Source organism: Protopterus annectens, chromosome 7.part0 (genome assembly GCF_019279795.1).
Source record: "Protopterus annectens isolate FY-2018-M chromosome 7.part0, PAN1.0, whole genome shotgun sequence".
NCBI classification, from domain to species: domain Eukaryota; kingdom Metazoa; phylum Chordata; order Ceratodontiformes; family Protopteridae; genus Protopterus; species Protopterus annectens.
Genome location: NC_056739.1, coordinates 172,711,423 through 172,783,511, shown reverse-complemented (window position 1 = coordinate 172,783,511; position 72,089 = coordinate 172,711,423). Strand labels below are relative to the sequence as shown.

At 40.5% G+C, this 72,089-nt stretch overlaps 2 protein-coding genes across 2 annotated transcripts in view; both read left to right on the top strand.

The window, feature by feature from the left end:
* Positions 1-7,446, top strand: part of LOC122806324 (3-oxoacyl-[acyl-carrier-protein] reductase FabG-like) — a 198,766-nt gene extending 191,320 nt beyond the window's left edge. Inside the window, exon 8 of the mRNA XM_044076642.1 lies at positions 7,159-7,446. Within this exon, the coding sequence (XP_043932577.1) occupies positions 7,159-7,317 (159 nt within the window). The 3' untranslated portion in view covers positions 7,318-7,446. The remainder of the gene's footprint in view (positions 1-7,158) is intronic.
* Positions 7,447-28,740: 21,294 nt separating this feature from the next.
* On the top strand, positions 28,741-51,291 carry LOC122805795 (3-oxoacyl-[acyl-carrier-protein] reductase FabG-like). Its single transcript, XM_044076059.1, has 8 exons — positions 28,741-28,794; positions 30,990-31,160; positions 32,124-32,302; positions 34,672-34,765; positions 35,192-35,261; positions 35,570-35,606; positions 35,734-35,797; positions 50,999-51,291. Exons 1-8 carry the CDS (start codon positions 28,777-28,779, stop codon positions 51,170-51,172), a joined length of 807 nt encoding a protein of 268 aa, XP_043931994.1. The 5' UTR covers positions 28,741-28,776; the 3' UTR covers positions 51,173-51,291.
* Positions 51,292-72,089: the final 20,798 nt, after the last annotated feature.

The window sequence follows — 72,089 nt, the reverse complement described above, 5'->3', positions numbered from 1 at the left end:
AAGACCTTCAGTTTGTCATCTACAAATTTGGCTAGTGGTGTAGTGATAGACCCCTCAGCCGAAACTATTAACCTAAGTGGTGGATCTGTGGGATTCTTGTGAACCTTTGGTATTCCAAATACCATCGGGATCCGAGGGTGTTGATTAAATAGAAAGTTGTGTTGGTCCTTACTGATGGAACCTTCCAACAGTAAGTCATCCAACATTATATGTATTTTGCTTTTGGCTATGTTCATCTCATTGATCGAGGCCTTAGAGTATTTACTAGTGTCATGTAGGGATTCCCTCATCTTGGATTCATACAAAATGTGGTCCATTAGAACTGTCCCCCCTCCCTTGTCAGGATGCATCACCCTCAAATTCTCATTCTGTTTAATTTCATTTAATAGTTTTTTTCTCTGTTTGTGATAGGTTAGGAATAACATAATGGTTTGTGATAGTATTCCTTAGCTCTCTTTCCATTAAGTTACCAAAATTCCTAAGTTGTGGGTGAAGTGGTGGATTAAAAACACTCTTCCTTTTGAGACCTGGGGTAGATGGTGTAGTTACTTCGGACCCATTGAATAATAAATATAAATTTTGTTTTCTCAAGAATAGTTTCAAGTCTATGATGGATCTGGGAATACTGGCCTTCCTGTTGGGAACAAATTTAAAACCTTTTGAAAATAATTCAAAGTGTTCAGGCTTTACCTCCAGGTTACTGTAGTTGAAAATTTTGTAATTGTTGAGTTCACAGGTCTTCCCTTCCTGGAAGATGGCCACGTGATTGCCTATTGCCTGTTGTAACCCCTCTGGTTGTAGTAAACCCGATTCTGGTTGCGGATCCGATTGGATCGACGGAGGGAGGGGGGAGGGGAGGGGAGACCCTGACCTAAAGGGTATTCTTCTTCCTGAGGTTGATTGTCTCCAAAATCGTCCCTATGGTCATAATTGGGGTTTGGTGAGAGACACCTCTCTTCCCTAGTGGTCCTGTAATCTTGCATCCCTGAATAAAACTTAGGTTTAGGGTATGCTACATTGTTCCTATATTCCTTTAGGTCCCTAGCCAGCTTGCCACACTTCCTGTTCATGTTATTAATGCAGTCTGAGTCTATTTGCCCAAAAATGTCATAATACTTTTGTTTTTCCTTGTCTACTTTAAAAAGCAAATCATTAATTATCCTGTCGTTAGTGGTTTCCATTTTTTTTATCAAACAAGCCATAACCCTCTCGTTCTCTGTTAAAATGGCTTTAACAACCTCAAACCCAAACTGGTCAAAAATGTTTATTAAATTCAAATGAAAAACAGACCCTTCCTCAACTTTGTTCGGGAACTTTGATAGTCTTAATCCTTTTGGTACTACCTCCTTTGCAAGGCACTCCTTTAAATAACTACAATCACATTCTAAACGTTTGTATTTGTCTAAAAGAAAGTATAATTCATCAAGACTTTGTTGGTATGTTTTGTAAGATTTAGCCCCTTTGTCACAAGTGTCACTTTGCATATTATAACATTTGCGCAAAATACCTTGAAAATCAAGGTTACATTGTTTGTTAGTGTCACCTTTGTTAATGTGTCCAGAAAGTCCTTCTCCTGGAATAAATGGTGGCGTTCCACTGTTTCTATGGAGTGAACTGCCACTCCGAAGTAGTCTCGGGAAGTCAACAAAATTTTGGCTCCCATGTGAAGTGGAACCGTTGGCTTGATTAAGTGAGCCAATGTCAGGGCAGGGAATAGCTTGGTCCGCTCCTTGGTGCGTTGTACCACTCGTTTGTGCCGTTGCTCTGCAAACCAGGACTGATAGCCCGTTGAAATGCGCTAGTATTGGAACCGGAATCACTTTGGCTGGCCCCTTGTGTTGAGTGTACTGGTGGTGTGGCGTTCCTACGTCCGGAAGCCCCGCCTACCAGGGAGTAGCAAACCGGAGTTAGTAGTTCCACTAGTTGGGTCAACTGACCTATAACCTTCCTGAGTTCACCTCTGCTTTCGTAGCAGAAGTCTGTGTTGGATGCTGCTTCCGTGGTGTCAGCCATCCGAAAATTGAAGCAACAAATACAAAAACAGGGGAAAAACAGAAAGGAAACTTAGATGTCGCATTTACGAACATTTATATGAAGTTAAAAAACAAAATGTGAAAAATGCATTGTTTAGACATCAAGTTTCTTGCCCAAAATCCGAATTTTCTTTTTTTGTGCTAGACTCTTTACCTAGGGATATTAGGGGTGGATTATGGGAAGATAAACTTGAATATAAAGAGTTATACTGGCAGATAGTACTGGATTCCAACAAATTCAGAACACACCTCTCTCTAAAGCAGTGATGGATGTTATTTTGGAGGCCAGGAGGCCCAGCACCAGAAAATCTTATGCAAAAAAATGGAAGAGATTCAGTGCTTGGAAGCAGGCACAAGGATTTTTCACCATTTATCACATTCAATATATATAACTTGGAAGAAATCAGTTTTAAAAAGGTTTTTAAACAACAAAGTGGTTTTAATGTGAAATTTTATAACACCATACATGTTTTTTAATCAGAATATGTTCAAGTCATTTCATATTCTAACTATGTAAACAATTATTTATTTATTTTAAAACTATTTGACTAAAATACAGTGTGTTAAGTTATAAACACATTTTTTTTACATACTGGTACTTTAAATTAGTTGATGTTTTCAAACTAATTAGCAATTTCTGTAATTGGACAGACAACAGGGCAGGGCTATTTAATCAGGAGTGAAGCATGATTCAGTGTTTCAGTTTTTGCTGTAGAAGACTGTTGCAGTTTTTGCTGAAGAAGATTGTTGATCGAAAACGCATTGTGGATTGTTAGCGTTATGTTGTGTTATTTCTACCAATAAACTGTGTTACTTGGACTGCGGGACTCCTAAAGGTCAGACAAAAGAAGCCAAAAATTATTCTGATCGCCCCAGACTGGCCCCGCCAGCACTGGTACCCAATCCTAAAGAGCTTGTCTCAAGGCCCAGCCTGGACATTACCTCTAATTCCTCACTTACTGACCCAACAAAACAATCAGATCCTGCACAGTCAACTCAAGACTCTAAATCTGGCAGCATGGCAGATAATTTAGCCATTCAGAACACATCTCTCTCTAAAGCAGTGGTGGATGTTATTTTGGAGGCCAGGAGGCCCAGCACCAGAAAATCTTATGCAAAAAAATGGAAGAGATTCAGTGCTTGGAAGCAGGCACAAGGATTTGACACGTTTGTACCAAATATTCCTCAGATTTTACAATACCTAACTGAGATGCTGGACAAAGGCCTATCCTTTTCATCAATTAAAATCCATGCCTCTGCCATTTCAGCTCATTACAATACGGAACCACCTATTTTTTCTTATCCATTGCTAAGGCAGTACCTCAGAGGGGCCAAAAACATAAGACCTCCAAGGAGAGCTCCAATACCTGCATGGGACCTCAATTATTTCTTGGAAAAACTCACACTGCCGCCTTTTGAGCCAGCCAATACAGCAGAGATAAAGTTCTTATCATGTAAAACAGCTCTGCTTCTAGCAATAACCTCTGCAAGACGAGTCTCAGAGTTACAGGCACTCATGGCTGTGGAACCTTTTATCATTTTCCATCCAGACAGGGTTTCTCTGAGGATGAACCCGACTTTTATGCCTAAGGTAGTGTCCAGTGTGGCCCTTAATCAAACCATTCAGTTGCCTACTTTTTATCCAAACCCACAGAATATGGGTGAGAGACTCCTGCATTCTTTGGACATACACAGACAGCTAAGCTTCTACTTGGACAAAACTAAAGCTTTCAGAAAGACTGAGCAACTCTTAGTGGCATATGCTGCAGGATCACAAGGAAAAGCTATCTCAAAGCAGACTGTTTCAAAATGGATAGGCCACTGCATTCGTTTCTGCTATTCACAACATGGCAAATCAGTGCCTAAGGGCATTAGGCCGCATTCAACCAGAGCAGCAGCCACTTCAGCAGCCTTTCTCAGAGGAGTACCAACCAAAGACATTTTAGAGGCTGCCACTTGGAGTTCAGTGCACACTTTTACCAAGCACTACCAGCTACCTCTCTACTCTAAATCCAGAGCAGGCTTTGCCATGCAGCTCTCCTAATCCTATTTAGACCCAGCCACCCAACCTCAGCTTTGGGATTCAACCCAAGTGTAATGACTGCAACAGTGAAACACGATGAACATAGTACAGTTGTGTACCTACCATAAATGTAGATGTTCGAGTGTATTCACTGTTGCAGTCCAGGTTACCCACCCACCATCCCCCTTTTCTTTGCTGGGACTTATCTGTACTTCTCTATCCTATACAACCTGTGTGGTGTATTTGCTTGTAGAGGAAGGGAATGTTTACTTCAGTGCATGCATATTTATTGGCATAATTTTTTAGCCTTCCATTTGGGGGCACCTGATATCTGGGGCAAGAAAAACTGAAGAAAATGGCGACGGCTGCATCTTTTATACCCCTGGCACACTGACGTCAGGGAAGAGGCGACAGCAACCGATGCCGGACCAAGACTTTGGAATTCAGGCCGACTGCGGGTAGCCTGCCAGCAGGATAACCCTAGTGTAATGACTGCAACAGTGAAATCACTCGAACATCTACATTTATGGTAGGTACACAACTGTACTTTCCTATGACCATAATGTGATGATTACTTTTATTGACTATATGATTTGTATCATGCAAAATCAGGTGAGACAATGAGGCTGTAAAAAAGTGCAGTATTGTACCCTGGATTGCAGGAAGTGCTGTCACTACAATGCAACAAAGTTTCTATAGTTACATAAATGCTGATGTCGTTGATGTTAAGGAAAGCCTCAGATTTAGAGATTTTGTTTAAGCTTCTGGCTTTCAGTAATAGTAACTTGACAAGTTGACATCTGGACTGGAGTATGCTTTATTGGGATACTCATCAGGTAAATTCTGCCTAAGAAAGGCCCTGTGGGATAGTAAAAGTTTTAGCCAGTATAGCTGGTATGAAAAAAACATGGGGGTGGGGAGTGCTGGCCATCCATGGCAAAGCAGGTGTGTATACTGACCATTTAATACCATGCAGACACACTAGACCCCCCCCCCCGAATGACACTGATTTACTAGTCAGTTACTGAAGCCAAATACTTGAGCCTTGACTTTAGGCATCATTATTGATGATGGTAGAATGCTGCTCAATGCCAAGACATTGTCTTCTACAAAGACACAAGCAGAGAACTCAACAGTGTTTTTTGTCCCATTTCTCCAGGGTGGATTGGCTAAGATCATTTACCACCCCACATGGGCGACTGTACAGCTGCAACTGTATCTGTCATGGTGCAGGGATATAAGGGCTCTATTGACATCCTTAAACCTTCCTCCAGAGAGACAGCTGTTACAGTGCTGGAGAAAGCCTTCCAAAGAAGGAGTTTTGCCTACAGTATGACTCATCAGGCTATTTGGGTGACATTACAACTGGATGAAAATAAGTGGTGGAAAGCTCATCCAGATGCAAAACACAAATAAAGCATATTTTGTTCAGGGCAAGAGCCTTTTCCCACTACCCTCAAGTGGGGTATAAGCCTTCCCACACCTCCCAAACTTATGTATACCAATTGCATGATCAGAGGAACACAAAGAAGGGAGAAATCTCCCAGAAGAAAAGAACCACTGCCATTGCATACTTGTAAACCACACTAGTGGTGATTTCATATGGAAAGCAACATCTAAATTCAACTTCTTAGAGTTGAATTCATCCAGATGGCACCTTATCCAGTTTAAGGCCAACAAGGTGTAAGGAAGCTGGACTTGTTCGGACTATGGAGCTAGTACTGACTTAGTGAGCTCTCCTTTCTATCCCGTTAGTGCATTTGGAAAGGTTATCCGGGTACTGCTGAATCATTAAACTGATAAGACTTTTGATGGAAGAAGAAGTTACAAAGATGGCATTGACTGGCACAGCAGTCATTTATTTATTTGGTGGTTCACTGTTTGAGTCATTTTTTCATGTAATTAGCTTTGTTCATGCAGCAGACTGCTAAAAATGGCTGCTGCATGGTGAGAGTTTGCCTTTTTCTTCTCACCGTGAAGTGACCTAAGAGTTGGAATAAGTAGGGGGCAGGGGCACAGCCCCCTTTAACAGTGTGTGGGAGGCTCTGCTTAATTCTGTATTACCTGATTTTCTTTCTTCAGTAAATTATGTTTTAATTCTTTTGGTGACTACATTCATTAAAGAAGCTGACAAAAACAGTATTTCAGTATTTTGATAAATATGTGCTTTTGTGGAGCTGATGTGACCTCAAATGTAGGATACTAATAATCCAGAATTTTCCATTACACTAACTGAACTGCTTGACAGTTAGTGGTACAGGCATATACAGTTCCATTATTGAGTGCAGGTGGTCAGTATTAAAGCAGTCAGGATACACTAATGCCTCCTAGGATATAACTGTTCATGATGTACATATCATCTTACCGACAGCTGTTATGCGGAACACATTAATGACTTAAGCATATTTTTGGTGAAAATTGAATGGGCCAAAGTAAGATATTATACCTGGAAGCAAAATCCACTCCTCATTGCAGGACATGACCCCACCTCACATTACTATATAGAGCTATGATGTTGCTGCACGTTGAAGAAAATAATGCAGCAACTTTGTTTTATTGAGATAAGGTAGACAAAGGGACATTTGATCAGTCTATGGTGGAACATGCTTTTTTGAATCATCCACTACTATCTAATTTATTGGATGTGTTTATAAATGACATAATCTTCAAATACTTTCTGTGGCCAACTGAGACACAACCTATTTGAAATAATATATGTTATGCATGTCTCTTGGCCATGTAGAACCCAAAACCACAGTCTCACTGCACAACCTTAAGTGTATTTTGATATGATTATGATATTTAATTCCTCTGCGCCGTAGTTGCTACAGCAGTGTCTGCTCCATGTGTTCGTCTGTAGCTACAGTAGTGTTTCAGGACAATTCTGTTTCTTCTTAAAATTACAAGATCTAATAGTATATTTGTTGATTTTATTCATTTTAAACTTTTGCTGTGTTATCGAATGCATTGGCTTGTACATTATTACCAGTTTATTATATTGAAATACTTCATTAACACTATACATAATTCTTAATATTGCTTTATTATTGTTGTTTTTTTATATTATTTTTACCTTAATTGCTAACTTTTTTCCTCTTCTAGTTTCTTGAACACTGCAAGGAGACACATGCACTGGGAAGGCCAGGTGTTCCAGATGAAGTGGCTCAAACAGTAGCCTTTCTGGCTTCAGATGCAGCATCTTTTATCACTGGAGTTACCCTTCCTGTAGATGGTGGACGTCATGCAATGTGTCCCAGATGAATCTCATTGTTGGAAAAGTACCAGATCTGCAGCATGAATTTTTCAGTTTTATGACTGTTTATTGTTGCACTGATCAATGAATGAAAAGCTGCTAAAATAAATAAACTAAATAAATGTAAATCCATTCATGTTTGATTCTGTATTCATCTTTTAGCATTACAGGGAATGAAAACACTGGCTTTCTGCCATAGCAAAAAGCTGTATTTCTTAAAGCATCATTACTCACTACTGGTAAAGAGATTATGTGTAGAAGCCATATTACACAGACATTCTTTCTCTCCAGGAAAGAAAAGGCAGTTAAGGATGTTTGTTCTTTAACTGGAAATTTTATACAAAATAAGAGTCTAATGAATACATACCTCAAATTACAAAATAATAATTCACTGTGATTTGTTTAATTCAGAGGACCTCATAGTGAGTTTTCGGTAAATCGGATTGTTTGTATTGTGCTCGAATGTAGGCATGCATGTATAGTTACATATTTTACAACTTTAACTTGAACTTAGAATGTAGGTGCTTGAATCTAAGCAATTTAAGTAATTAATATCAGTAAAACAGAGCTTAATGTAAATGAAGCAATAAATAAATTATAATATACATGCAAGAAGCTGCAATAGAATTAAAAGTCAAGTGGGAATAAATATTAATACCAAAAGTCTCATCTTCGGTTTGATAGGTTCATAGATTCTTAGTATATTTTCAGCAAAGAGCAGACTGTCAAGAAGCTCTGCCACATCATCCAGTACTGATGAGGGGCTAACAGTGCCCCCCCCCCCATTAAGGAGGTTTTTCCACAAATTCCAGGTAAAAATATTTGACCATCCATCCAGTCATCCAGAATGGTTTTAAAGATTGCTGAACTACACTGCTTGATAGGTAAAGGCAGTTGTTTCCAGAAATGGGGGATGTTTTGGGTTAGGTAGCTGTCATACCATATAATGTCAATGTGGTAGTATAGATTTAGATCTCTAGAATGTGTATGCTTTACCCCTGGTTCTGGATTTAGATCTCTAGAATGTGTTTGCTTTATCACTGGTTTTGGATTTAGATCTCTAGAATGTGTATATGCTGTACCACTGGTTCTGGTTACGTGAAGGAGTTCAAAGAGTGCTGGGCCATTCATATTATGGAAGGCTAAGTAGAGACCACCCTTCAGAAGTCTTATTCCACTGAGAAGAGAAACAGGGCTTTTAGTCTATCAGAGTAACTAAGGGCACTGAGACCTTCTTCATGAAAAAAATCTTAAGATCTTTCAAGCTAGTTTAGGTGTTTAGTGAGGTTCACATTGAGTGGTTTATTAGATTCAATGATGGGCCTAATAAGGGATAAATAAAGTGGTATTATAACCTTTTTGGACGTCAAGGAGATACACTGTGCAAGTTAGAGATGTGGTGGTAAAAGGAGCATCTATTATTAACTTATGTACCCGTACCCTTGATGACACTGTTAAATTTAAAAGGAATGGTGTCCACATGGTAAGCAGCAGCGATGCTAGATTTACCAAAGGAAACTGTGCTATAGTTCTGGGCAGTGAGGGCAATGATGATTACACTAAGCATTTGTTTGATCCAGCACTTGTTGGAGAACTTCAGTATCAGAAGGGATTTAATAACTGCCCCCAGCTTGCAATCAGCAGCAAACTTGGTTAGCCATAATCCCTTGATATCTGCTTTTATTTTATAGAAATATATACCAAAGAGGAGAGGACCCAGAACAGAGCCCTGTGGGACACCACTGGTGACATATGTCTCTCTAAAACAAGTAGCGCTGACCTTAATGGTATTGGTTCTGTCAGATAGTTAGATACCAATCCAATGAACTGTTTATGGGTTAATGATAAGTTGGGATAGTTTGTCAAGTGATCCCAGCATGGGGGATAGCATCAAAGGCCATGGAAAGGTTTATATAAGTATTGTGGGCTGTATGCCCCTTATCCATGACCTCAGTTTTGCTAAGTGGGGCTTTACAGTTCTCACCAGACATCCCAGGGATATTGTCAGGGCCCATGGAAGTAGTGTTTTTAATTCTGGAAATGCCAAAAGGACTTGGTCCAAATGGATCTCGGGTAGGAGAATGGAGGGGATAGAGCAGAGGGGAATGTAGATGGTGTGAAGTACAAAGAGAAAGTTATTGAGAGCTGGCATAAGTTTTGAGGGGCTAGCATGACGGTTAAGGTGTTTATCTCACAGACACAAGGTACAGAGTTTGATTCTCACCTTGGGAAGCATGGCTAGGGTCATAAAAGCCCCCTGGGGTTGTTAGCCTAGTAATTGCCTATGAGTTAGTCCACAGTAATATTAGCAATGCCCTTTGGAAAAGAGAAAGAAGTACCATTGGAGCTAACTTCATTATAGAGTTATTTTCCTCTAAGCTCCCTAATATAGTTGAAGAAGGCCTTTTTGTTGTCTTTTGAATTAGTTATAAGTTCATAACTGGTCTTGCATTTTGAAGTGGTAAGTTTAGAGACTTACTTGCCAGTTTTAAATTCCTTTTATAATGATGAAGTGGATGTCTTTTGGAGATGGGCAGGAGCTTTTTCTTTTTGTTATAGAATTTGTTGATGCAGTCATTCCACCATATGGGCTTAGTTTTAAACTTGCCTTTATGCTTAAATCAGAATAGTACTGGCGCCTAAATGCATCTATCCAAGACGGGGTAAAATTCAGAGCAATAGGCAGTAGTCTCAGTTTAAAAAATTGCTGGGGAACTAAACCATTTGTGATTATCAGTAAAATCAGAAAATAGATTAGCAGCAAACTTGGTTTTGGAGTAAACCCTAAATAGAGAGATGTTTTTTAGGGGTCACAAGGGAAGTTTTTAAAGAGAAAATCACAAGATGGTCTCCAGAGGCTGTTGAGGGGAGATATATGCCTGAAATACAAGGCATTGTTGGACCTCACCCTGCTGGACCTCCTGTATATCTGCAAAATAAACAGCACCAGAATTACCTGTTTAAATACTTAAGTATTGCCTGTAATATAAATAGGACCTGCTGGAGAGACAGGTATGTATCCCAGAAACAACCCCTTCTTTGGAACAGGCTCCCCATCCATGTGAAACACAGTTCCTTCATAACCCAATTCAAGTGTAACTTGGACAACTGGATGGGGAACAGGAAATACATCCCTGGTTTGGGACCTATGTCTGTAATGGGCACAGGCAGCCTGCAAATGGTTCATTTCCCAGGCCCCTGCTTGTAAATGATTCCCCTCCCAAACTCCTGCTTACACTTATCAAGGATGTCAGAACTTGTCAGAGATTTGAGATGCATGGCTAGGCTTAAAAAGGCCCCAGTGGTCATTAGCCTAGTACACACCTATGAACCTATAGTGAACTTTGAAAATATTATAGAGGCTGTGGACAGTGGTCAGTCTGCATGCTTCTTAACTTGACCTGGCCAAGGCTATTGAAACTGTGCCTCCTTGCTAGTTTTACTGAAAAGTTAGGCAAATGTAATATAAACCTGTACACTGGCTTCTGGATTTCAGGCTGGCAATCCAACAGATTCTAAGCAGTAAAAGCACACTTTCTGAAAGTAAAATTATAACTAGTAGTATATCGCAGGAATTATGGCTGGGCTGTTTCCTGTTTGGCATTTATTTTGCAGGCATCCAAGCTTATACCAGTGAAATGTGGCTGATCTAGTTGGCTGATGACAGCAAGCTGGGCATTATTATCTGCTCATTCACTGATTCTAAACTGCTCCAACAAGGGCTGGAATATGCACATACCTGAGGTATTGAAAACGGTATGAAGGCAAATGCAAAAAAGTAAAGCATAGTACTGTTTGACAAAAAGCTGCTCTCACTTCATGTATTATAAGTGGTACTCCTCTTTAAACAGGTATGGTCATAAGATACCTGGGTACTTATGTTGACAAATCTCTCTCTCTCTCTCTCTCTCTCTCTCATATTATCATCATATTTCTACTATAGTGAGGAAATCCTTCTATCTGATCCAGTTAATTTCTATGGCAATATCTTCAAGATCCAAAGAAGTCATTTTTACCATCGCAGTCTTCCCTTATTAGACCCATTATCGAACACAGTGTGCCATCTGGTATGGTTAAATCGGGTCTATATTGCAAGCTCAAAAGCCCTGATAACCGAATACAAAAACAACGACACATATTCCACGAACCGCGAATACACCGAACGCCCTAAACCACGAAATTCAAAAGTTCGAACCGTCATACTTGTCCCACCCCACCGCCCGCTACATACTACCTACCCAAACAAACTAAATAAACACATACATACACTAATCAAAGCCTTACTTCTAACCCTAAACTAAAGCCTACTTCTAAACCTTCACTACATTTTGCATATACCTCTATCTATGCACTTATCTTAACGTGCACCCTAACCCTAAGGTCTGTAACTATCGCACACTTATCTTAACAAGCTATACCCAAACAAAATAAATAATCCACACACATACATGTAACAAAACCCTACATCTTACCCTACACTAAATCTCACATACATTACCATCTATGCATTTACCTTAACCCGCACCCTAACCCTAAGGTGAGTAACTATCCCATACTTACCTTACAGAGCTATACCACAGAAGGGCCAACCATGACAATTCGACGTTTTGGATTTCGCACTTCAGGACGATCTGTGTTTACGTGGTTTGATGGAGACGTGTCGGCATTTATGTATTTGGGTAAGTGCGTCTTTGAGGATGTAATAGGGAACCGCATAAATCAAGTATGTCACCCAACTGGAAAGGTCCCAATGAGTTTTAAACAAAATAATTAAAGGCCTTGTATCCATTAACTATGCCAGTAGATTTATCATAACCCTCCATATACCAAGTAGCCTAACATCTGGTCCAACATGACCTATGTCTTGCTTTTTGAGACATGAAAGATCCAGTCCTGTTTGGTCTCATATTTCTTTGCAAACCTAACGGTTCTACAAACACCTGTAGTAGGTGAAAAAGTTGATGAGACTGTAGTATAACAGTGAAATTAACTGGAAACAACTGAAATGAGACTGGAATGAAAGTCTTTATTTGTTAATTAGCCAAACTTGTGCTGAACAGGTGCCAGTATCTCCTTTATGGGTGAAGTCTTTTGCACTTTTCAGAATGAATTCTGCAAACACTGTAGTTCAGTTAATAAGTCTTTATTAGATGTTCACAATATCTAGCCGCGGTGGTGCAGCGGTTAGCATTGTCGCCTCACAGCAAGTGGTTCTCCCGTTTGGTTCTCGGCTGCAGCGTCTTCTGTCTGGAGTCTGCACGTCCTCCCCGCGGTCGAGTGATGTTAATTACATGCAGGTAGGTGCGAGCGTGAATGGGTGTGCCTTCTTTGGAGGTTGGGCATCGGGCTGGCAACTCGGCACCGTAAAAATCTACTGCCAATCATGAGCAGACCGGAGTTCTGCTGTGGCAACCCCTAACCAGGAAAAGCTGTAAGTCATTTTTTTTTTTTTTAGATGTTCACAATATCTGACTACTGTCTTCATTAACAAAGCTGATAAACAATAACAGTCTGTAGAAATGCTGGTTAGTAATAACAGTGCTACTAAATATATCCAAAGTTTCTACATGTATATTCTGATTCTCCTGAGTAATATAAACTGAAACAGTCTTTTTGACCTGTCTTCTGTACTCAGACTCAAGTGTCTGTATTGTAGAGACCCTTTTACATACAAGTCCAAAGGCTAACTTCCTTTCTGGAATGCTGGATATTTACTATTTTCTTTATGTCAGTCTGAACTAACTGACTTCCCTAACTGTATCTGAAGTATATTTGAATAATTCCAAAACCCTGTAATCCTTTACATGCCTCTTTAGCCTTAGTTGCCTTGGTTTCCAAGCCTGGTCTTGCATGTGCGTCTTTATCTAGCATTCCATTGCTGTGTGCATCTTTCCCTTGAGAAAGGAACATTCTGTAGCTGACAACATTGTATCTTTCCATTTATAAAGGGACATTCTGTATTAATATATTTTCTGCACATTTCATGCTTATAGTTCCTTTCTAATAAACTGTCTTTCTCTGAAACTGAATGCATACATGTCTGACTCTATATTGACAGGCCTTATTTTGCCTTAATATACTGTAGTGAATTCACTAAGAAAACCCTAACTTAAAAGTAGGGACTCGCTAGAAGGATAGGTTCCTAATTCAACATATCCTCAGCCTATGGAATAAGTTACCTCTGCAAGTCGAATGTGCTTGTCTTTAAAGCTAGTATTGGTGACTGGATGGGTAGACACAAATTTATACCAGGATTATCATGTACAGCCCTTCTGATTTGGGAGGTGAGTTGTATTAAGTGCTTGTAAAGGGTAGGAAGAACATTTAAGTGTATCTACTTAAAGATGTATATGGCTAGGTATCTCATGGTCCCTGCAATTGCTCACCTAAATCCTGTCCTTATGACCATAATGTGATGATTACTTTTATTGACTATATGATTTGTATCATGCAAAATCAGGTGAGACAATGGGGCTGTAAAAAAGTGCAGGTGCTCCCCAACCATTGCCAGTGAGTCTGAATGCATTATAGACATTGTACCCTGGATTGCAGGAAGTGCTGTCACTACAATGCAACAAAGTTTCTATAGTTACATAAATGCTGATGTTGTTGATGTTAAGGAAAGCCTCACATTTAGAGATTTTGTTTAGGCTTCTGGCTTTCAGCAATAGTAACTTGATATCTAGACTGGAGTATGCTTTATTGGGATACTCATCAGGTAAATTCTGCCTAAGAAAGGCCTTGTGGGATAGTAAAAGTTTTAGCCAGTATAGCTGGTATGAAAAAAACATGGGTGGGATGCTGGCCATCCATGGCAAAGCAGGTGTGTATACTGACCATTTAATACCATGCAGACACACTAGACCTCTCCCCGAATGACACTGATTTACTAGTCAGTTACTGAAGCCAAATACTTGGGCCTTGACTTTAGGCATTATTATTGATGATGATAGAATGCTGCTCAATGCCAAGGCATTGTCTTCTACAAAGACACAAGCAGAGAACTCAACAGTGGTTTTTTTTCCATTTCTCCAGGGTGGATTGGCTAAGATCATTTACCACCCCACATGGGCGACTGTACAGCTGCAACTGTATCTGTCATGGTGCAGGGATCTAAGGGCTCTAGTGACATCCTTAATCCTTCCTCCAGAGAGACAGCTGTTACCATATCCTTTGTCATCCTAATAAGCATACACCTCCCTGGAAAAGTAGTATTTCACTGACTTCTTCAAAGAGGATACAGTCCCACAAACCCACAGGTTAGAGGACAGAAAACGTCACAGAACTGCCACTACAAAAAAAAAAAAAAAAGAAAAAATGGGCAAACAACAGATCATTATTAATCAATCAGTGGAATGACAAACAGCTTTTCTCCAGCAAACCAGAACTGCTGGATTAGGGCTCGAGGATCAAATCCTCTTTTAGATGGAGCCTTCCTTGTTCAAATGGGTGCTGCAAGTAACAACCAGAATGTCATACTCCAGCTTAGCCACAACTGTCGAACATTGCCCTATAGATATATTCATAATATCATATTGCAGTGAGCACCATGTTTGCAAAATGTTGAACCTGCAGCAGGCAGGCAGGGTCACTATCACAGACACATTACTGACCTAGCCAGGAAGCTATAGTCATACAAATCAGTGGGTTCCAGTTGGATTTTAGTTTCAACATGTTTAATTCTGGAGATGTACCTGAGATGAAAATACAAAGAGTCAGTAACAACTGACATCAAGTCCTTCGGTGTCAGCATGCTATTTAAGAATCCTCCAAAGAGTTGCATATGAGAGTCACTTTTCAGCTAAATGCTCCAAGAAAGATGGGGGGGGGGGGCACAAATAGGAAAACAGAGTTGGAAGAAGAAGTAGCTTGCAACTGCATCTGTACATCTCTTCAGTCTTGGATTTAGCTTAAGTTTACTTTAATTTTCTTTATCACTTTATTGCCAAGTCTAAGTAGTCTTCCAGAAGGCTAAGTCAGGCGTCATACCTTGAGAAGTTAAAACATATATCTGGTCATCACCAGCATAATAGTGGTATTGCAGCGATTTTGCATACCTCTCCTTGATAAGACCTCATGATAAAAGAGGAGTGAATGCTGAGCCTTCTACAACTTTAAAAGTTATTGATTTGCTTTTGAAAGAATTAATACCCTAAACCATTTGCTGATAGAGTCTAGCCCAGTAAGAGGCAAATCAGGTAAGAACTGTGTCAAAGCTCACATTAGTATGGTGGTGTTCAAGAAGGATCTTATGGTTTACAATGTCAGATACTGCTGATAGATTAAGAAGAACTAACATTAAAACATATCTGGTAATCCCTTGCAAGGAGAAAGTTATTAAGAGGGCTGTTGAAGTACTGTGCCTTGATCAAAAGCCAGACTTTCAAGGATCAATGGGACCATAAAATGTTAAAAAGTAACAGAAATTCCCATAAAACACCTGCTCAATAACCTTTCCATTAAAAGGAATTTTTGAGACAGAGAATTAAGTTTCTAGATTTAGTGGATCTAAAAAAGGCTTCTGTAGAAATTGGGTAATATATGCCTCTTTTATTATAGTTGGAAAATCGTCTGCCAGAAAGAAGGTTCTGCTGTCTGTAAAATTACTGGAACAAGCTCCACTAGGCATGCTATAGAAACTTTGTGGGATGGGAATACAGTTATCATACATACAATGGGAAGATGAAACAACTTTCAAGGTCTCCTCATAGTTGAGATATCAGTAAAGAAACCAAGTCGGGGTGGGAAATAGTGGCTTTGTTGGCTTGCCTTCTGTGTTGGATGGGTTCTGCCTATGATGAGATAAATCCTAGGTGATAAGGATGGTGCCATGACAGAGTGGAAAATTACTACTTGCATGTCAGCACTGAGGAGGTGGAGCTAAGTGATGTTATGTGTGGTGATATTCATGACATCAGTAGAGTGCATGTCAGCATTGAGGAGGTGGAGCTAAGTGATGTTATGTGTGGTGGTGTTCATGACATCAGTAGAGCTGCAAGTTAGAGAATGAAAAAAACTCCTAATATGCAGGACATCATATGTGATGCTGATGGCTGCTGTGCTCCACTTCCCTTTCCCAACCCTCCATTAGTATGGTACCAGCCCTGGGGTATAGTGCATGGGACATTTAAGTAAAAATGGTGCAGCTGTGTAGCTGATGATTCCTGGAGGGCATGGGGAGGGGTGTGTGGAAAATATCTAAGCTTATTAGTGGCACATGGAGGAGGAAGAGACCTAATTTTGTAACCTTAGCTGAAAAAATGTACAGGCTCTTCACATTGAGAAGAAGGAAATTTTTTTAAAGGGAGTCAGGCAGGCTGGGCTGCACTGGGCTGTCAAAGAGCTGTAAAAGTTTGACTAGACAATTTGATGTGAAAGACGTTTCGCTGGAGAACAACATTATCTTCTTACACAAGATTTCTCAAAAATATGCTCATAGTGGTATCCAAGTTAAGTTTGTCTTAATGCATGCTTATCCTCCTCCAAAGTTACATTAAGTTTTGCCCACCTGACTGCATATGGCAAAGTTCACAATCCTACCACCATTCTCAAGAAACAGCCTGGAGTGGATCCATACAAACTGGGGCAGCTGGACTAAGTTTAGAAGAAAACAAAATATTATAAATTGCCATCACTGTATGTATATTATCTGCACTGCAGTCCAGTTGGAGTCAGTTTATTAAGAGGTTCATGTATTTGCTTCAAGCACTTTAGAAATCCTTTAACTTAGTTATCTGCTAAATAGGGGGAGCCCTAGGCAGAAACAGATTAATTTTGTTCAAATCACAACACTGGCTATAGCTTCTTAGCAATATCCTATTCAAGTTGAGAGATCAAGTTTGAGGTGTGTCCTCTGTCATGTTTGGCAGAGGGTGCCTCTTGGGTAAAGACAAGCGTCTCCATTATCTAGAGCAGTTCCATAGTGAGTTTACATGATTCAACAGCCCAGGCTTTAAAATCTCCAGTAAAGAGCATTGGCTACTGCCAGCTAAAAAAGATGCCACAAGTCATCTGGCCATCAGTCCATGCATTCTTAAGAAACTCTACTGTAACTAGTGAAGCTAGGCATCCCAGACATAAATAATGTCAAAAAGTGTCCCATGCCCTATAACTTGTGAAACATCGGTTAAGAAACATCCTAAACATGTTCAGAGCTGTTTTTCAGTGCCTGAAAATATCATACCCACTAGGGTTACCTAGCTGTAAGATTTTTTATATGTAATTTTGGGTTCTTTTTGCATTTTTTAGCTGTGTTTCCTGTTACTTTTAGGTTTAAGTCTTAGATTACTTTGGCAAGTCTTGAAGTTCTCCATGACAAAACAAACTTTGTTTTACACTTCACTGTAAAAATCTGTCTGTTTTTCACCTTATGGAAATGGTACTTTTATGCTACTGACATATATGTCTGTAAGTTTTTTACTGTTGCCTGCCTTTCTAGGGCCTGGCATATTTCACCATATTCTTCAGGCTTATCTATACCTCAGTTCTGTTACCTACAGGCTGTTAGATAGATGCTTTATTGCCATTCTTTTTTCCTCACAGTAGCTACTGCATTATGAAGGTGCACACATTATTTGATTTTTAGGTAACAATGTGCAAGAAACACATATGATGACAATAGAATGCTGTGTGCTTTATAGTGGACGTGTATACAGAAATGCAGTACACAAAATGTCATTTTGGCCACAAATCTGCCTCTGTCCAGAGCCGTATATTCTATTGTCAAACCTGCTCACTGATATCAGATGTTATCTGGATTTTGAATGCTATCACCATCTGTTTTTCAACTTAAGGGTTTTATGAAAAAATGTGCATCTTTATATAAATCTTGTTTTTTTAGGCTTGTCTAGAAATGCACTTTAGTGTAGCGTCTTTCCATTTATATTTGAAATATAGTTTACAAGTCGTGTGTTAAGGAAATGTCAAAACTTAAAAGCTAACTATTAGGGATGCTACACAGGCTTATTTTTAAGAGTAATGCTGGCTGTCAATATATCACTCTCTCTCTGAATCTGTTAGTGGTGGTTCCAGAAGGGCTATTCTTTTCCATCCCTGGAATCTTCCTGGGTTTCTGGTGTGGTTCTATCATGTTTCCTTATAGACAGTGAAAGCACATCAAAAGTGACATTATGGGTGCAGCAGCAGAATTTAAATGATGAAGCATTCCAGCACAGTGCTGTTATAGATTTCCAGTGAGGTCCACTGTGACCAAAGGTTTCTGGAGGCCTAGCTACAAGTGCAGAAGGATGAACGAGCTTAGGCATTCCTTTACTTTTAACAATGCTGCAGAGATTTTTTTAAAGTGAAGTCATGCCATGGGAATAGTAATATGTATTCTCCACAAAAGATGAAGGGTCTGGTGGTATATAACATATTGTGGTGTGAGTAACATCAGATTTAAAAGACTACCAGTTATTTAATAGTCTGCATGACTGTTACTTGGAGTTAAGGGTTTGAGAGCAACTTGGAGTTAAGGGTTTGAGAGCATGGAGACACATTACCTTTTGATGATTATTTATACTTGGGCAGGATGCTGAGTGCTTTGGGAGGGGACCCCAGTACTAAATCTGTTCTGTAGTCTTCGACATCTTGGAAATCTGATGTTATAACAGTGATGCTGTCATGTTTAAGGGAATACAAACCTTAAATGTTCATCTTTAGTATCACTACAGAGGTGCATACAGATGAAGTGTGCACCTAATGTACTGTTTCCTTTTGTCCAATTGTCTGTGAATCAGATCTCTTACTTAATTTAACTTTTCTCCATGTTTTCTGGATTCTGCTGTCATACATTGTGGATTATGCTGATGCAGCAGCCAAAGTTCTAAAAGCATTTGCTGTGTACAGGATAATACATCATTAGCTTCAAGTTTGTGCAAGACACTGTTCCTGCCATTTCCACTTCGGTCAAAATGACAGCTTCTGCAGAAACAAAATATGATGGCTGCATGAATTAATTTCTTAAACATGTGTGATAGCTTTGGCTCTTGAGACTTTCACATTACACAAAGTGTTAAGGCCTTTATATTTGTAGTAGGGGGTCAGTGCATTTTGTTCTACCCCTTCCCTCTCACATTACTGAACATCATCTCAGCCATGTCTAGCAACCATTAGGTTAGGAATGACCAAACAGGTTGTTACTACTTACACATTTATGTATGCTGTTGGCCATGTGAAGTACAGGTGAACTGTCTGTCTGTGTCTCCTGTGACCTGGCTTAAGCCAGAAGAGTTGGCCAAGGGAATAAGGTGAAGTAGCCGCTTGTTAAATCTCCTGTCCCAGGGCAGGTTATCTGGTTATCTGCTGCCTGAGAGTCCAGCCAGGGAGTATGGCAGATATAATAATAAAGCAGAGAAGATGGGGAAGTGTCAGGTGTCAAGTGCATAGGGAGTGCCTAATGCTGTTGTGTTTTGTTCCCTCTAAATGATGGCTTCTTACTAACCATCCAGCTCTTCCCTTTGAAGCCTCAGTCATACTGTGAACAGTAAGACTGTTTTATTGGGAGGCCCACCCAGAGAAGTATTACATCCAATATTATAGTAAGGAGCTTTTTTGTGGGGGTGGGGGGTTGCTAAGGTGAGCAAATGGTGTGTGTGAGCATTTTGAAGAATTATGATAGCTGGGGGGTGTCACATAAAAAATAAGTAAATTATATAAATTGTTATGTTTAATGAGTATGTCATATTTGCTTTCTGTAATGTTTTACACACTTCTTCAAATCGACCACACTGCAAAAGCAACCATTTCACTTACAAAATATAGCTGAACTCGAAGACATTTAAATGATTACAAGTATATGACATAACAATGTATCTTTTCTAATTAATGTCTTTACTGCATACCTGTTAACTTCTTTGCTCAGGAATTCTGGACAGCACCAAAATAAAATCAGGGGCAATTTTCAAACATTACTTTAATTCACTTAAAAGGTTAAGAGAATAACAGATTTTGCATTAACATTTCATTTTATGAACAGTAAGTATGAAACTGTAGTGTGGCATTACTTCTTCTTCTTTTGGCTTTTCCCGGTTAGGGGTCACCACAGCAGAACACCGGTCCGCTAATGATTGGCAGTAGATTTTTACAGTGCCGAGGTGCCAGCCCGACACCCAACCTTCAACGAAGGCACGCCTATTCACACATGTCTTTCGAACACCACTCGACTGCGGGGAGGACATGCACACTCCACACAGAAGGACAGCCTCTTGCTGTGAGGTGACAATGCTATCGCTGCACCACCGTGGCTCAGTGTGTGGCATTACTGACTAGCTATAATCTTCAGTGATTTACCAGGATATCCAATATTTAAGGGGAGGTGGAAAAATCTAAGACAAAATCAGGGACAGTTGATAAGCATACTTTACTGCAGTGGTACTAGTAGTAATATGCGTATACAGTCTGTCATTGGACCAACTTCAGTACTCTAATTATGTTCTTAAGCAAGTCATTAGACATCCATCTGTAAATGTAAAGGCTCTGGTATCTCGGTGCAACTGGTAAGGCTCCTTGAAGCGACTATCTCGAGCTGTCTATCCTGCATCTTTCTCAGTTCTTGTTGCCTCAGGTTGACCAGTCACCAGTCTTTGGTCTGTTTGCGTGAATTATTCATTTGAATTCCTTTGACTGTACAGACATCTTTCTAGATAAGGAACTTACAAGATTTTATTTATTTCTTCTTAAAAGTTTCTTAATTGGGTTACTTTATGTCATTACCAGCCAAACAGCATTAACAATAAATGTGAATGTAATACGTGAATTTCCCCAAAGGAATTCCATCTGTAGTGCTTTTTCTGTTTGTGGACAGACACAAGGTGTATCAGTACAACAGCTGTGCTACTTCTAATAAACTAATATTTATCTATCACTGAAAACCTTCAGGATGTTCATAGACTGCATCTCCCTAGGGTCTTCCATTCCTTGGGATAGTCATGCAGAGAATATGGGGCAAGTGCTCATCACAAAATTTATTTCTGCTGGAATTCATTCTGTGAGTATGAAATAGCCAAAGCATACCTCTCAATTGTCCCTATTTTGGAGGAACATTCCTATTCTGATTTTAGATGTCCCTATTTTTGAAGGTTATGCCCCTATTTTCAGGCTTGATTTAGTCCTTCGAACAATTCTTTGAATCCCACTTGTCACATGTGATTTTTGAAGCTGTCTAGTACACAAAAAGTGCCAAAGATACCAGAAGAAAAGTTAAGTCCATGATAAATGATCAAAACTACATGACCAACATACTCGTGGCAACAATAATTCAAAGTAAAAGTGACATGAATAATCTCTCCATGAATTTATCTGCCACTATTATTAAGCTAACAGGCCCATAGTTTCCCAGACTTTTTTTCTGCCTCCTTCACTTGTATAATGGCTACACAATTGCTGCCCTTGAGTCCTTTAGTTGTTTAGCAATTATATACTAGCTAGTGATGTGTTGAAGATCTGTCAATGGCTTGACAATGCACTGGCCAGATTTCTGGGACTCTTAAAGAGGCAACCCATCTAGTCCTCATGCATTGTCTACCCTAAAAGCAACCATTTTTTTATGAACTCCTGTTTCTCTATTCTAGTGTTTGTTTGCTGCTCTCTCATTCTGCTCTGCTTCCCTCACCACATGGCACCATTGTATTGTTTTCCTTGGTGAAGAGTGAAGCAAGGTATTCATTCAGCATCTTTGTTTATTCCCAGTCTCCTGTAATCTCCATGGCATCTTGGCTCAGAATCGCCACTTGCATCCCTCTTTTACTTCTTTCTTTCTTTTGTATATGCAGATCAGCCTTTCCTTCCCTTCTTGATAATTTTTGCTAGCTCTCTTTCAAATGTAGCCGTTGCTACTCTTAACCGTAATTGCTACTGTAAGCCTTATCACTTACCGTAATTGCTACTGTAAGCCTTATCATTTACCGTAATTGCTAGCTTCACATTCCTGTGTATCCACATTGGCCTTTTTTCTTTTTGCCTGTTTCTCATACCATTATCCAAAGCATCCCTTGCCTTGAGTACCTCTTCTCTATCCCATTACCATAACTTTTCCTGCCCTGGTTTGCTGCCCATTTCCTAACTCCTCCTTGACCACCTCACCAAGCACAGTATAACCCATGCTTCTAAAATCCCAAACCACTGTCTCTGTCTTTTTATTTTATACATATTTACAAAATAAACAAGGTGCTTAGGGAAGTTTTTTTGTCAGAAGAAGGTGATGTTATCACTATATGTACAGATAAAGAACAAAATATGCTAGAAAGAGAGCATTTAATGTGGAATTTATTCTTTGGCCATACAACATGCTGAGACATTGTACCTCAACCTTTTTCGCAAGCACATCCCACTAATAAAGATCTTGAATTTGACAGTATCCCCTATATTTTAGTTACACTGTTCCTTATTTGTGCACTTTGCTTGCCTATGTCATAATGGTAATATTCTCTGACCATACAGTGTTTGTGTGGCCCACTGGGCTTGTTGTACATTTGCCTAGCAGGCTTACTGTCCTACCTGTTTTCTCAATCTCAGTGAGCCTGTGGTAGCAGAAAGTTTGCTTGTATGACTTACTTTTTCTAGGTTCATAGGTAAATACTGTAGTCATGAAGAGCATGTAGAAACCTAGATAAACAAGTCAATGTACCCTGCCCTTGGGTTTGATCTGCTTCAACTGATGCTTTTACAGAGAGGATTGCATAGGTTATTCTGGGGATGAAGTTATGACAACGCATTCAGTTGCTGAAACTGACTTTGACAGTGGCTAGAGTAATGCTTTGCATGGAAATTTGTTCCAAAGGTGAAGAATGTGTCATGTTAGGAATTTGTCCTGCTACTGACTGTTGTTAATTTGCTGATGGAGGAAGGAGTTGACAGGAGAGTGCACACAGGGAGGGGACAAATAATCTGTTTGTGTAGCTGAAATGCTTATGTCTTGTGATTCTCTTGGTCAGGGGCCTCTGTGGTTTCTTGAGATTGGCAAGATGTTTAGAGAGGGACATGCTATGATTATAAGAGATGAGTAGAGGGAAAACTACTACTTTGTTTGAGATAGATGAAATACCTTTGGGGAATTTCTGTTTCCAAAACAGAACCAAATTGCATTTCTTAGCAGTTAGCTTGCTAACATGATCAGTACACTAAGACTTGACATATCTGGGCTATATGAGATGATTTGTGAGTTATGTTGGAGACAGGATAGTCAAATTATAGAGTGTTGTCAATTTAGGTACCCACTTCACTAATAACTGCCTGTTTGGAGAAGGGTGTCACTGATGTGGTGTTGGATGGGGAATTTCTGTTTCCCAAACAGAACCACACTGCATTTCTTAGCATTTAATTTGATAACAAGGTCAGTACACCAAGCAGTGACATGGTCAGTACCCTGTTAGACTATCTGAGTGTCCATAAGTGTACTGATGATTGTTCTTAGTTTGCCATTATCCATTAAGTTAACCATAGGCCTTGAACCTGGGCCTGTGTATTGGAAAAATAGATGTCACAAAAGGAGAGAACCCAAGATTAACCCCTGAGGGATCCCATTAGTGAAGCTGTTAAATTCAAAGGAAATAGCTACATTTATCATGTGAGTTCATCCTGATAGCTAATTGAATATTCAGCAGACAACATAAGGCTTTATGTTGAGTCTTGTTACTTAATCAATAATGCCAGCATGGCGGATTGTAACAAGGCATTTGACCAGCTCAAGAGAGGTGATATGCATGGAATGGCTATAGTCCATATCTTTGTGACCTTTACAAAAATGATAAGCAGTTTTAGGTGACAGCATTTGCCTTTGACACAATTAAATCGATTAGGGTATAGGGCCAGGAAATTATCTATGTCTAAGTTAATAAACTTGTACATGATATGCTCCATAACCTTACACATAATACTTGTGCATTTAATAGGACTATAGTTGTATGGATCAGTATTTGGGCCACCCTTATGTAGTGGTATCACTGTGGCATCAGGGACATAGCTGATAAGTAGGAAGGGATTTCAAAGTTTAAGAGGAGGTTTGGACAAACTGTATTTGGTGCTGATAGTGAGGCAGCCTGATATGTTATCAAGGCCCGTGGATGTTTTGCTCGTGGTTTTAGATAGAGCTGGCAAGACTTGATGCAGGTTGATTCTGGGGATGAGGGATGACTGGAGTATAGCAGGAGCAACAGGGTGGGCACGTGGTTTGAAGCTGGAGCTAAGTGTATCCCCCGTCCCCAGATATTAACTATTGACTAGGAATCACAGTACATGATATTGTTATAAATAAGCTTGGACCACAGCTAGTTATTAATTCTAAGATTCCTAAGAAAACCGAAGTAGATTTTGTGGTTCTCTTTAGTGGAGGTAGCAACCTCAAGTTCATATAAAGCTGTATACCTTTAAATAGTGAACTTATGTTTTTTGCTAATCTTTCTCAGAGTTTCTGTGGTGTGGATACAGTAACATATTATAGATGGTAAGCAATTTCTTCCTTTTGTTGCACAATTTATTAATGCAAAAATTCCACTATAATAACCTGCTCTTAACATTTTCCCTGTATTTGGAGCAAATAGGGATGATCTCAAAAAAAATGTTTACTTGTTAAGTAGAAGTCAGAGATGAAAGTGGCAGCTGACTGCAGACTTGGAACTGTCATTAACTCCCCATCCAGTTTCCAATTTCTTCAGGAGGGAGTAACACGTACGTATAAGTCATGACTGGACCATGACCTAAAACTAAATGCCAAGAAATGTAGCATTGTGACTTTAGGCAAAATTGGGCACCCATGTACCTACCACATAGGTGACACCCCTTTGAAAGCTAACTCAGCCAGTAGAGATTTTGGGCACTTTCATTGACAATGAACTGTTCTTTGATTATCATGCACCCACTGTTAGGAAATCCTCTTACCTTGACAGACTAGTCACCATGGGTATTTCCTCCAGATCTAAGGAAGATATCATTCCTCTATGCTCTTCCTCCTTCATCAGGCCATTAATATAGTATAATAGCTCCTGTGGTATGCACCTGTCTAAGCAAATGACCTAGAGGGCATGAGTTCCTTGAGCTACTCAGACTGCCTTAATTCACTTTTTCTCTCTTCTGTTTCCTACAGACTCTTGTGATGTGACCTCTGTCTAGTCTACAAAGCCTCAAAGGATCCGCAAAACTAATAACACCCTAAATACCCACATATATTTCCACTGAAACATAAATACGACCTGCTGGTAAGATAGATATATCCCAGAGAATCCTTCTTTTATGAAATAGACTTCTTTTTGAAGTAGATCAATGTAGCCCCCTGACCCTCTTTAAGCATAGCCTAGATGAAAGACTGGGCAATAGTAACTATACCCCAGGTCTGGCCACTGAAGCCCTCATTGAAAGAGGTTGTAACTGGTAAAAATTAGTCATGACAATAGGAACTGCAATTTGGGGTATTGTGGCTAAGCTACTAGTAATCCCCTGGATCAACAGCCTGGTATTGACCTATGAACCTATAAGACTGCATAATTTGCAGGAGGGGTGTCACGGGCTTTAAAGTGGCAGACTACAGATCTGTTATCAGACTTAACAAGGGAAGTGGAGTTGCAGGTACAGACTATGTTTGTGTGATCAAGCTCAAAGACTTGGACATTAGAACTTATAGAGGGAAGACTGACATTTTTAAGGGTGTTATCATTGATGAAGTCTAGAAAATGTTCAGTATATTTATTTCTTGTGGTATAGGCTTACCAGCTGATGGTTGGGTAGTTATAGTTACAGAGTGGAATTGTGTTAAACTGGTTAGAGTTTTTCCCTAGGATAATTAGGTAATTTTCATTGTCATCAGGAACAAGGTGGTAGATTTACAGTTAGTAGCAATATAATAGCTTTGACATACCCGCGGTGGTGGTGCTGCAGTAGCGTTGTCACCTCACAGTAACACGCTGTCCGGTTCAATTCTCAGCTAGAGCATCTTCTGCGTGGAGACATGCGTGAATGAGCGTACCTTCGTTGAAGGTTGTGCATCAGGCCTGGCAAGCTAGTACGTAAAAATCAACTACCAATCATTAGCGGACCGGAGTTCCGCTGTGGTGACCCCTAACCGGGAAAAGCCGAAAGACACAAACAAAATTAAGGGTAATTTGAATCTCTAGCTCATGTTTCTCTGGGATTTATCTTGAAATGATAGGGCCCTTTTAAATATTTCACTCCTTCACAGTTTCCAGCAATTTCAAATGGGTATGAAGTATTGACAGGTGCTAAACCTTGGTACTGTGGTAATAAACAAGTTGTTCTGTTTCTTATCATGCATGCAGAATTATGTCATATATTGACCCACACACTGATAGCTAAAGACTGTTAAAGTATATTTGTGTAACTGAAGGAGACAGCACTTAGCAGATAGTTAATTTGTTTAAGCATTATGTTGTATAATAGTAACGACAGAAATTGCCAAAGTTAACTATATTCTTACACTTAAACTTTCACACCCCATCAAAATGCTCCCTTCCCTGAAGAAAATGTTCTGGACACCACATTTATACAATGAATGCAAGGGACTCCAGTCAGAGGCACTCTACCTATATTTATAATCAGAACCACTATGCTTTTAATCAGAAGACAAGGCTTGGTTCTTCCCTCTTCCATCCACTTTTCCTTTATTGCTTTTTACTGTAGATGTCATTACAATTTTTAGATTTTTCCATGCTCCATCTATCCATCCACAACTCCCTTTTCCCATTTTTGCACATGGGGTTGGGGTGTCATTTCAACAGAGACAATTACCTATACTTCTGTGAAATATTTCTGCAGGTTTTCATTCTCCAGACAAATGTATGTCCAACTTTTATTGTATGTTGTTATGCACTGTATCAAACACTTGCTCTACAATTCCTTTTTTCTAATACTTGCATTTGCCTCCAGCCCCACTGCATGTGTAAGCAATCCACAAAGTTCTGCTTTGCTTTTACTATGAAACATTTGTACTTTGTGCTGCATAGTGGCCACTAGCCCACCTCAGTGGTTGTATGTTACTATCTGTAAATGCAAAGCTTTAAAATGCTTAGAAGGACTCTGATCTCTTGAGTTTGCAGAAGATGGATCTATTATCCTAAACATTTAGGCCACTCCAATTACATTAAACAGCAAAAGAAAATGGTGACTGTGGAATCAAGTTCTTCACTGCACCTGCCCAAACATTTTACTGCATGGTCTCCACATGATGAACTCAGAGCCTGAAGTATACGTCAAATGATTCAGTTACTGCTTCACTGATATACCTTATTAACCATGGAAATCTCATTGGCTACATTATCTTGACAGTCGTAGTACATACAATGTGATGATTAATTTGTTTTCCAGTACCTGCTGTCTCCTATTCATGGTAACAGGGAGCTGGAACTTATCCCAGCAAGCAATGGGCATTAAGCCTGTGGCCAATACTGGTCAGGAAGCTATTTCATTGCAGGATGCCAACAAGTTCACATGTATACCACATACAAAACACCCTTGGGCATTTCAGAGTATCACAAACTCTTCTACCAGCATGTTTTGGGAATGTTCTTGTGCCTTATTTGCTAGGTTGTCCTACCATTTCCACAAGTTTGATTATTTTTCCCAGTGGAGAGTTTATCAACATGTCTGTCCAACCTTTAAGAAGAATAAGAAAAAATCTCAATTTCTTATTCTGCATGCACATTTGCGTCACAACGTGTGCTTTCACTTTTTTATCACAGTGAAAAAGAGGTGAAAACCCATGCAGACACAGGAAAGATAGGCAAACTGTGCACAGATGGCACCCTGGCCAGGAACCAAATGAGAGAACCAAGTGCTGTGAAACAGTAGCACTTTGTGCTACATCAATGTACTGCCCACTTCATTTATGCTGTGCTTTAATAATATTTAGATGAATGACAGCTGGTACAATTATTGCTTATTTTGAGTTATGTATATTGTGGAAAATTAACCTGATTTGAACCAAAGTCCATACTGTTCATTGCTGCTGTGTTTATTAAATAGACATCACCTGAGACAGCAATGCAAAAAGGTTAAGAGAAAGAAACAGAATGCTGCAGACCATGTTATGGATAATATTATAAAAAGTCTACTAAAGCTGCCATTGCTCTCTTGGAAAGGAATAAACAAACCAGCTGAACATATGCTACCCCTCATGAACACTTAAAGGAATTACAGTCCCTCTGTTTATTGTCAGAAGACCTCTTTTCCAGTGAAAAAAGACATCATTATCTCAGCATTAAACCATATCTACAAGTAGTTAAAATTGTACAAGTAGTTACAATTGTACATCACAATAACATAATTTATGTGTAAGGCAGGCTTCAGACTGTTCTGCAGTCACTAGTATCGGGCTGGTGGAAATTGTCATGCTATATTGACTAATTATTCACTTAGGGAGCAATAGTTAGCACCTTTCCTCAACATTATTACTGTTAAAAAGCAGTTTTAAAAAGGGTTCTGGGAAAGTGTTTTGGAAGGGAGGTACTAAAGTTAATCCAGCAATGCAGGAAGTAGCTAAGGTGTGGTTTTTTTTTTTGGAATGTTTGCTTATTCTGTAATTTTGTAGCTGGTGCTCTGTCTTCCATGAGCAAGTTTAAAAAGATGGTGACAAGTCCCCATAAAAGCATGTTTTTTTTCTGGATATCCTGGTGTGATGTAGATCACTAAAATGACAAATAATGGATTTGTATTGCTGAAATTCAATAATTGCCTCAGTCTGTAGCTTTACTTTATATACTGGTACAAATTCATACACTTGCATGAAAGTGTAAATGTTCACACTTGCCATTTATGGTTTATTGGGAATACTAAATCTGATCCAGTGTGGACTTGAGAAATAAATGGGGAGTGTTGTAGATCTATGTTCCCTCTCAAAAAATTTTATTATACATTACTTTTGTTTTTTGGATCTGTAGGCTGCAATTACTAGCATTGCATAAGTAGGAATGGTTAACTGTGTGATTCATATGTAGAGGGTTATTTGACCTGTATGTTGAGCCCCAAAAATGTTCAATAGTATAATAGCAATTTGTACTAGAAGCTATTTCTATTAAAAAGCTACAGCTGGTCTGCTTATTGGTATCCCACTTAAAATTGGTACATGGGTTGGCAAAGATAGGTTAGTGTGTATATGTATATATGGATTGACAGGTGTATGTGTATATATATACTGTTGTATTATCAAAACTATAGTTGTGTGTGTGTGTTTTTTTTAAATGGGCATATAGACTGGCCAAGATCCTTAAAACCATGAGGATCTGTGTTAAATGGGCAAGTAAATTGGCCTATATGACTGCAACCACAAGTGCAAAGAGGCATATACCTCACTTGATGAAGAGGGTCACAGATGTGGCAGGAGACTGCAGTTCTAAGAAAACCCACACATGAATAGTATTTATTGACTTGAGGTCATGCCTCAAACCAAAGTCTTGAGGCAGAAACCTTACTACCGAGCACTTCATTACTAAATAATTCACTTGGGGCACTTAAGAACAAATAATCCATCCATCCATCCATAATAGTTGCAAATAAATGCTGTAAATGTTACAATAACAGCTTTTGTTCAAATATTTTCAGTTAAGCTGAAAGACTGGGGGTTAAAGATCTTTCTATGCCCTGTTTTTTCAAAAGGCTGTAGCATATTTTTTTTTTAAGTGCTTGTCATTCTTTGTAGAGCTGCAGTATTGTCTTTGAATTTTTTAGACTTATAGCCATTATTACTTTAGACACACATTTCCTTGAATAGTATGATCTTTGTAGTATTGAAATCACTTGCTTTGAAGGCTAGGTTTATAACTTTTGATAGTTATAAAGACAACCCTTTCAGTTTTCTGTCTCTAATTGTATACCCCTCCTTTCCTAACTGACTTCCTCCCCAGTCTATCCATAACTACACCCCTAGTGGAATGGCTTGTAAATGGCTTTCTAAGTCTATGCTGTGCCCCCCCCCCCCCACACACACACACACGTGCGTGCACACACACACAACTTGTTTTCTTCTTTTCCTGTTTCTCACGAACAGAGATGTCAGTCTTGTACACTGCTCTATTTTTGCTCATGCTTTGTTGCCCTATATTTTTTTGACACTGGGGCAAACTAACTTTTGTAGCTTGTGTTCCCAGATATGAACTGGGACATGGACATAGTACAGCAGTACTGTGCAATTACAACCCCTGCTAGAATTGTCTGCCCCAGATTTCAAACTGCTTGCAAAGCTGCCTCTGGATTCAATTTGGTTAAAGCAGAAGGTAAGGAATTGTAACAATGCAGAGAAACGTGCTAGCTGCAGGTCCTAAAAAATGTCACTTGTTTTCGCTGACTATCCTGGCTAGATTATTTGGCAAAGCTTTTATTTCGGGTACTTCTGTTTAGTTACGCCTACTTTGCCTTCATAGCTAGAATAGTTATTCTGTGAGACAGATTCATCTGTACAAGCTTTCCCAATACAACAGCCTCTCAGATGGTGTTCATGGAACATAAAAGATGGCCAGAAAAATCAGAAGCTTGTGTAGACTAAATGGTGTAGGAACAGTCGTGTATACCCCTTTTCTTTTCCAAGGAAAGAAAAGTACTGAGAAATGTGAACATCATGTAGTTTCCCATTAAGGGGTTTAGTGAGCATAATTAACATTTGGAGATTGATCAGGAAAGTGATGTTGATATGGATGTGTTTGAAAAATCACAAATGTAATCCATTTTTATTTTCTCCTCTGAGGTGTTGTCCCTGAAGGGGAAGGTGGCACTCATCACAGGTGCCAGCTGGGGAATAGGTGCTGCCACAAGTGCCTTATTTGCTAAAATTGGAGCGAAAGTTGCTCTTAGTGGGCGAAACCTGGACAAACTGAAAGTAACGGCAGAGCAGTGTGATGATGGCCAAAATGGAAAGGTAACGTTGTGACTGTCTGGTAATTTTTTTGGTGCTACCCCCTTCCTGTAACATTCACGCATTTCAGCACCTTTCAAGCTTTGAACATCCATTTCCTCTATCCCAGTCTAAAATAGTATTGAACATTTTAAGGAGTATTCTTAATGTAACAATGATGGTGCTCAAAGGTGAATGCTGATGACCAATTTGTACACAACTGGGGGAAGGTAGCTCTTTTCCTGTCAACTGCAAAGTGTATTCTAGTATGTATCCCCCACTAGTCCCTGAATGCTTTTCTGGTTCTGCATATTGCATTCAGAAGCTTGTAATTTACTTGCTGTGAACTCTATTGCTGTGGTCTTGCAGTCTTAAGCTTTTGATCTTTGGACTTTTAGTACCATGCAGTTATGACAGAGCATAACTAGTCATTGAATAATTTTACTACTTCAGAGACTGTTTGGATAAAGAGCTACCTCCCCTCATTGTGGGCCAAGTAACAATATGAGCAAGCATTTCTTTCTAATCATTGCATTTTAAAGTATTAATTTTGCTCTGCACCTAGGTTTCCAGAGGACTGTATGAGGCTTCTAGAAAAACTTCTATATAAATGGAGACCATGTACTATCATAGCGCGGTTTCATTTATGAACTTCCTAATCTGGTTAGCTGACCATCTTTAAAGCAGCATTTTTTTATCCCAAAAGTAATTTGCTCACAATGCACTGCTAAAGGGATGAGGGATTTTTGCTGACATGGGAAAACAGTGCTTTAGCTAGAAATAAAACTCTTAGCTGACTAGCTCAACAGTTTACTGTGGTATGGTCCGTTTTGTTGCTCAGTGAGTAGATGTATTATGTTAGAACCCTTGATAGTCCAAAGAAGGCTGCAGAAAAATGCTAATATGGTAGCTACTTGGAACAGCTGAAGGAAATTGTTTTCAAAACCCTTTTTTTTTTTTTTTTTTTTTTTTCTCCCTCTTGCTTAGGCTTTCATAGTGCCTGGTGATATAACCGATGAAGCGGTGGCTAGAAACATAGTACACGATACAGTTGCACATTTTGGGCAGCTGGATGTGCTTGTGAACAATGCTGGAATATTTGAATTTGGCTCAGTTGAAAATGCCACTCTGAAGCAGTTTGATAGAATCATGAACACTAATGTAAGGTAAGCTTTTTCTGCATTTAGTTGCATTTTTTAATAGTTTAAGCGGTCTCCTGCCTGCACATTGCTTCTAGATATAGCTCTTGGCTATTCTGATTTTGCTTTTTTTGCCCTGTCCTTGTATTGGTAACTTGCCAGAAAAATTGATTTCATATGCAATTTTCAAGAAATGTATGCTAAGACCTTTTTAAGTGAATAAGAGTAATCAAATGTCCCTGATTTTTTTTTTCTGGTGCAGAATAAATCTGATGGTATTGTCTAAATGCAAGATGGCTTGTCTTAAGTGTGCATCACTATTTATGATGAGTAGCTTACAACTGTGTGGGGGAGGGAGTGAATATACTCCAGAAAATGGAGTTTGCACGCACTGGAGTCTGAGGGGGTGAAGGGGCATAGCCAGTTTCTCGGGGGAAAGTGGAGATTGCATTATCTTGTGGGCCCCTGAATGCATGGGGATTTTCTCTGGTGTAGCCTGGATAGAATGCCTGGAGGTAATGCTGCTTGAAGTAAAGGGAAGCTACCACTGTATAGCCTATTGCATGCCCATCCCAACACCTCACTAGGTGTTTGTGGGTTTGAATATGGAGGGGCAACTTGATTTGAATGTCTACCTTGATCTCTAGGTCAGCACCCTTTTATTAAAGGGAACAAATGAGTTTGATAGACCATGTGGCCCTGATGGGCTGCAGACAGTGGTGACTTTTTGTTTCCCATTACATTTTTCAGTGCAAAAGAATGGTTAAGCTGTAATGGAGTGAGTGCCATGACTTGACGTACACAGCCTGCTTGCACTGCAAAAGGAAATTGGTGTCTGGGTATCTGTCATTTGTTAACCATTTCTGATGCTGGGTTTTCACAAATTGACATTTGTGGAAAAATACAGAAGCTGTCTAGCTCAAATTATGCAGCCTGAGAAATTCCTCTTTGAAAAACTGATTTGACTAGGGAAAACTGTGTCTGCATGGTGTGGTAAGTATGAACACTAATCTAGGTGATAGAACTCTGGATAGTTTTAATTATGTTGGAAGGTAAGTATATGGAGAATAGGAAAAGGTAATATTTACCAGTCGTGTGGTTTTTTTTTTTAACTTTACAAAAACCTCCCTTGGTAGACCCTTAAGACTACTTGCTTAGTAAAATTCCTGAACACAAGGAAGGATATTACGAAGGCCATGTAAAAGGAGGGCAAATTGCCACAAAGGAGGGCATATGGGTGACCAGGTTCTCTCCCTTCAGCTTGAATGACAATTGTGTATTGCAAAGTAGGTCAATTTTGATGGTGCAAGCCTGAAATGGCAGGGTGCCAATGTATTGATTACCCAAGGAAGCTGCAGTTCTGGTAAACCCATTTATGGTATAATTTTTCTAATGGCTTGGCGAAATGTGGAACAGTATTTGTCCAAAGGATCACCCATGGCTATTCCACTGTGCTTTGGAATCTCCTTATTGTACCCCTCTGGCAGTTATCTGGGAAATGCTACTGGCCCACTTGTCTACCTAATGCTTATGTACACAGAAGCCAGCTCTGTCAAAGCCAGTTTGCTAGACTGAAGCTTGTGGCTGTACAGTTTGAATATGCATGCCTTGGTAACCTAAAGTTTGGTATTTAAGGATGCATGATCTCTAGAATAAAGACCTATTTTGGCCATATTTCATAGCTGGCGTGCTATGGTTTGCTACTTTTTTGCCACAGTTCTACAGGCATGAAAGCACACACTCAAAAAAAGGCAAGGCTCCCAAGCAGGGGATACTGATTATGTTCTGAAGAGAGTCCATGGATGATGGTAAACTGGGTTTGGATTAAAGTTCTGCTTATTTGACTTGGTCTTGTCAGGATGGCTGCAGTTCAGCTTGTATCTTCTGGTAAAGATGTGATCCATGGCCAAGCTAATACTAGTCCGATCTTGTAGGAAAGACTGTGGGTAAAATGTACTCTGGTGGGGGGACAGATGTGTCCAGTAAGCTCTGTTATTACTACATTGCAGCTGAACCTTGTTTCCCTGTCTGGTATATGCTGCTAGTGAACACTAGAATAAGAAAGCAAGTAAAATGGGAAACATTACTGCATACAGAAACTTAATTGCTATATTTATCCTGTTTGCATTTTTGCATATATTGCAATGCAAAGTGCTCTACTGTGACTTGAATTTTGGTATGAATTGTCTGCCTACTTTTTGGCTGGTTAATGAATATTGTCACCAGCCACAATTTTAAAATTGGCTTTGCCTGCCTTCAATTCCCTTCTAATCACTATCAGCCATCCAATAAAAATACAATAGACTAGCCTAATATTTGGAGGGATGGGTGGGTACACCTAGCCTTTTGTGTACTTTAACATGGCAGAGTTGAACTTTAATAATTTTGTATTGCAGAGCTGTTTTCTACCTTACTCATCTGGCAGTGCCTCACATAATCAGAAGTAAAGGAAACATTGTGAATGTCTCCAGTCTTGCTGGGCTAAGAACAGTAAGTGTGAAGTCAAATTGCTTTTTCCCCACAATGCCTTGAAGATACCAATATCTGGAACTGAACATTTTTACTATGGTTAAAGGTTGTGTAACTATTTACAGCTAACCATTTTAGGAAGCCAAAATGATTCTCTAATCTGCATACAAAATATGCTTTGAGTCAAGATCCCTACTTGCAAAGGGGCTTAAAGCTTTGTAAAATCTTACATAAGATTTGGTAAAGGGCTGAAATTTTTGTTACCTGTCCATATTGGCAAGTTGGACTATTTGTTGTATTTCTTTGGGTGAAACTAGTGTATGCAGAAGATGTGACTATCTTGGCATTGAATGTACCCCAGTGCTACCTACAAATATTTGCTTTAATTTGTCTAAACTCTTTTGGGTTCTTTCATACCAGTTAATTTCTCTACCATTTGTGTTGCAGTTACCTGGCTTCTTGGCTTATTGCATGTCTAAATCTGCAATGAATCAATTCACAAGAGGTGCAGCATTGGGTAAGAAATTTATGAATTGTAACTACCGCTGTCTTCAGAGCATTTAGTGAGTGGACTATTATTGATTCTGTCTGCTTATGGGTTTGAGGGGGGGGGATAATTTACCATAAAGTGTAAAACTAATGGAGGTAGAATTTTATTGCTGAAAGTCTAGAGTTTGAACTTTCTTGAATAAATATATAACTGGCATAATTGCAAGGGTGGAAATGAAGTTAAGCACTAACTTCAGTGTACGGAAAGGTGGGTAGATAGACTTGGGCAGGTTTCGGTTTTTATGTAATAAAAAAATATTTTTTCCACTTTTGTAGAACTGGCCTCAAAACAAGTGAGAGTGAATGCTGTTTGGTAAGTGCCAAAACTGAAATGGGAGTAGAATTTTTGGGGTTGCTCTATTCAGTGGGCAGTGGTTAGTGTCCATGGGGGAATGGTGTTAATACCATTGAGCTAATTTGGATTTTCTTTTTTCTTTCAGTCCTGGTGTAATTGTCACAGGCATTCACTTACGAGCAGGCATGGGTCGGGAAGAATATGCAAAGGTGAGCTTTCCTTTACAGTTGTGCTACTATTAGCCTTCCAGGATATAATTGAAGCAAAAATTTGCATAGAGAATTGTAAAGTTCCTGACCCCCCCCCCCCAACACAATGGGTCTAAGGTCTAGATGTAGGGAAGAGACCATGGTGGCAACCAGCAGCATCTCTGCATCTGTCTTGGGAATTGCAGACTTCTGCTACAGGATGAAGTTGGTCCAGTTGTATAGAGGGATAAAGCCCCAACTATGGCCTAGCTGACCCAAACTGGTAAGGAGGAATGGGTGTGACCCTTTTGGGTAGAGGATACCAGCTGGGATGTTGCCTGGGGAGATGTGGTACAGACTGGAGTTGCCTCTTCCCAATCCTTAACCAATGTCCTAACTTTGTTTAATTTGAAATACCCCTAGGCTTCAAAATATTATAATTCAAAATAAACCTACTTTCTATCCTAAAAAGACTGGCCATGAAATCTCCACCTCTGGCAAGAAATAAGTCTTGCCAGAATACTATAGAAAAAAACTAGCATCAGATCCCCATGAACCCTGACAAAATGTTCTACATAAGGCCTTTCCAAATTCTTATTCCTAATATGACCAGAGTGCTCAAGAATCCTGACCTTCAACATACATTTAGTTTGTAGTTTGTCCTAGATCGAGAGTGGTATCATGCAACCTAGTGTTAAAATGGCATTGTGTGATTTGGAACTGCTTTGTAATGTGTGTTGGCTTGTTATTCCTTGAAGGTAATTTGTCAAGGTAACAAAAGCACCAGTAAAGAATTTTGCTCATTTGCTGCTTCTGTTTTTTCATAAGATTGTGTCACCAAAAAGAGAAATGCAGGTGTCTAGATCAAGAATGCTGTCCAGATAGTATGTGTTGCTGTATTAAATGCAGAAAAATAGTGGTTTATTAATCACTACCACTGGTGCACATTTTCTGAAAATGTTGGCTTAATGTGCATGTCGCAATATATGTACACCCAGAAAACTCTCTTTCCATTTAATGGGGCCTGCCAAGGACAGGCTGATGGCTATGGTGAACTTCATAGATGTTGGCTGTACTGCTTGTAGTCTCAGTAGCTGAGCTCTTTAGATGGCACCATGTCAGTGGAAAATAATCTGATATGATATTGTAGGAGTCTCCTTTTCAATGGTCTTGACTTGTGTATTAACATTGTAAACTGTACATAAATCTGTAGCTGTAGGAAATGGATCAAGAGTTTAGTGGCTAGGATGACTCCACTGACAACTACTTGCAGAGATGAGCAAGGAATTTGAGCCTGGAATGATGTATCCACTTTCCAAAACTCCTGTCTTACTCTTTCACCCCCCCCCCCCCAATCAGCCATTGGGAAGGTACTGACCTGGACTTGTGACATGTGCCGCACTTTTATCAGCAGAGTAAACCACACATTCTGACCAGCAATATTTGCCACTAGTTGACTTTAACTGGAACTTTCTGTCTTGCATTTTCAGATGGAACACTAATTGGTGACTGTACTAGCAATGAAGGACACTTGAGGTCAGAGCCCTGCCATCATAGCACCCTAGCTTGAAATGTAGAAAATCATTAAATGTCTTAGTTTTAACTAGGATGGAGACATATATTCATGAATGCTCAGGAGCTGGGGAGGTTATAGGTAAACTTTTCTAGTGCCACCTGGTATGAAGGACAGTGGTCCTTTCTACAATTCTTGCTAGCAGTGTTTTTTGTAGATCCAGAAGGAGCGCATACTGTCTTAACACAAGGAAGAGATTTTAAGTCTAGTCTGATTAAATGCCTTGACATGTATTGTGACGCCCATGCCCTGGCAGGAGCCTCAATCCTCACCATTAACACCAGAGGGCGTCTTGTATAGGAGGAAATGGTAACAAATACAGTAAAGTTCAATTTCCCATAAGATCACACAGAGATCAGTCTGGGGCTGGGTGCTGCCTTGCTTTCCAGGTCCCCAATAAGACTCCCCCACTGGCACAGCTATATGGTCCAGATCTCGGCCTAGTGGACAAGCTAAAACCTCTAGTGCCCTCTGTCCAAACAGTGTTTCATGTCCCTGCCCAAGTAACACGAGATAAACGAGTTTATACAACCACCCAGACACTCTTAGTGAAGGCTGACAGTTTCTCCAGCTGTGCCCCTTTCTCCCCAGACTATAGAGTAGTTCCACTTGCCACCACCCACTAATACTCCTCAGCTACTCAAAAGGCCCTTAAAAGGGTGTCCAATTATTACTGTGCAATATTATCCAATTAAAACCACAAGACAATACTTTCTACTAAACAGTCAGTGCTAGTCAAGAGAGATCACACAAATACTTAATCAGTGGTACAGTTCTGACATCACAAACGCTTTCTAATTCCTAGCTGCTGCGACTAGGAGAATGCAGTTCTAACCTACTACTCGCATAAAGAGTATAAGGCGATGCTGAGTGTTCTAACCTACTACTCGCATAAAGAGTATAAGGCGATGCTGAGTTGGATGTTCAAGACAAATGCTTAATGCCTTCTGATTTTCACTGTTTAAATTGAAACTGCAGTTCTGATAAAACATTAATCCTTTCACACTTTCCTGGTGTTCCCAGGCTAACTGCATTTACACTCTTACACTTAGAGCAATAAAGAACATTACACATGTAAATTCTGGTAATTAACTTTAGCCTTAAACCATAGTCGAAGCCTTCATCTAATCGGACTGGAGCAGATTTGTAAATATCAAAGGCAGTGTCAATTTTAATGTCAAAGGACCAACAAGAAATGCTTGATTCAGTTTACAGCAGATGGCAATGTTGCCACATTGTACAAGTTCAACATTTCACAAAATATTTAAGAAGCAAGCCTGCATTTCACAGTATTCACAAATTTGTGTACCAAATTCTATTTGACTAGGTTGGCAGTCTTCACATGTTGTACCTTCAGTTCCTGCCACCTTACTCTTGTCCTGCACCCTCTGAAAATCTGGGATAAATTAGTCTAGTCCATTCAGTCTGGTACCCGCCACCTGGCTGACCACTACACAGCTTGTCTCCTTGGATGGCTCCTTGAATATGACCAGGGTTAGAGTAGCAGCCCTGCTACTGGATACTCCAAGCAGGGACAGGAGTAAAGGTGTGGTTGACTCTTGTAGTGAGTGGGGGGGGGGTAAGGGTTGAAATCACTTGCAACACCCACGTTCTGTGAATCAGAGAAATTACCACCTGTGCTTAAAGATGGGAGGGCCCCTGCAGAAATTAGTGTAAACACCCCATTGCCCACCCCTTTCACTTCATATGCATGTTGCATAGGGTATAAAGGCCCAAACAACCACTAATTGTTTAACCTGTCTTGGTTGACCCTCACCCCACTGGAAATTTAATGGGCTGATTCCCTGTCATCTGCCCCCTCAAAGCCAGTACTGGCAAAAACTATGACTAGCTCTGTACAGCTCCTTGACATGATTTTTGAGCACCAGTGATCCCCCCCCCCCAATCTGTCAAGTGTGGGGAGTCCACCCTTCCTTTGAACTTATGAATCTTTTTTTTTTTTTTTTTTGCCTCCCTGAAGTCTTTCATTCCAGCAGCTTAAATTCCTTTTTCTTATGACTCCTGGAACCCCGCACTACTTGGTGGGTTCTGACTGACCCTATAGAGAGGAAGAATTACCTCTTTGCATATCTACCCAAAGGATACACACTTGGCCTTCTGTTTTGGTGGTGCCACCATCTATGCATGAAACTCCTGCTCTGCCATCAGTTCCACCCTCCTACAGTCTGCTTCTCAAGGGATGTGGGTTTTGAGTAGTGACACTGATTAATTTTTGTCCTAACCTATGCTGTCTGCTGCAATTTTCTGTCCTAACCTACTCTGGTAGGAACAACTCTAGCCTCTTATGTAAAACCGGCAGAGGCCTTAAGGCCTTTCTGAAATGTTTGTACTAAATCTACTGGTTCAGCTGTAAACTGTCAAGCGGGTCACATTTCTTTAAACATAGTGGATAGACTCCTGCAAAATGAGCCAGTCTTCTCCCTCCTCCTAGGAGGAAGTATAGTTGGTAGATGGAGAAAATTAGTCCATCCACTGTTCTGCCTTTTAGTCTTTTGTGATCCTCATTCAAAAAGGTATTGCTGCTTTTGATCCAGTGTTTTTTTAATTTATATAATGGTCTTGCTGTCCTTTACTTGGCTACCTCAAGCTGACTATACACCCTTTTTTTTTTTTGTCCAGTCTCTTGCCATATTTTGGTAGCCTCTCATTCTTGTGGCAATCATGCCTTTTTACAACTTGCCATTCCTGCCCCCTTTCACTCTTAAGACCACCTCCACAGCATTATCCACTCTTCTAAAGTTCCACATTTTACTTTCTGGTCTAAAATCAGTGGCATGATCACTGTTTGCCATCATGACACCCTCTTGTAGTTTTTTTTTAAGGACCACATCTAGAATGGTCTTTACCAGTTGCTTGATTTGATCAAAAGATCCTGACTCCCACTTCCTGTCTACATTGAAGCTCAATACCCCAGTCTTCATGGCCGATGCAGATTTTCCATGAAGAGTTCAACTCTTCCATGCCCCAGTCCTTGTCTGGTATCTCATCGACTTGTCTGAGACAACTGCCAGCTCTCCCACATTATCCTTTTCCTTGACATAGCCTAGTACCAACCTATGAACCTAGGTAATCGGCTCTAGGGCCTATGCAAGCCTAGCCATAACCATTCCCTGGATATTTCTTCCCACTATTTACTTCTCTGGGCTCCTGTCTAGCAGGGTGACTAACATGATCCCTGGGAATTTCCTATCTCCCATCCAGTCATCAAGGTTCCTTTTGAAGAGGGCCAATGAGGCACTCTGCTTGATATGTATGGGCAGTCTATTTCAGAGTATGGGGAGTCTCATCCCTCCAGCATGTTTTGTTCATTGTGATGACCAGGTTTAGATCTCTGGAGTGTGGCTCTGAGGGATTGGGATTTCTTTAAGTGGAGCGTGTCCAACAGCTCAGGGTTTGACATGGCCTTGTATGTTAAGCAGAGATCGCCTCTGAGTAGACTATATGCCACAATGTATAGCTGGAGTTTTTTAGACTGTCAGTATATGGCATCTGCTTTAGGCCTGTGATTCTTTTAGTGAGGTACTTCTGTGGCCTTTCCAGCTGTTGCAGATGTCTTGTGAGGTACATACCAAACTGGACATTATACTCTAATGGGTCTAATGAGGGATGAATACAGTGGGGCAATGACATCCTTTTTTTCTGGATGAAAAGCCCTTAGTGATGAGGTGTGCCATGACTGTTGTGGCGATGTGGTTATCAAATGTGAGACCACTGTCTACCTGTGTCCCGAAGTATCTTATCACACTTTTGATGTTTAGTGTCCTGCCACCTATGTGGTAATTCATGGGTACATGTTTTTTTCCAAAGGGGATAACTATACATTTCTTGGCATTAAGCTTGAGCCCATGGCTCTGGCACCAGGCATCTTTCTGCAAGGCCCTTTTGTAGAATATCCACATAATTTGGGGATTCAATAATGGCTCCCAGTTTGCAGTCATCTGCAAACTGTTAGCCCGAGTCCCTTAGTGTTGGCCTGTACTTCAGAGAAGATGCCAAACAAGAGTGGTCCCAAGACTGAACCCTGAGGTACTCCACTTGTCACTTGTCTGGAGCTGGATTTGGAGTTGGCTACTTTTACAGTCTGAGTTCTGTCAATAAGCCAGTTGGCAACCCATCAAGTGACGTAGGGATTTATGCCCAGCTTAGTACGTTCATCTATGATTCCAGAGTGGGGGATGGTGCCAAAGGCCTTGGTGAGGTCCAGATAGGCTGTGTGGACCACCTTACCCTCGTCCACAGCTCTGGAGACCAATCAGATTCAGGAGTCGAGATCTGCCCTTCACAAACCCAAACTGGGTGGGGTCCAGTGTGTGAAGGTTGCCAAGTTCCATGATGATGCGTTCCATGCCCTTGCAGATCAGGCTTGTCAGACTGACGGGACGGTAGTTTCCGGGATCCAAGGTGGATCCTCCCTTGTAGAGTGGGATAACTGTAGCTGTGCGCCACTCAGTGGGCATGAAGCCTGAGGTGAGGCTATGATTAAACATGACACTTAGGTGAGGTGCCTTTTGTAGTACACAGCCTGGGATGTCATCTGGTCCCATGGATGCTGTATTCTTAGCTTTGGAGAGTGGTTTCTACCTGTGTGGCCGTGATTATCAGAATTTGGCAATCTTTTGGTATTGAGATGGGCCCTTTAGGGGGTGAGAGGGGGGTGAAGTTGGCACTAAATCGATCTGCCAGGATATTGGCAATATCCTTGATCAGTATATTTAATGCCATTCTGTTGCAACTCAGAGCAGATCTGAGCATTGCCATTTAGATTCTTAACATAACTATAGAATGCCTTATGGTTGTCTTGGCAATTTTTTTTTTCGTAACTAGCTTTTGAGGATTTTGAGGGATCTCAGCTTCTTACTGAGGCTGGTGAGAGTTTTTTGCATCCTGGGATTTTCCTCTTTTTTGCAACAGTTTCTTCCTTCTGTTTTATAGCAGGGGACCACCAGATTGGCTTCCTTTTTTTTTTTTGGAGAAGATCATCTTGGATCTATTTGGGATGGCATGATTCATGCACGAGTGGATGTGCTCGTACAGTGCCTTAGTGTAGGATTCTGCAGTTTAACTTCCAGATCCTGTCTGCGTGGGTGTTGTGAAGTTGTCACTTCTGACTTCAGTAGCTTGAAGTTGGCTTTGGAGAAGGTTTCCTTACTGGGTGGGGGTGGGATGTGGATGTCAAGGGTGATTTGCTTATGGTTGGACCTGACCAATGAGGGGGTGACCACTGGTGTGGAGCATCTATCTTCCATGTTGGTAATGACCCAATTTAGGATATTGGAGCCCCTGGTGGGATGATGGATTAGCTGATCCAGGGTATTGGAATTTATGAATTCCAAGAACCGTTGGGAAAAGGAGTTGGTACCAGAGTAGTTTTCCCAATTAATGGCAGGGTAGTTGAAATCGCCCAGTATTAGGGTGTTTGGTTGTATCTTAATATTTTCCAGTATGATTAGAAAGGTGTAGTGAGAATCTTGGGGCATGGTGGGGTATCTGTAGCAAGCTACAATTTGGATTGCAGTCTTAACTAGTGTTAGTTACACCTGGAGAATTTCAGATGCATTGTGTTGGGCAACTAACCTGGAGGTGTGAATATGGACACTCCTCCACCTTTAGTATTGGGTCCTGGTCTTGTGGCTGAAAAGTGTGAAGAATTGTAGCCTGGTATTGCAGGGGTGCTCTCTGGAGCCTTGAACCAGGTCTCGGTTACTGCACAAATATCTATGTTCTCCATTTAGGAGTGCCTCGAGAGTGCATTTTGAGGTTTAGATTTCTAGCATTAAGTAGCATTACCTTCAGATTTTGCCTGCTTCTATCTGTTACGGTGGTGGTTTTATCCTTTGAACCTTGCTTAAAAAAGGCACTATAGGGGTGGCAAGAGCTTTAGCCAGTAACCTGAATCCCAGGGGTGATGGGTGCAGACAATCTCTGGCAAAGAATCGTGGTTTGTCGATTGTCTTCCCAGGCAGACAAATACTGGCTCCCCTTTGACACCAGAAGCTTAACCAATTGTTTAAGTCAATCATTTTGTCCTTTTACTGTGGTATCATTCTGGGTGAAGGTAGGATGCTACTCGGGGCTAGAGTCATACCTGCCTGGGTCACATGATCCAAGAGCTCTTCCGTGTCTCTTCATGCAGTCCAGAGGTACGTCATTCACTCCAGCATGGACAATGACAGTCATATTTGTACTTGTTGTGGAGTGACTTGAGTGCATGCGTTGTGGCGGATCCTGGCACCTGACAGGCAGCTGACTAACTTTTCTCCTTGTTCAGTCTGGTGAGTGGGACATCAGTGTGCCTGACTCTTGCTATGTGTGGGTGTTGATGGTGTGGGTTTTGAAGGGCTATGAGTTGCTTTAGGTGTGATGCAGGTGTTAACCTTCTCTTGACTGTCTAGCACAATCTTGGCTGGAGAGAGCTTTGCTTCCAGTTTGGCTATGTAAGTGTATCTCTCACAGGTTGTAGTGTTGGGTAGTAGGAGATGATCCTCTGTACATGCAGCAGTTGCTGCATTGCCCCAGTATGCCCATATTCACCAGGTCCATCAAGGCTTCTAACTGACTGTTCTGACCACCTATCTGAGGCACTCTATACTGCTGCTCATTCAATCTCTAACTCCCGAGCAACCTATATGCACAAGCATTCATGTCTCACCACTTTAGTCGGTGATTACACATGCCCACAGTCTCTCCTCATCAATACTTGCAGATCTATCTTCTGCCCAGACTCTTGCAGACTAAAGATTACTTGGGTGATCAGCCCTTTGTTCCTCTGCTAGGCTTCTTTTACCCCATTAACCAATTCTCCCTTTAGGGCTACCTGTCCCCTGTTGCAGCTGCTCTTCATCTGTCCTACCTAAAAGTACATGTAACTGACTTCTTGCCATGGTGAACTTTCATGTTATTGCTTTGGCCATCTTATGTACCCATTTGCACCACAGTGCATCTACCAATCACTCTATTCACATTCTCCTACACTTTATTCATTCTGTGCCCCAAGACCAGTTTTCACAGAAATCTACTGCCATGGTTGCTCTTGGATATTCAAAATGGACATCATCTTTCTCGTTCAGGAGGGAATTTGTTCTAAATTTTACTGATTCAGATGAACAGCCATAGAGATTAATCTAGCCACTGCCATTATCCTATTGGGCTGCCTCCTACCCCTTGCTTCCTCTTAATATAGTTAATGTGCTACAAATAAGTTTCTGGACCTCTTACATGAAGCTGGTATTGTAGTTCTAGATCTGTGGTAAGGTCTTGGCAACTGCTAGTGCAAGTTTGCAGCTAAAATGCCTGCTCATGCCACAAGTAATCCCCAACCCTACTCTAAAGCAATATGTTGATACTAAAACTCCCAAGCTAGATTAAAATGAAACAATAACATGATTTGTTTCTGCATAATGCTTTAAACTCTTTCAAGAAAGACCATTGCAGCAAGACTGTGAACCTGAGTCGCAGAATGCTCGCACAGCTGCCATGTTTAGTTGGTGAGTAAATCTTTCACCAGTTCATGAAAAAACACATTAAGTCAGGCAAAAGTAGGATTCATACTTGGTTTTTACCTTTTTGGACATCTCAAGATCTCTTACCAAGTGAGAGTATTCTAAACAGTCGAGGAAATATGGTAGTGCAGGCAGGGATAAAATATGCAGAAAAGGCAAGAATTCCCCATACTGAGGCACTAAAGGCAAGAATTCCCCATACTGAGGCACTAACATAAGTGCACAAGTATGCATACTAAAGGGATGACATTGGCATGGAAACCCAATTAAAGGCAAATGCACAACAGGCAAGACCAACTAAAGGAAAGCATAAGCTGTCTTGCCAGCTTCCTCAAACTGGAATCTCTTTGAACATTCAGAAAGTGAGTGTGTGCATCAGGACTTGTATGGTCAAATTCATGACTGGCAGGCTTTATTCCTGACTGGCAGGCTTTATTCCTGTTGCTCAAGTCACATAATATCAAATAAGATCTTTAGACTGAAAGTAATGCTCCAGGGCCGTTGATTTAATGTGCTACATAGTACTATAAATTGTCATACTTGCCATTGTATCAAGTTTTAAGGCCTTGCCTAAACTTAACTGGAGTCACTTTGCCCACCCATTTGGGCTAGACTGTGGGGTTGTACTGCAAACTCACATTACAAAATTGCCTAGAAGTAATTTTTAGCTGGAGTCTTGGGTGTACAAGGTAGGTGAATGGCTTGTCGAGTCTTGGGTGTACAATGTAGGTGAATGGCTTGTCTTTGGGTATAGTGCCCATCTCCAGTGGTATAAATGGCTGTTTCACCATAAGGGTGATCCTACAGTTCAGGAATGAAGCACACCCTTTGGACAAGCCAGGCTAATTTCATCAGTGATGCACCAAACTTGTAAGATTTTGGTATCTGAACTACTTTTGACTGTTTAGGTAAATTATTTTAGTTAAATTATTTTAGTTGTCCTAAGCAAGTGAGCATATCTTTGCTAGGTGAGCAGTCTCTGTAGAACTGCCAGTAGTGAAAACTGCCTCTAGAATAGAACATGGTAAATGTTTCAGATTTGGTGCGAGCTTCTCAGATTTCAAAGTCAGGCAATTATCTTGCCTGTGTTTTCCTTGTATGCTGCCTATATGCAGGAGGACAGAACAAGTTCTAAGATGACAGCTGTCCATTCAGTTACCAGGTTGCCATAATTGAAGATTACCCAATCTAAGTGTAGGTAAAGAAGGGCTTGGTCTGGAACAATGCAGCATGTTAACCTGTGCATGTGGAGAGCCTAAGCCTGCCTTGGTAGAACTTAATTATATTGGGTCTTGATGTTTAGATCGATACTTAAACATTATGTTCTGCCTTTATCATTGCAATTCAAGGAATAACTTGAGATTCCTCACCATCAGTTTGATCAAATAGATGTCTGCAGGGGTACGGTGTGCATTTTTTAACTAAAGGTGACAATCCTACAGTTGAAGCCTGTTTGTTACCATTAAGTTTTGTATTGAGCTCAGTTTAGCCCTTGCTGTAAGAACATCAGAAGCTGGGTGACATCCAGCCTGCAAATTTAGCCATACATCTGGATTAGTGATAACTCCAGCAGTGGTCACTGCTCTACAATTTCTACAATTACTTTTCAGCATTTGTTGCAGGTCTAGCTTATAAAATCAGATGTAATCTCATGTAATGCACTCTGGCTTTAACAAATTGGGCTTTATGGCTGTGGGGTCAATACCTGTTTGACATGGCACCCCCCCCCCCCTTATGGAGTGTTCACTTAATACCTCCAACTTAAGCATAGCCACCGGGACTGTTGATTCCAAGAGTGCCCTGGGCTTAAACAGCTAGGTATATTGCTGGATGTTTCTATAATCTTGGTGGGGGGGGGGGTTGGGTAAGTATGTTGGGGGGGTGGGGTTTGGTAAGTGTGTTGCAGGGTAGTGGGTAGACTAAAACTTGGTTGACTCTTGCAAGTATGCTTGTAATACTTTAATGTAGAGCCAGCGTGCATAATGCCATTATGAATACTGCTGTTGGAAGTATGATTGACTTTCACAATACATGTGCCTTTGTTTAGGCAGAGCACACGTGTTGTAAAAAGTCAGAAGTGACTGAAAGACCTATGATTAACTCCAGCTGGAGTTGCATTTCATTATGTAGCACTTTCAAAAATAGCATCTGTTGTGGTTCAAGGTGGGATTCCAGCTTCAGCCCAAACCTTTCCAACCATAAACAAAGTGACTGTAAACAATGAATCTGTTCAAGGCATTGTTTTTTTTTTTTTTTCTAATGTTACATGCCCCATAGAATACCTACAGTTTAAATATAAATCACCTTAAATGCTGTACAGGAGTTGAAATGAGATTTAAGTCCTGTGTAACAGGTATCCCATTTAATATCTGAATTTAGATGACACAGTTCCATCCTATATATTGCTCCATTAGTATACCTGGAATGTAATGCTGCTCTCTAGAAAAATTTCACTTGATACTGTTGGGTGAATCTGAGCTGTTCAGCTTGTACAAGCTACTTCATGTGGAGCACCCATCTTCCCCTAAACATCACTCAGGCTCCCTTCCCCAGTCTTACTAATGGAGCACCCATCTTCCCCTAAACATCACTCTGGCTCTCTTCCCCACTCTTACTAATGGAGCACTCATTTCAAGAAAAGCTGTCTTCAGAGGCCTACTTCAGAGAATATGCAATTAGTGCTTCAAAATGGAAACTTTCATACTCTGCAAACCTTGAAACTGCTAATGGCAATTCTTCAAAAGCTGCTTTTGACATTCATCTTCCCACTTTTCATGCCTCCTATTGCCCCTAAGAATGACAAAGACCCTGTCTACTCCTGTGTACTTGGCCAGTTCCATTTATAATATAACCTCTTAATTTTACACATCACTCCAGACCTTGACTACTTGAATGCTTGCGCTTGACTAACCTCACAAAAATAGTATAGGCAGATTGGTTACTAGGAAAGTCTGACTGGGCAAGTGGAGGCCTGGGGAGAAAAGCTAAACAAAAAAAAAAGTATAGCTTTACATAATGGCAAGTCAAATTTTAAATGGAGATTTACAAAAACAAATTAACAATTGTATCTAAAGATGCACAAAAATGTAGCAGGGTGTTTGCATAGGAGGTGCAGTTGCATCATGAATTGCATACACATGTCTTCACTAGAAAGTGACTATTGGTCAGAGAAATCTAGTTAAAATGAAGAATCAAGAACTGTATTAGCACAAGGAGCTTGGGAGTAAGTAAGCAGATCTAAGATGGGAGAGGAAGGTTGAGAGTAGAGGTTCTGGTAGCAATACAGGTAGAGGTTGTGGTAGCAATACAGGTAAAGCTGGGGGGAGAAAATGGGAGTGGGATAATTTAACTAGGAGGAACTGGGAGTGGGATAACTGAACTAGGGTAAAGAGTTGGCTTTGGAACATGACCTGAATAGAAAGTTGAGGTCCTGATTATCAAAGGGTAATGCATTCTGTAGTTTCACTGAGGAGAATATAGTTTGCCAGCAGCTTTGTGTTTGTAGAGCCTCTGAAGCTGTCTTCAAAATGGAGAGCCCTGTTAGTTATGTAGAGTTGGAATACTGAATTTAAGGTGGGACAGATGTCTGGTTTGTAGATCATTGTATGGACAATTGTTAACTGGATGCAAGTTTTGAGTTCTAGCCAGTTAATGGGGGTAAGCAGAACAGTGGTAGACAGTATTTGCCTGTTGCAAATCTTGCAACTTTACTATAGTGGGATTTGAGCTTTAGTGTATTCTGGAGGTGGTTGGAATGGGGGCACCGTAAAGTGAGGGCAGTAGATAGGTTGTGGTTAGTGTAGTGGCTCAAGTGTTGGCAGCATCCCTACTGTGGCGAGTTTGGTGTGCAGAACCACTTTGATTTCTGTATTTAACAAAAGTTGAGATTGAGTAAGAGTTGTGCATTACTGAGCCACAATTTGATGTATAAGGCAGTTTGTTGGAAGAAATGAGTTGAGTCCTTGGCATATTAAATTGGGAACTTTGGCAGGAGGCAGTATAGGGATTATAAAGCTGTTGAGGGGTCCAAGGATGTCTCCCTGTGGGAGACTAATTTTGTTGGATATTGAAAGAGCCTTGGAAGTTTTTGATCGAGGGATGGGAGTGTGGTATGTTTGGGGGATGGGAATTGTGAATGAAATGGGGTTTTGTTTGGACCCTGGGGTGAGTAGTGACAACAGTGCCAAATTTTTGGAGGTTCTGCTTGGTTTTAAATGCTTTTTCCCCGATTTTGTGCACTTGTCTGTAGCTTTGCCAATTTTGTCATTTCTGTTCTGCCATTCCTTCCAAGCTTTGTTATACTAGCAGTTTTTTTTGTGGACATTAACCAGGGTGCAGGATTATTTATTTATTTATTTTTTGGAGCTAGGCTTTAAGGGTGCCTAACTTGAATGGACTACCACTTCTAAGGTAGTGTTTTTAGGATGGGACTAGTTTAAGGATTGTGTAGTTGGGTTACAGGATATTTTATAATTGTGGCATTTTGGTGAATGGGTGTCTGTCCTGTAAGTATAAGGTGGTAAGTGGTAATTTTAGTGTCTGGGAGAGCACCTGAATTTGAATATTATGATCTGTAAGATCCAGTCTAGAACTGAGCCTTGGTTCCTTTAAGGCATTTTAGTTGGGAGTTGTAATTTGTGAAACCAAAGATGTATATCAAGTCAGATTATGTTTTGCTAGTGTTTCACTGTTTTGTGATGCCCAGGACAGGATGAAAGGTGATACAAAGTTGGCTGATACATTGGTAACAAGTTGGATGCAATACGATTACATTCATTTTATGGGTTTTGAGTGCTGTACAATGAGCGGAGGCAGAAGAGGTGGACTTGTAGGATAGGGGTATGACCCGTTTAGTGACTTTCCTAGAAATGAGCAATCTAAGAGGAATTGCTAAAAGGGGGGGTGGGTGATGTGGAGTATTAGAAAAATTGGGCCAGATATAGTAACTGTGGGGCTGAGGTTTATCACACTGGTAGTATTGCCAGGGGTGTGGTTATGGTTAGAATAAATGGAGTTGTAGTGTGGGTGGGAATTTTGGGGAGTAGGGGAACAGCAGGCTGACCTTATGAAACTGAGTCTGCTACTATAGTTCTAGGTGAGCCTGAATTTTGCAGTAAAAAACCCAGAAAATAGTATGGCTTCCTTTCATTTTAGTTGGTTCAATTAAGCTTTGGTAGAACTAGCTTGGTTTAGCAGAGATTTTTACAGGGTCCAGTACAGAAGGAAGTACTTCATCCAATGAAGACTAGGCTGATTTTAGGAAGTTAGAAGTTCTAATTCAATGGAGAATGTTAAGGCAGCTGCACTGCTAAGGAAGGGGTCCTCCTGATGCATGCAGGCAACTGACCAATACAGGAATTGAGAGCTAGGTTGCTGCACTAAGTTCATAAAGGAAATGGTAACCCTAACAGATTCTGGTTCCCTTCTAGATTGGTAACGCCACCAATTCACAGGGTTGCAGGTGTTTGTGCAGTCCCATTTTGTTTTAAAAGAAAAAGGGGCTATACTGAAGTTTAAAAATGGTGTTTGTAAATCAAGGCTACAAAAGATTTGATTGTAGGAGGGTTGGACTACAGAAACATTTAATAGCATATACTTACTAAATGGCCAACTATAAACCAGAAGGCACCTAGAAGGGGGTGGATTTGTAGCTCAAAATGGTGCTAACACAATGGTAGCCCTGCAGCATAGACTGAATCTACTGTGTGGTCAAAAACGGGCTATATATCACTAGTGGATAACTCTAGTCAGAATGAGCTACTGTATGTGCCAAGATAGCATTACATATATTGCACACACAGCCCTGCTTATTACTGTTTTTGGTGCAGTTGTCCATTTCAAGTCACACTTCCAAATTTTTGCATCAAGGCACTAGGCAAACTAAGCCAGGAATCGCCAATTTTTTTATGTTTTTTTGGAATTGTAGTTTTTATGGTGCAAAGGAATATGGTAACTGGTTTTCTGGCTGGCTGAATAGTCTCCACATTCCCATGGAAAGTGACTCCAGGTGATTATGCATGCCATGTCACAGGGCTGCAGATGGTAATTTCACATAATCATGTTTTTGCCGTATGACCTATGAATGCTGTATTAGACTGACCTTGGTTATGACTGCTTTCTTTTATTTAGTTTCTTGAAGAGTGCAAGAGGGCTCATGCCCTGGGAAGACCAGGTACATCAGATGAAGTGGCTCAGGCTATTGCTTTTCTGGCTTCTGATGCAGCTTCCTTTATTACTGGAGTAACACTCCCTGTGGATGGTGGACGACACGCAATGGTTCCTGAATGTGAACGACACAGCTGATGGGACTTGAATCTTGCCTCTTTTTATGCTATTGGATATTAATCTGATGCTGTGAGTTTCAAAACTGTTTGTGCAGCTGGAATAAACTAATATAAAAAAAATCTGAGTTTACTTTTTCAGCTATGATTGTTCTTGCATTTATCTGGACAATTTAACTTTGTTTTAATTGTTTTTATTATGGGAGTGATGCAGTTTTTTATATATACAATGAAAGAGGAACTTTGTGCTGGAAGAGGTATAGTTGGTGGGGGTCAGTCTGGCAGTGAAGGGCAGGCCTCAATACTGGGCTAATGCTCAAACGTATGCTGAGCTGAACTGCCACTCTGTACTGAAGGCTACAGTTGGCATGCAATGTAGTTTATCTAGCAATGATTCACTACCTGCATATGAAGCAAAGAATTGTGGGCCTGCAGAATGTCTTCCTCCAGGGAGGTATTTGAACTGATTTGCTGTGTAAAATCTTTCTGCATCACCCTAGTTTTGGTGGATTTAAAAACCTGATTGAGCAATTAAAGCTTCTTTCATTTTTTTTCCTGTCAGGCATGGCTGCCCCCACTTTTAAAACTACATCCCAAATGGGGAAGCTGACCACCACTGGTAAGATGACACATCCAGAACTATGCATTAAGCAACTGTACTGGTAATACACTTGTCTTCAGTACATGTTGGAAACTCTTCTCGCAGCAGAGTTGGAAGTTTTCAGGAAAATATTAAGATGTTTGACATGGCTGGTGGCAACCTGCTAGCGGAGACTTCACTGACTCAGTGTTCCAATTCACCCTATCCAGTCTTAAAGCAACATTCCTGCTCCCCTCCATTCACCACTGGCACATTCACTTCTGTTGCTAATGCCATGATTTGCCCTGATCAGGTTATTACTGCACACATCCTAAAGTTCTGCCTGCCTAACCCATAAGACCATAACCATTGTATGGACACAGTACACAATTGCATTTATGAACTAGACAGTGCATCAGTGCTACACGTTTTTTTTTTTTTTTTTTTTTTTTGTGTATTTTGGCTTTTCCCAGTTGGGGGTTGCCACAGTGGAACACCGGTCCGCTAATTGGCAGTAGATTTTTATGTACAGAGTTGCCAGCTCTGATGCAACCTTCAACAAAGGTACGCCCATTCATGCATGTCGCCACGCAGAGACGCTCTAGCTGAGAATTGAACCGGAAAGTCTTACTGTGAGGTGACAACGCTACTGCAGCACCACCACCGTGGATAATAACCTTATCCCTTAACTCATTACATCAGTGATTCTGCCAGGTGCATCTGCAGTTAACTCCTAGTGACACCTCTAGATGTCAAATATTATTCCTATTTGCATCAATTCCAGAATAATGCTATGTACAAGACAGATTTCATCTTAAAGCACAATGGCAAACTCAACTGCATTAATATTTGACCTCTGCCTAGTGTAGGTAAATGGACATTTACTGTTTTTAATGGTATTAATTTTTCTATATATATGAATAACCAAATAACTCCTTAGCCTCCTGAAATATCTTTGCTAGATGAATAAAAAGCTACTGACAGGATAACTTGTGAGATTGTAAAAATATTAAAGTAATAGTTACTGACCCCAACACTATTTTTAAAAAAAAGTACATGCAGAAGTAGTTTAAACTGTCTTGCCAGTCCTCTCCATTGTCCTGCTATCTTTATCAGAAGGTAAGTTTTTAGGTGGTTTGTCAGAAGAAACTGACTTCATGGTGTGATCAGCAGAAGGACATTTAAATAAAAACACATCTTCAGGAACTTTATAGAACCAGGTTTCATAGGTGGCTGAGAATCCAGAGACATAGAAGCAGCAATGAAAGTAACAAGGTGGACAACACTGGAGGAACTGACCCCTCACCAGCCAGGGGATCTTCATTTGAGGAATCTGGTTCTCTCTACCATTTAGAAGGGGTGGAGGTCCAAGGAGGAGCCGGTACTAAAACACCTTGAGGAGGGTTTAGAGCCATTAAGGCAGAGAATAAGCTGTAAGCAAACTTCTGCCATTCCCTTGGAGGATCCATAGGACAAAGACAAACCTGCTTCAGTTCGTCATTTCTTAGAAGGAACATCAGCCCTAACATACTGGAGGTTCTGACCCTTGGTGAGATTTAAGAGAACCTGGAACTTCTCCCTGACCAATATTTGCAGAATCCCTCTAGGACCCTCAGATAATCAACTGCAGTTCCCCGTTTGACATCTGGAGCAGAGACCTGCAAAGCCTCCAAAGATGTGCAAAAAGATGGATCCATTTCAGCCTCCAGCAGGGTCAAAGCAGAGGAATCTGATGTAAACACCAAACAGCCTACAGAGCTACTATCTGCTTCTAGAGGGGCATCTGGTGGAGGCTGGACAACCAGAATCTGGCCATCTTCTTGCCAAGCAGGAGTGTCTAGGGGTTAAAGGATTCTCCTATGCTACCCTGGGCTAACTGTCTAAGCCACTGGTTTTCAAGATAAATGGCTGGGGAAGACTAATAGCTTTGGAGCATCTTGGGCATAAATGCTTTAAAGATGCTTCAAGATGTATGGTCATGAAAAGCACCCAAACAAAAACATCAATTTGATTATCCTTCTGGGGAATCTGCCTCCTACACTGATGTTTTCCCCTTTTGGATGACATGAACGTTAGTGTTAAAATGATACAAGACCAAGAGGTGTTCTAAGAGGTCAGAACAGCAACAAAATGGTCAAAACAATTGGCAGCAATGACGTTCGAACTGGCAAAAAAACTTCTGGGTAATTGCATCTTTACATCCCTTTTATGTCCTATGATCTGTGCAAGGAGCATAAATAAGACATGGGGCAAGCTTTTCAATACTGGCCAAGTGATGGGCTGCCTGGGACAGGACATGCAGGATAATGTGACAGGTATATAGAAAGACATGGTATCTGGGTGTGGCAAGTCACTTGATGGGCATACCATTTGTGGATTTGAATCTTACTGCCTTCAGTGCTATCGGATTAGAATGGAAAATGCATTGGCATAGCTACACAGAACAAAGTAAACTCAAAGCTTCACAGCCTTGGTGATTTGGGCTGTTTCTTTTTTGGAGCAACTCCCACCAGCTGACATCCTGGCACTAGTATGGTGTATCAGCAAGCCAGGAGGTACCCTTCCCTTTGTGTGGCGATGTGAACACCAAGTGGGCTTTCAACACATTATCTGCAGTATATAATCCAGGATAGACCAGCTCAGAGAAATGCAGCAGGTGCACCCTAATATTCAATGGATAAGTCACTCCATGATGATTATGGAGTGAAGTTAACTTTTTTGACTGAGCATCAACTTTTGTTTCTCACAGATATCTTATGGTATGGGTAAACTGGGAATGCTTTGCCCAGACCTGCTAAAAAGGCCTGATCTATGCCTTACTTTCTTTTATTGATAACATTTCTTTTTAGGGGTAGATAATTAAATATACTTTTGGTCCTTCCTTTGGTCTAGATGTTTTCCCATGCTTGTAATTGCTGTCAGTTTGACTCCTTTATCACAAATTTGTTGGCTTACTCCACTGGTAAAGCCTTTCCAACTTTCCACTTCCTTCTGATCACATGGGTACTCCAGGTCTGAAGTATTGTCAACTAGAGTGGCTTCATTCATTGTATCCTAATGGTCTTCCACTCAGATGTGTAAAATGGAAAAGATACACTTTGGCTACTGCTAGGGACACGAGTCCTCTTCCCTCACTTGCAACTAAAAAAGTGCAACTGCTATGCCTGTTGGATGCTAGTCTAGCAAATCAAATCTATTAAGGTGCAATTTCTACGTTTTGTGCAGGTGACATTTAAGTTCTGGTATGGCCTATCTCTGTAGCACATTTATGAAACCACTGGCTAAACATCCAGTTTTTCTGTGATATTTATTTTATATTGGAAAATATTCTGTTTCAGAAGATTTAAATCTTATCTTGCAAGGTATTTATCTCAGCAAGGTGAGTCTGAGTTACAACCCTTGACCCAAGATTTGTACAAATATTGCTTTTCAGTGCATACGCACCCTTCATTTTATAGCTGATGTGCCTTCAGAAATGATTTAAAACTGTAGTAATCCATCTTCTCACAGTACTATAACCCAGAAAAGCTTTTCTCACTGTGGATGTGCATAAACAGGTCAGGCACTGTGCAGAAAAGACCAAAGGTAAGTGAAGATTAACTGCGCTAAAGGGCATGGAGGCAAAACCACTTCTGTATATTGGTGTTCTAAAAGTATCCTCATGTTATAAGAGGAAACTCTGCAAGGGTATGCCAGAACACATTCCACCAGAACTTTACCTTGATACGTGGCTTTCCATCCATTGTGTGGTTTTGAACAATATTTGTGTAGCTGCTTCCTGGTCATCCTAGGATGTGTATTACAGCTTACATGTGAGATCAAGGTTCTCATTTGGAGCCACTGTTAGATGAGATCTGCATTAATGTCTCTGGAGCACTGTCCTTGAATCTCTTGTTTGGAACTGAGAAGCACTGTACTTTTTCACTCATGCTGGTTCATCCAGTTTTGCTTCTGATAATTCTAACTGCTGTCTATTTCAACTTCATTTAACTTTGTTGCTGTGGATTCTAGGTGCTTTGGTAAAAAGTTGCAGGTTTTCATTGTTTTTCTTTTGTACAAGATTATGCCAAAACTCTCCATTTCTGAACAAATTTTCTTTGGTGTAGTGATAGGTATGTCAATTCTTAAACCACCCTGATGCCCCTGCTGGGTCATGTAGCATTGCATCAGGTCACTCTGACAGCTATTGGTATTTCAATGCCCCTTCATTTTACAGCTTTGGATTCTACATAGTATAGATGTTCTTAGTGTTTCACTGTTGCAGTCATTGCACTTGGGTTATCTGCCTGCAGGTAGCCCTCAGTCGGTCCAAATACCAAAGACTTAGTATTTCTGTGTCGGTTGCTGTCACTCCAAGGCTGATGTCAGGTCATCAGGGGTATAAAAACAGGCAGCCAATGCCAGTAAATCAGTCTTTCTTGCCGAGGAGCCAGAAGCAGTAAGCAAGTGCTGGTCAGCCGCTACCTGAATTTTTGTTTATGAATTCAATAATCCTAAAGTCTTCTAAAGTTAAGTACCCTGTTGGGGATCCTTTTTTCTTGTTCTAACCAATGTCTGAAAATTAACAATAGTCTTGCCTGTGGAAAGCAAATACCACACAGATATTTTCATTCTTACTGCGTCACCTGTTTAGGCCCAGACCACGACGTACCTCGCTGTCCGTTTTGTGCTTTGTTCAACGCTCGAACCATTAATCATCTGGCTCTCATTGTAGTTAAATTCTTCTGCTCTCGATCTCAGGATTCCAAAATGGCTTTGGTAAGCCATCAGACTACCAATATTCTGAAAAAATGTAAGGTTAGAGACAGACCGCATAGGTCTAAAGCTGCTGCTGATGCTTCTGTTAAGCTAGTTGCCAGTACTCTTGAGCTGCTTTTGCAGCCCCTGATGCTCGCTTCTACCAAGACCCATTCAGATTCTGGTATGCCATGAGACTCTTCGACTAGGAAACCTGTGGATGTCTCTACCTTAGATGGGTCCGGAGCCACTGTGCAGGCACCGGCTTCTGAGGCAGTTTTGCGCACTACCAATGTTCGACTTAAAACTGGCTACTTCTGTTTTTATCTAAAACTACCGAGTTTCTTAGGCCAAGAGTATGCGTTATAGCTAGAAAACAGACGACCAAAGTACATGCACCTCCTCCCATGCCTCTAAGACAAATGCTTAGAATGGCAGAAGACCTTCTCACTCTGATTAGGGGAAGTCCACCTTCCCCTGCTAAGAGGAAAAGAGACCAGTGCCCTGCAGCTTCAACAGACCAGGAGTCCGATGACTCTGAAGTATCTGATTATGAGACCTGCTCTTATCTGCTTATGAAGATTCGGATGCAGAGGAATCCATTCCCACTGCCTCCCCTCCAGAGGATTTTTCTTTTGGTGAAACCTTGCATACCTTGAGAGCACTTCCACTGGGAATGCCAAGACTATCCTCAGTCCAAACAGAGACTCAGGGAATTCCTAAATTTGCTGCTTCACAGACCATTAGCAATACCCACTGTCCTGGAGGTTGTTTGTTTTTATGGTATCCAGTCTTACTCCTGATACTTTACCTCCTGCCCCTAGGAAACCAGACTGGTACTACAGAGTACCCGACACATATTTCTTTTCAAAAATCCTACTGACCCAGAGATCATTTCCCAGGGGCCTAAAGGTATCAAGGCAACTACAGCCAAGAATCCCACCCCTTTGGACAGGGATTCCAGAGCGAGCTTTGGACAGATTGGGTAAGAAAGTATAAACCTCTGCTACTCTTGCTATTAGGGCATTAAATTGTCAGTTTCACATGCTGAAGTACCAGCAACATATGGAACTTATTAAACAAAAAGTGGCAACCTTTTCAGACAGAGAAAATAAGGAATTGCAGGAGCTTATGCACTCTGCAAGCCAAGTCAGCAAACATACTTTGCAGTGTGGCTTTGACCCCCCAGAGGCATCTTGCCAGGCAACAGTCACTGGCTCTGTACTGGGAAAACATGCTTGGCTCAAGAAGCAGACCTTGCCAGACCATATCAAATCAAAGTTATTAGACGCTCCTTTGAATAAGGACAGTTTGACACCAAAGCAGAAGAGGTTCTTAAAAAGATGGAAGAAAAAGCTAAGTCTATGCAGACTGTTAAAGAATTCTTACAAGTGCAACCCCCTAGATTCAGTAGACATTGCCCTTCCAAACACTGGTCCTTTCCAGCCCCCCCCAAGGCCATCTCAAACCAGGCCCAGGAGTAACAGACCACCTAGATTACAGTCTCTGGGTATGCAGAGATCTAAGCAATGGAGTGTTCCCCCCCCCCCCCCCAAAGCAGGGAGTGGTAAGCCACCTCCTTATGGAAAAAAACTCTCTGACTTCTTCACTCTCCACCTCTGCCCAATTACTTGTGCCCCTAGGAGGAAAACTTGCCCTTCACGCAAAAAACTGGATGCCAGTCACACAAGACCGATGGGTCCTCAACATTGTATCCTAGGGGTACAAATTTTACTTCCACTCACTGACAACCCCAAGAGGGTTCCCATACCTTCCTCCAAACCAGTGGGCAGAGGCTCAAAACCAAGTTCTATCCCTGCTCTCCATCAGAGCTATTCAGCCTGTTCTAGTGGAACAGATAGGTCAAGGATTCTATTCCAGACTCTTCCTGGTACACAGAAAAGAGGGCTCTTGGCACCCAATCCTGGATCTTTCAATTCTGAACACCTTCCTGATGGCACCAACTTTCAAAATGGTTACCCTGCAACAGCTTCTACCTATGCTAACCAAGGATGCCTGGTTAGTCACTCTAGACTTAGAAGCCTATCTGCACATCCCTATAAGGGAGTCATGCAGGATGTATCTACGTTTCAGGGCCGGATCTATGCCTTATCTGTTCTCTGCACTTCCCACTGTGCCCAGAGTATTCACAAAATGCCAGGCTCCAGCCATTGCATACTGCAGACAGAGAAATATCCAAATTTACCCATACTTGGACGACTTCCAGATTCAGGTGGGCAGTCAGGAATTGCTGTTGCAGCACCTGACATTTGTGAAAAACTACCTCACTTCCCTGGGGTACACCATCAATGAAAAATCAAAACTGGTACCCAGTCAAATGATTGTATTCCTGGGAGCAAGCTTGGACACAACATCCCAGATGGCATTCCTCACTTCAGAAAAACAAGTCCATCTGACAGCCTACTTCAAACAAATGGCCACCAGAACCCAGCTATCCTCAAGAAAAATATTGCAGGCCCTAGGGTTTATGGCCTCCCTCATGTATACTGCTAATTTCATATGTAAGACTGCATATGAGGAAACTTCAAGGGTACTTAAAAAGTCTCTGGTGCCAACATTCTCAGGACCTGGAAACAGTCATTGCTATCATCCCTGTATAAGGACAGAGTTTCTTTGGTGGGCAGAAGCATGCAATCTCAACAAGGGACTGCCCTCAACCCCAATCCACCCAGACCCTAACCACAAGAGGCATCAGACGATGCCTGGGGAGCACACATGGATGGCAAATGCTTTCAGGGCCACTGGAGCCCAAGTCAAATTCATCTGCACATCACCCAAAAAGAGATGCTAGCTGTGCAGAATGCCTGGACGGCTTTCAGATCCCTACTTTCTCCAGGACAACTTATAATAAAAACAGACAACACCACAGTTCTGTGGTACATCAAGCATTCATACCCACTCTGCAGGCTAGCCATGGCCCTGTGGAACACAGCCTTGGACATACAGGTCAATCTGCAAGCTCAGTTCCTGTCAGGCAACAAAACTCGCTGGCAGACTTGAGCATAAATCTACTAGACCCACATGAGTGGCAATTAGACTCCAGCACCTTCAACCTTCTGATTCAGAAATAGGGGACCCGGGACCCCAGAGGTGGATCTCTTTGCCTCCCCCTGGAATCACCAGCTCAGAAAATTCTGCACCAGGACACCTCACAGCAGGCCCTGGATGCCCTATCCTTCTAGTAGGTAAATCTCTCAATCTATGCCCCCCCTACCCCTTCTCCCAAGAGTATTGCTCAAAATAAGACAGAACAAACCAAGGACAATTCTAATTGCCCCAGACTGACCATGCAAGCACTGGTACCCACTCCTGCATAACCTGTCACCGGTGCCACCCTGGCATCAACACCAGAACCCAACCCTGCTCTCTCAGCAGGGGGAGAGATCTTGCGTCCGCAACTGCAAACCCTAAATCATGCAGCCTGGCTTATTTCTTGAAATCTCCCCCAGTAACTAGCCAAAGCAGACAGGTGTTGGATGTTATTCTTGAGGCCAGAAGACCCAGTACAAGGAAATCCTATGCTGATAAGTGGAAGAGGTACTGCTCCTGGATTCAATCTAAATGAGAGGACACATCTCTGCCCTCACTGCCTCTAATCCTGGATTACGTAGCAGATCTACTCCTCAGAGGCCTATCCTTCTCCTCCATTAAGATCCATGCCTCTGCCATTTCAGTTCATTACAACACTGAGCCACCGCTCTTCTCTCACCCTCTTATCAAACAGTTCCTGAGGGGGGGGGTTAAACAACTTAAGGCCACCAAGGAGAGTACCCACCCCTGCTTGGGACCTTAACTTTGTACTGGAAAAACTCACGCTCCCCCCCCCCCGCCTTTGAGCCTGCAGCATCAGCAGAGTAAAAGTTCCTCGCTTGGAAAACAGCCTTACGTCTGGCCATCACCTCAGTTAGAAGAGTATCTGAGCTACAAGCACTTATGGCTGTGGAACCCTTCATTACTTTCCATGCTGACAGGGTTTCCCTCAGGACTAACCCTTCCTTTATGCCTAATGTGGTGTCCGGTGTGGCTCTCAACCAATCTATCCATTTGCCAACCTTCTTCCCTAATCCTCAAAAGAAAGGGGAAAGGATCCTGCACTCCTGGATGTGCACAGACAGCTCAGATTCTACCTGGATAGGACTAAGCCGTTCAGGAAATCTAACCAGTTACTAGTCAGCTTTGCACCAGAGGCAGAGGGCAAGGCCATTTCCAAGCAAATAATTTCTAAATGGATAGCACACTGCATCCATTTCTGCTACAAGCACCATGGGAAACCAACCCCTTAGGGGGGTCAGAACACATTCCACCAGGGCAACTTCTACCTCTACAGCATTCATCAGGGGAGTCCCTACCAGGGACATCCTGGGAGCTGCTACATGGAGTTCTGTACACACCTTCACCAAGCATTACCACCTGCCTATCTTTTCCAAATCCAGGACAGGTTTTGCTACAGCAGTCCTGCAAGGCATTCTAGCCAGACCCAACTCTTCTTGACTGCCTCCACCCTTCTTCAGCTTTGGAAATCTACCCAAGTGTGATGACTGCAACAGTGAAACACGAACATTGTACAGTTGTGTACACTTACCATAAATGTATATGTTCGAGTGTATTCATTGTTGCAGTCCTGGTTCCCCCCCTCCAGCCCTCTTGTCTCTCTCCTCTCTATGTATTGGTATTGGTATTTGCTTTTTACTGGTGGTGTTTTTTCAGCACCATAACTTAGCTCCCTATTTGGGGGCTCCTGACATTTGGGGCAAGAAAAACTGATATAATGACGTCGGCTGGCTGTTTTTGTACCCCTGACGACCTGACATCAGTCCTGGAGCGACAGCAACCGATGCAGAAATACTAAGTCTCTGGTATTCGGGCCAACTGAGGGCTACCTACAGGCAGATAACCCAAGTGTGATGACTGCAACAGTCAATACACTTGAACATCTACATTTATGGTAAGTGTACACAACTATACTTTTCTGGTATGATTATAATGTCAGTGATTTTCTCCCAGCATACAGGGCCATGCTGAAAAATTGTTTTTCTAAACAAATTGTATATTAGGTATAGCAATCATTTTCATATCAGATTAATTCCACACATTAAGCTTTAGACTTCCATGCCATTTTTTTAAGTATGCAGACATTATCTGTTTGGTCCAAATAGATGACCTTATTTTAGTTCCTAGTGTACATGCTGATAGAATTTTCTATTTTGCCATTAAAAAGTAACCTTTGCATGCTGGTACTTGATGCATTCCAATCCCTCAGTCTACTTATATTTTTCTACACAATTTAGTATCCTAATTTTCTTATTCTACACTGTGTGAACATAAAGGAAAAATGTAGCATTTCCCTGTCTGTGTAGGGAATGACTAGAATAGTCTTCTCTTGGCAAGATCTTGCCTCTTATTGTACTTTCCTAATTTTTGATCTTGGTCTCACTCCTCATACCATGGTTTACATTTTTCAGGATACTGTATTGTTTGTTTGAGACGAGAGTAGACCTCTTGTTTCAGCCTGACATCCTCTATGCGGCGCAAGTGTGGATAGTTTTAGAATTATGTTTCGTTAGGTTATTGGTATTGGCTACAATTTAGCATTCTCTTATGGATAATTCAGTTTTAAACCATGCTAGATTAGACTCAGTAAGATTGTAGTGGGCTTGAGCTGCCTTTTTTATTTATTTTTTGGTCCGTCAGGGAGGTCTTACCAAACAGTTTTATTCATGCAAGTGTTTTCTTTGCCCAACTATTATAAATCGTACCTACTGTTACTTATTTTGACTAAGTTGGTATAGTTCTACATTTTTCGAATAATAAAGTTTTTGTCTTAGAACCTTTTGGGTGTTCAGGTATCATAAAGAACTCTCTACAGATTTAATTCTGAGGCTAATTTTGCTCTTGGCACACTGGAAGCTATCCTAGTAGGAGTGTGTCCAAAATAAGTAAAGTATAATGCATTATTGTTAGCACTGTAGTGCAGTTCTATATAACAACTCAATGGAAAAATATTTGCGATGTCCTTGACAGATTCCTGCTATACAATCAGATGCTGAAATGCTGACAGGCTGTCGCCAAAGTTGAAGTAGTTTTAAGCACACTTCCTCACATTGCCCAATCAATTTATCTGTGGCTGGGTGGCTTGATAACAGGCATGAAATGTTACATATTTTGCTTTACAAATGACTTAAGACAAGTTACTGCTGACTATCCTGTTTGGGAAACACAAGAACAATATTAAGAATGTGACCACTGGAGCCAGAAAATACCTTGCCATATACATCCTTAAGGAGACCCATTTAAAAGTTCTTGCCACCCTTTATAAGCAGTTATTAGTGCTCACCTCCCAAGTCCAGCAGGGCCGTACATGACATTGGTGTAAATTTGTGTCCGGCCATCCAGTTAAGACTAGCCTTAAAGGTAGGCAAAATAGTACTTTGATCTGCAGTGATAACTTACTCCACAGCTTGGGAATACGAGTTAGGAATTTGTCTGTCTAGTGAGTCTTGTTTATTGGTAGGTGTAGATTTATATCCCTAGATAGTCATCTGACAATTTATTTCTTTGCAGATCTAGTCTTGCTTAAAAGTAGCACTGGGTCTTTAATGAGACACAAGTCATGTTGGAGCACCCAATAGCCTACAGCATATAGGGAGAGCCATGCTAAACTATCAGGATGGATGAAGGATTTCAGGCCTTTAATTTTCTTTAGTATCAATCTTTGGGGCCTTTCCAGTTTAGCAATATGCTTGGATTTTACATAGCAAAGGGGGCATTGTATTCAGTAGTGGTTCTTTTAAGGTAAGATAACTTGACTTCTTTGGATCTTGAAGATATTCTCTTGAAAATTAACTGGGCCAGATAAAGGGTTTCCCAGGGGCGGCCCATGCTATTGGACTGCAGCCCCCCAGCTGTAAATTAAGAATGAAAATCAAATAAAATAAAACACAAAAGAAAAAAAATTGCAAATAGCAGACTTTCGCGTATGCGCACTAGTATTTCTGATATCCAGACTGCTGCTGAGACAGTCTGGAGCATGCACAGACGGTCTCAACAGCAGTCTGGATTACAAAGCATTCAAGTGCAAAGATCCCAGAACTGCATAGACTGTCACAGGAAAGGGATCGGACTCGGACTGCAATGTCGACAGGCAAGGGGAAGGACATCTCACGGGCTTAACGAAGCTGTGGAAGGAAGGATGTATTTAGTAGCTGACTGTGGAAGGATTACCTGGGCTCAACACAGCTGTGGATGTATTTAGTGCTGCCCCAACAAAGGTGTGTGTGGGTAATGCTCCAGGTGCTACATGGTGGTTGGTAGGGAATAAGTCTTGAACCCTGTACCTTGGGCCCAGGTGGCAAGAGCCTGAATTCCCTACCCACCACCATTTGTAAAAATTTTGCAGATTTTTCCCTCATACTTGTTCTGTTCCTTATAAAATCTGTGGTTTCTGTATTTTTGTGTCCTGGCAAAGCCAGTAGTGCATTGGTGCAGTGGTAGCATTGTTGCCTGACAGCTACATGTTCTCTGGTTTGATTCTTGGCTGGAGTGCCTTACCTTCTGTGTGGAGTCTGTATGCCCTCCATGTTTTTGCCTCCTCTAGTGTCCTCCCATCTTACAAAGACGTGTCTGTCTGGAGTGTTTCTCCCTGGGCCTCTGCTAAAAATTAGCTTTTGTTCCAAGTCAGACTTTCCTGGTTAACAAATGTTAAAAATGACACGCATTTGAATATCAGACTTCATATTCTTCAGAAAGTGCATGGTAACACAAAAGCTTTTATTTTAGCAATTTTCTAAGTGTATAAGATGGATATTTGAAATTTGTCCCTATTTTTGGGACTGTATTCCTCCATTATTGGCTTCATCCAGGTTTTGTGCTAAGGTTGAGAGCTATGGTAAGAACTGAATATGTTTGGGGGCTATATTCCCCCATTACTGGCTTTGTCTGGGTGTTTTTTGCTAAGAGGTTGAGAGCTATGGTGAGAACTGAATTCACTGAATGTTTGGGGGCTGTATTCACTCATTATTAGCTTTGTTCAGGTGTTTTGTGCTAAGAGGTTGACAGCTGTGCTATGGTGAGAACTGAATTCACTAAATGGTAGCCATTTAAGTTTCTGTCTTCCTCTTTCACAAAACAGCTGATTTGGCATAGTGGTATGTTGCTCTGACTGTTTTGCATAGGGTCCTGGGTTTAAGACTTGGCAGTGAAATGTATGGTGGTAACACAGCATTTTATTCTAGCAACTTTCCAACATTATACAAGCAATGTTTAAAATGTGTCCCTGGTTTTTAGGCTTTTGTCCCCCCCCCACAATAAACTTTGGCTTTTTCCAGATTTCTTTGTGCTGCAAAGTTCAGAGATACAACTGAGTGAGTAGATTTTACAAGGAGCTGAGAGCTGCAGGGGATCAGAAGTTTAGTGCTGCTTATGCTGCATCTGCTTGCATTGCTAATAGCACAACAGGTAATATACTTGCTTTGATGCAGAAGGCTGTGGGTTCTACTCCCACAGTAGATGCATTTCTGATACTGTACTGTGTTGCAAAAGAGCTGGATGTGAAGATACCTAGTAACTATGAACCTGTTATCAGTTTGCCATCCATTCCCTATTGCAATATTTTATCATTTTTTTAGTGTAAGATAGGCAATGCGTTCCTCAAGGGTAACGGGCACTTTATTTGTAGATGAAACAATGAAATACAAAGTTGTTTGCTAGCAGCAACCTCTTCATTAGTTACAGATCTCTTTAATGTGGGATTATTTAGATGACTTTTACTTCTTCAGAGATTGTGCATATGTACTGATACTGGTGGACTGTAAGAGCTTGAGTAGACTTTTATGATGGAAATGTTCTGAATTAGGCAGTTTTGTCATTACTGGTGCATGCATTTTGTTTCATTGTTTAATGGAAAAATTTCAAAACAACAAATTTAAAACACCCTCTAAAACTGTACTGTATTGTACAAGAAATATAATTTAATACAATCAGGAAGGTGTATGAAAGAGCATGTGTATGTTTCGTGTGCAAGGGGCCTGTGATTTGAAAACAGCTCAAACCCAAAGTTAATCTGTCACTGGCAAAATGTATTTTCTTTGAATGTGGGTTTCAATGCTGTTTCAGTGATTGTGAGTTTTCAAGGGCAGAGAAGTTTTAATGTTAAGTCTGTTCTCATTGTGAGACTGCATTGCTTTGTTTAGCAGATATGATATCTATTAGTGTTTGCGCTGTAAAATGCAAAATAAAACTTTTAAATGAAGTCCAAATCATCGCAGAAGTAAAGCAGTATGCACATTAGTGTTTATGGTAAATGGGGTGAAATAGCCAATTAATGGTTCATTGGAATGGCTGTAGGGGGGATAGCTCCATTCAACCATGATTTTGTGAGAGGGGGAAGGGCAGCAAACTCAAAGACAGCCCCGGCTGAACTATACCTCTCAACTGTCCAGATTTTTGCTTCTTATTTTTCGTTTGTTCCTCATAGAATTTGTGGTTTTCTGTCAAATCATTTAGGAATGAAGTCACTAAATAATGACAGACACTGAGTTTCAGACTTCATAACCTTCAGAAAAATGCATGCTAAAGCAATACCTGTTATTCGATCAAGTGTATCAGTTTATACAAGAGCAAATTTTAGTACTGTTTATATGTCCCCCCCCCCCCATATATTTGGCCTTGTCCAGATTTCCTGCATTAACAGGTTGAGAGGTACATGCAATTAAATTGCTTTATAGAATTAGGCATATCCAAACCTCTCAACTGTCCCCGATTTTGGCTCAAAATGTTGCTCTTTCCCTAATAATCCCTCCGCAAAATGGCAACTTTGGAAGAAAACATGGAGGGTTTACAATTAATAAATAACTGTAATAATCAGTTATAGATTACTTTTATTTCAGAAATGCATGTAGATTCTTTTATTTTGTCAGCTGCTCAAGTTAGCAGTACTAATATTAAAAAGTGTTCCTTCTTTGACAGGTTCCCAGCTGTATTGTGTGGCTATTTTATATTTTTGAATCACATTTTTTGGTCCATTTTTCATAAAATTGTGGGGTTTTTTTTGGCAAATTAGTGGCAAATCATTAAAGACTAAAGTTAGAAAATAATGACAGACATTTCAGTTTCAGATTTCATACCCTTCAGAAAATTCATACTAATGCAAAACCTACTATTCCATTATCTTTCTAAGTTTATAAGAGCAATATTTAAAAATTGTCCTTATTTGTGGGCCTTTGTCCCACTTCTATGTATGGCTTTGTCCAGATTTCTTGCTCTGAGGTTGAGAGGTATGACAGATGTGTCAGGGCCATCGCAATCAGCCAGAGACATTTCAAATTGTGACATACTTGTTGCACCCCACTCCCCCATGTAGCAACTCTGGATGTGTCCAAGCAAGGCAAGGAGCAGTTATGCAGTGTATCCCCCATCCAAGGTAGACACAAGTACTACAGTGGCTTTACATCTGTTTTTGATGTTGCAGAATGTTCTGGTTTCTGTCATATTTTATACTGTTGATTTATGCTTATTATTATTCAGAAAGTGCCTGTTGCTCTTTTTAAGTAGCAGTGCTTTAATGACCATCTGGTAAGCTTGTCAGATTGTAAGATGCAAGTAAATTTTAATAAGCATACTGTTAAAGAATTGCTAACATTGAACGCCTTTCTGTTGTTGCCATGCAGAGAATACTTACATAACTAGATAACATATAAGCCTTGGATATTGAAATGCATATGACAGTATTTGTAATAAAGGACAGGATTACATTATTTTAAGAGCTAATTACAGGCTTTACCTGCAAACTAAACAGAATGCCAATCTATCATGTGCGGTCCATATCCTGTGCAGTAATCCTTTAAGCAATGTATGTTGAGCTTGTTTCCTGTTTGCTTTTAATTTTTTACTTTGATCATGTTTTCCCCATGAAACAAGTAGATAGTTGTTGTCAGGCAGCAGGTCTTTTTTTGGATAAGAAACAGTTTTACAAGTGGGGGTATCACAGAGATTGCTACTTTCAGCATGTTACTTGGTACTTTAATAAAGCTGAATATAACTTATAATTAGAACTGGAGTACAAGGAAAATTGGTTTGAGTTGAGTGCTGCTTGTTTTTCTTATACATGATTGTGACTAGCATTCCAGTAATGTATTTAAAAAGTAATTTATTTTTTCATGCCTCATAACCTTTTTGTTTCCATCTAGATATTAAGTAAGCTGTCATGCAGCCAATGGATTGAAATATGTTTTTTCTTCTACACTTTGTTTTGTCTTGATTGGACTCTCGTAATGATGGTTTGACACCCAGGGCAGAGTATTTAATTAAAGTTACAGTTTTTGTGGTTTTGAGCATAGCTCCTCCCCTTTCTAGTTGGCCACACCCATTCCCATTGACCCGCACATCCAGCTGTCTCCTGCAGCCCCCCTTTGATTTGAAGTTACCAGCCACCACTGGGGTTTCCTGACTATTGTGGAAACATAACTGAATGAAGGAGCTTTGTCAGGATAAATACCCAAGTTTCTTATGGCTGTGCCTGTCTAAAGAGGGGGTAGAGCTGGGAATGATTTTTGTAATGAATGCTACTATGCTGGACTTTTTTTGCATTTAGCTTAACATTTTCAATGCACCAGATATATGCATATTCTGGACCTTATTGGAGCCATTTACTATCTGTGGATGACATCATTTATCTAGTAGTCATCAGCAAATTCACTCAACTTCAGACAGATTGGCTTGGATGTCTGCAAAATAAATACCAAATAATAGAGGGTCCTAACCTAATCCCTGCAGTACCATGTTAGTCAAATTTTACATCAGAGGGTACCAGTAACTTTGCCTGTCCAAAAGATTTTAAGTTGTAAATTTGCAATCATTGGACAGTGTAGGGGGTTACATTAAGCTTGTCTAAGTTTGCAGCAATATCACCATAGGAGATAGTAAAGCTTTGGCCAGGTCAAGATGAGCAGTATGCATAGAGTGACCATAATTTACTGCTTTTATAACCTTTACAAAGAAGCTTACTAGGTGCAAAAGACAGGACCTGTAATTTTCTTTTTAAATCAAGTTGCTCATCTCTAAATTAGTTCTGCTATGATACCTTCCATGGCTTTGCACATAAGGCTGGTGAGACTGATGAGCCTATAACTACCTGGGCTATAGAGGGCTCGACCTTGTGTAGTGGAGAAACAGTGGCGGTTTTCCTGGCATCTGTTTTTTTTTCTTCTACTTTTAAAATGAATGTATATCTGTGTTTTGTTACCTTGCTTTACTTATGTTATCAAATTAAAATCTTCTGTTGGTGGGAAGGATGTGATTGAAAAGCTTAAGGATGTACCATGATTAGAACTAATGAAATAAGAGGATTTTCCTTGAAGGATAAAAATATTAAATGCAGGCTGGACTTTGAATGTGGGAATGTTGTATGACCTCACAGTGCTTTTTCTGCCTTTAACTGGCATGCTCTGTATGGTGAATACACAAGAAACCTGCTTTTTGAATACCTCACTCAGAACTGAAAATAAATTATCTCAAAACTGCTGCCAAATCATTAATCACTGTAATTACTGTATTTATTGCATATTTTTACTGTACTATGTATTAAATACTGTATATTATTGTAAATGTTTTACTTTAAATTCTCTCTGTATATTGCATTATTCTATGGAGATTTTCTCCCTGGGCCTTTGCTGAAAATGGGTCATCCACCCAGTCAGACATCCCTGGTAAACAAATATAAATAAATGTGTGTATGTATATCTTTCTATACATGCAATACATAGGGATATCTTGTAGGGTAGTTTTGGGGAGCGAGTTAAGTGATGAGTCAATGCCATGAATCACAAAAAGATCTCCGGACATATAGTGCATGATATTTCATTTATCAAACAAAGAGCGTACACATTCTATTTACCAAATGTTTCTGTATTTTTCAGTTTGGATTACTGTCGATTTCAATGGAATGCAATAGTGTAATTTGCTGAATAGGGCTTTTATGAAGGAAGCTTTGGTTGGATGACAAATGCTGTACACATCATAACTGAAGTAAAATTGTAAAAAGAACTGGTATCACAAAGAACAAGATGCCTAAACATGTTCTCCTGTCCATAGCTGTGTTTCTAGTTAAGTGAGTACAAGTAAAGAGAAAAAAAAATAGCTGAAACTAACCTCCTCACCTTTCATTTAAGACATGAGTACTGCTGCATTGTTTTCTACCATATTTTTGTGCAAAATACTGAATATTAAACTCCACTCATCTTAATAGCTAAAAAAAAAATCTGTGCATCTACACAAACCTCTTAACTGCACAAAGTTTTGGTCTGTTTTTCATAAAATTGCGGTTTTCTGGCAAATCAATGAGGATTGGTGTCAGAAAATAATGACAGACTGAGTTTCAGACTTCATATACCAGAAAATTCATGCTAATATAAAACCTGTTCTATCAACTTTCTAAGAGTGATATTTAATGTGTCCCTACTTTGGGGCCTTTGTCCCCCCCCCCATTATATATGGAGTTGTCCAGATTTCTTGCTGTAAGAGGTATGCATGTACATGCTTTTATACCTTGCATCTTCTCCTGGTATACCTGAAGCGAGCCCATCATTCACAAATAAATGTTTCAGTAGTTCTGTTTTCCGCTAACCTGTTCATCCATCCACCCACAACTCCTTTTTTGCCCATTCTTGCACATCTGGTCAGGGTGTCACTTCAATGGTGGTAATCATCTAGAGCCAAAGTTTACAGTGCTGGGTGGCTAGCCCTGTCTCAGTCATCCCCCAAATATTTTGTTTAAAAAATATCACTGAATTTTTACATATATTCTGAACCTTAGTGTATTTTTGTTATTTACATATTTTTGTACTTTTATTTTCTTGCCATGGATGAACCTGAAATAGGTCTTCATGGATGTGAGCTTTACCATAGTTAACAAATTATATATCTATATAGTGTGTATGACTTGCAAATACCCGAAAGCAAACATCTTGACTGTAAACACTGAACCTTAGCTATCTGTATAGCATTGAGGATAGGGCTAAGGATACCACACAAGTAAGAGTAGTGTGGTGAGACTTCATACCCTCAAACCAAATTAGTCATGCTGATTAACTTCGGCCCTAACAGTAATGCTAACCTTAACACTAAGCACCATACACACCCACATCTTATGTGCAAACACACGTACACAGAATACCAAAAAATTAGGTATTTCCAAGGTATGTCAGCATACTCACAATTCTTACTTGTACGATTGTGAATTGAAATTATTCCTTTTGGCAGATCATGTTCTGTCTCTCACACACACACAGCCATCACTGCATTATTTTACAGGAGTGCATGTAAAGATCTAATTTGAGCCTATTGATGCGGAGGTTTGAACAAATGAACTGTACAGTTAAGTATTTGGTAGCATTGTACATATTTCATTTTGCCTGAAAGGCTATTAGTGTGTTGTTATGTTTTCACCTGTAAACACTTTCAACAGGTTTAGTTGATCAGTTTCTGTGTAAGCTGAAACCTAGGTCCTCATCAGTTGATTGTGGACCCAATGAATTGTTAATATTAGCAAGATGTACTGCATGCCAAGATTCAATATGAAATAAATCTATCACAGCAGGCCTTGTTCCTAATAGCTCCATGAAAGCACTTGTATTTCTGCAAAAAAGAAAACACTATTGTACTATAGCTTTCTTGTCAATCACATAAAAATATATAAATGAGTCAATTCACAATTATATCATCTAATAAAATAGTGTTATAAATTTACAAGGTGTCATGCTTAATTAACTATGATACTTACACTGCTCTAATACATGTTACAGAATGCATGTGTCAACAGCCATATCATAGCTGAATTTCAGGATCAGTTTATTTGTAACTTACAATGCATTTCATGCTGATGACAATTCAGTGCTTCTCCTAACACTAAATATCTGAGTCTTCTCAGTGTCACTAAATGATTTATAAGCTATCTGGAAGAAAACCACTGGTCACATGGAATGGCGGCATCTCACATCTGCTGCCAGATATTATTGAACTCCCTTATGGCTCTGTGATAAGGCTGCTTCTTTTCAATCTTTTTATGAATGACATGGTCTATGTTAGATTAGGGACTTCCATTTTAAAGTAGTTATTAGACAGGCTAAAGGGTAAAATAAATTTTCATTTATGCATAAAAGACTGTTAAGCAGAAAGAAAAATAACCTTGCTGGTCAAACATGAGAGACAGTTTATTAGAAAGAAAAGAAAAACATAGTGTATAAAAATGCAGAAATGCAGAATGTGCTTTTCTCAAGGGAAAGATACAACCTTGCTAGCTACAGAATGCTCCTTAATGGAATGTTGAATTTTGCACATACGAGACAAAGTCTGAGACCAAGGTTAGGAAAAGTCATCTTTTTTTGGCTTTTCCCCGTTGTAAATAAGGAAAATTAATGGACTGAAGCAATGTTAGAGCATCTTCTGTGTGGCGACATGCGTGAATGGGCGTTTCTTCATTGAAGGCTGTGCGTTAGGCCCAGCAAGCCAGCACGTAAAACTCTACTGCCAATCATTAGCGGACCGGAGTTCCGCTGTGGCGACCCCTAACCGGGAAAAGCCGAAAGACACAAACAAATGGACTGAAGCA

Bases quoted from the DNA above. Each gene is read 5' to 3' on its own strand.
- LOC122805795 (XM_044076059.1), top strand. The intron at 34,766-35,191 runs GTAAGTGTGAAG...TTTGTGTTGCAG, and splicing joins GTCTTGCTGGGCTAAGAACA to TTACCTGGCTTCTTGGCTTA. The intron at 35,607-35,733 runs GTAAGTGCCAAA...TTTTTCTTTCAG, and splicing joins GTGAGAGTGAATGCTGTTTG to TCCTGGTGTAATTGTCACAG.